This window comes from Lathamus discolor, chromosome 3 (assembly GCF_037157495.1).
Source record: "Lathamus discolor isolate bLatDis1 chromosome 3, bLatDis1.hap1, whole genome shotgun sequence".
Lineage (NCBI taxonomy): Eukaryota > Metazoa > Chordata > Aves > Psittaciformes > Psittacidae > Lathamus > Lathamus discolor.
In genome coordinates, this window is record NC_088886.1 from 107,039,492 (window position 1) to 107,090,973 (window position 51,482).

A 51,482-nucleotide genomic window follows, 5' to 3' on the forward strand; every position below is an offset into this window, starting at 1 on the left:
TACTTTGGTCTATTTTTTATGTCTTTACAAGTGCTGGTCATTTTGCTGAGCCATGCAAGCCTCCTGGAGGGGAAGGCATTAGGTCTAATAAAATCACAGCAATTTCCACCCATTACCTAAACTGGCTTTTCCAACCACAGTATCAGGAGTTTAGAAGCCAGGAGCTCAGGATCTACCAGAGCAAGGAGTGAGGGCTGTGTTTCCATCAGTCACCACATTTCTTCTTCACAGACATTTAAAGCTTCTGTTGTTAATCCAAAAGGCTATGAAACAGCCATCCCTGCACTCAGATTGCGTAATCACCAGCCTCATCCCCACAATGGGCTGATTTCTGGCAACAAGTGGTAAAAATGGCAGAAAAAAATTAAAAGAAAGAAGGGGAAAATAGCATTTCTCCAGTCAGCTGGTTTGTGTTTTTGAAAGCAGCTACAAGAAGAAAGCAGGAGACCCGGGAGAGACAGACTAGCATCCAGGGCACAGGTAAGACAGGCAAGGGAGCATGGCCAGGGATTCTACCTGCCTCTCCCCATCCCAGGTGCAGCACACATCCATGCACAGAGAAGGGCAAAGGCCTGAGGCAGTGCTTGGTGGTCAGGGAGACATCCAAAACCCCACTGTGCAGGGACCCAGGAAATGCAATCCCACCCACCCCCCTCCACTCCCCAAACTAGAGGGATCGAAGCAAAAGCGGCAGCAGGCTGTGGGTGAGCGAGCATGACCTCATCCCTCAGACATGCAGAGCTGCCATGAGATTAAACCAGAAAAGAGGCACTGCTGCAGCGCCGGTGGCAGAAGGGGAGCCTTGCTCTTGGGAGAAAAAAGCCCCTTGAACGTCTTCCCCTCCTTCTCTAAAGCCATTCCCAGCCGAAGCAGGGAAAGACATCCATTTTCCAGGATTTCATCTCTTTTGGGGGGTATTTTTGGGAGCGCTGCTAGAAGGCCATGAAGGAAGGTCACAAAGATGCCATGCTCATCCAGGAGAAAAGGAGAAGCACAAGCCTTGCTTTTGGAGGCAGAGAGCTGACAGGCACATCATCTGGTCTCCTGCTGCCTGGAGGCAGGATTGCTCCTGACAGCTCTCTCCCTAATCCGTGCTTTAAGACCTCCAAAGATGGAGGGAGCCTCCACAAGCCTCCAGGACACTTTTTTCTTTTCTGTGTCTTGCTTTTCTTGTCTTGGACAGTTTTTCCTCCTGTTTAATCTGAATATTTCTTGCAGCTACTTACACCAAGGAATTTTTGTGACATCTGCGTGGGTTTTCTTGCCTTTCCTACTACTCCTTCCCTATACAAAGATAGCTGTCGTGCTCCTCCACAGCCTTCTCTGATCGCCTCTGACCTCTCCCTATTCAGGCCAGGGCTTTCCCTAGCTGCAATGCCGAACTCATGGTGCACCCTGAATAAAATCCCATTAGCTGTCCTAATCCTCCACAAAGGTCTGGGGATACGACTTAAAGGCTTCTGGGCTTTTCCCTCAGAAGCGCAAAAGCAAAGCCATGCCCATCTGCCATGCACACCCTTGGGTCCCTTGCACACAAGCACCCACAACACCCATGCACAAACTCAGAGCCACAGGCTTTGCTCAGGGAAATTACTAATGCAAATATGGAGCTGCCACCAAACTCCTCCCGCTAACATCCCGAAGATGCTGGATATGCTATGACAGAGCCAAGCAACAATGGCAGCGACTGGCGAAGTTTTCCTATGAGGCCCCAAACATGTTTGGCACCATCACAATTTTGCAAGTTGAGACTTCACTGCAAACTGGAAAACCAAGTTCTTTGTGTGGGTTTAGCACCTTGGAACCAAGTAGCACATGATTCTTTGGATTTTTGGGAGGACTCAGGCTCTCAATGCCCTTTTCCAAGACCCACAGGGGAGAGCTGGATTTCCAGAGTGGCTGGACAGCTGGAGTGGGAAACCACAGTGAAGTCCTGCATGCAAGGTCACACTCTCTTCCCATCATTGGCCGCTCAGCAGCCCATGTCTGCAGCCTCTGCTTTCTCAGTGAGGTCAGCATCCCATGAACACATGGTGTGAGGCCATTCCCCTGCAGTCAATGAACCCTGGAAGCAGCTGGCCAGCAAATGACATCAAATTATCACAGGAAGATGGGGATAATGCAAGAAGGATGACAGCAAGAACTGTTTGTGGAGCAACAAGTTCCCATACAGAAAGACGCCGTGCACCAAGATGGGCATGGAGCCCAAATTCTACTGCATCACGTGTCCTTCTCATGGCAATCAGGCAGCATTTGCTGAGATGGGAGACTGCACCCAACCCAATCTGAGGGGAAGCATTATTCCCTCATCCCACCTAACCACATCATGCTGCGCCTCTGAGCATCACTTCTCCCGCAAGCTAGGGTCAGGCTCATCCCTAAAACACGTCTCCCAGCAAAGCACTCGGTTACAGCTGCATCTCCAAATTCCTGCAAGATATTTGCCTTGGCAACCTCTCTGGGAGGTTTTTAGGGGCTGGGAGTCTCCATCCTTAGTCCTCTGGCCACCCAGGGATTAACAGGCAAGCTTGGGAAATGAAACCATAAAGCTGAAAAGGAATAAATGAGCCAGAAAGTGGAAGTCGACGCCGGGCCTGGCTGATGGGAGATGCTGAACTGCAAGTTAAGGGATGGTGAAACAAGGTCAGTGAGATTTATACTGACAGCCTTGGACAGCTTCCAGCCCCTACTGTCAGCAGTGAAGGCTTGGAAAAGTGGAGGGAAAAAGTTGCTCTCCTTCTAGGAACCACGCTGCAAGGTTTGTGGGGAAAGCTCCGCCGGCGTGGCTGGGTCACGGCCATAGGAAGGCAAAAAATAATCCCAAAAAAAAACCCTTTTCCAATTCGGCAGATGTTGAACTCCAGGGCAGCAGGACCGCAGAGGAGTTCAGGCGTTCAGCACCACCTCAGTTTAAATAAGCCAGCTGCCCAGCCAGGCCAGATGCCTGGGTGAGGGGCTCCCCACTGTGACAGGCGGAAACCTATTTAATCACTCCTTCCCAAAACCACTGTGCCTACATAGAGTCATAAAGCCGCCTGATCGCTGCGGCATCCAAGAGAAACACATACACCATACCCTTGGGACCCAGACAACTGTTAAAGCCTCTCATGCTGGCCACGGCTTGGACCACCTACTGTCTGGGGGACACAATGCTGATGGCAGCATCGCCCTCATGCCACCAGCATCACTTTGTCTCTGGGGCTCAGCGCAGGAGACAAGCTGTGCCTGCCAAAAAACGCACCCATACCATGGGGCTGGATGGGAGACATCCATCGCTGCCTGCTATCTTGGCATCCCCAGCCCTTCCCTTTATTTACAGCAGGATTTTTCCCATTGAGACCCAACACAAACTAGGTTAACCTTACCCAGCATCTCTCCAGATGCAGCTTCCCCTCTCTACACATTGACCATCTTATTAATCTTTAATCATCCTTCTGCTAAAACTAAACTTACTGATGTGTAAACCCCAAATATTTCTTTTATTTTCTCCCCTCTCCAAGCTAGCTACTGAGCATTTCCCTGTCCCCCTGGGCCTCACTCATTCACATGGCCAACAGTTTTCATTCCAGCATGACCCCTGCCAGCCAGTGAGTGCTTTTGAGTGAGTCTCATTGAGCCCTATTCCCTCTTTTAGCGCTTTCAGCCTGAGCTGGGGAAAATTAATTTTTCAGTGGCATGGGGCCAGAAGCACCCTGGGGTGGTGGACAGCCAGGAAACAGGTTTGGTTTATGCTTGTTTTCCTGCAATATTCATGGGTCAAGTGTGAGAAAGAGAGGAGGAAAGTCGGTTCATGCCTGGGGACTATGGTTTGTACACACTCCGCTGCAAGAAAAGAGCTAATTCTGATGCTTTGCAGTATGCTTCCAATCCTTCATCCACAGGGATGATTTTCCCTCTATGCAGGGTAGAGTTTGCATTGCTCCTCTGGATTTAGCCAAAAATCCGCCTTTTCCGGACCATCACCTTTCAACCTGTGATTTATTTCAGTCACCGCAGCACACCCCATACCTACCGCTCCACTCCTCAAAGCAATGGGGCTCGGCCCTGGCACGAGCTATGCTTCGGGGTCTCATGAGGCTGGGAGGGCAAGAATAGGGGGAAAGTTTATGGTGCTCAGAGGTCTAGTATTGTGCCTATATGGATTTCATTTTTAGTTTTCCAAGCTCTGCAGAAGCATCTTAGTTACTATTCTTCAACTATAAATGAAACACAGATGCACTCTCTTTGCAGAGGTCCAATGGTTTCGTCGGGGGGTTCTGCTAGAGAGGTACATCATAGAAAGAAAAACATGGAAATTATTATTATTTTAAGAACCATTATGTCAGAGACATTCGCAGTGGCCCCATGCCAGCACATGCCTCCCCAGCACCGCTTTCAGCCCGGCCTGCTGACAGCAGCCCTGAGCTCAGCCTCTTCCTATGCACCCTCCCTGCTTTAGTAGATAGAGAACTTATCACCCTAGGCCCCCGAACACACTTTGTTTTCACTGATGGTAAGGAATACTCCCAGGTAGGTAGCTGAAGAGCTGATGTCTGTGGGGCTTGGGTACGTTTGCCGTTTCAGATTAGGCAGAGCTGCCATAGCTGGGTGCAGAAAATAGGGAAAAAGTGGTTGTTTGTGGGGGTTTTTTTAAACACAGTCCCAAAGCCCCTGATACCTGCATTGATTCGGCTGGGGCTGTGGCAGGTTTCCCCTTGCAGTCCCACGTGCCAGCGGAATATTGGCTCCTTGGTGTATTTTCCCTTTTCAATGTATGAAAAAACATAAAGACACGTGAATTTAAGCTTCCAAGGATTTCTGCTCACCCATAAGTGGGGGGGAAGCCTGGCTAAGGTATGAAGAGCCCTATTCCTTTTACCTCTGTTAAGCCCAAAGAGGGGGTCCCTTTGCCAGGGCCCTCATCTGATGCAAAGATGCAGAAAGAGAGAATCTGGCTAGGAGCAGCTGTGGTTTTGCACATTTCTGAGTAAAAGAAAAAAGGTCTAGTGATAATCTTAACAAAATAAAGGGGTTCCCACAGGCTAACTTACTCAGGGAGAGTTTCAAGGGGGAACAATAAAGTTGAGATGTGGTCTTTTGCCACCTTTTCACACCCATGCAGTGGATTTAAGTACTTATTTATTGTACGTGTTTATTGTATGTATTATTCTGCCAGCAAATAGATTCCGGCAGAAAGCTTTGCTTTCTCTGGAGGGAGACAGCTGATCTAAGGGTACACATGGATGAACATGCTGTAATTCTCCACTGAAGTATTGCTCACAACAAACAAGCTTCATTCAAACACAACGGCTGAGCAGTGAGGAAGCACATTCGTACCCATTGCAGAGCAGCAATGCCCTTGTATGTGCAAGGAATTAGGGTGTACCTCCACTTACAAGGCAGCATTTGACCCTGAACTTCTCACAGATCAAGTCATGGTATTTTTATTCAGTTCCAAAAAGGTTTTCCTCTATTTTTTAATAAAAGTTTTATATTAAATATGTTTTAACAGTGATTTAAAAGACAACTTTTATCCCTGTATAGATAGTGCATACCATTTAGCACTGCCAATGGTTACAGGTTAATCATGTCATTGTATATAGGTGGGATTTTTAACTATACTTTTATATGTGACCTCTGCTACGAGAAAAGAGCACACATGCAGCACATCTACTGCAGAGAAAAACCTGGAAAGGGCACATCAGCATACACCAAACCCTTAGGGACAGGAAGGCAAATAGAAGCATTAACTACAAGCTTATCCATTTTAAAAATAATCTCATTAGCCAGTAGCAGAGCACAGCTACAAAAGTCACCGTTGCCACGTTACCCACACACTGCAGCCAGAAGGAGGGGAAAAGAAGCAATAAAATCACTCACTGCTTTTACAACAATGGAACTGAATTCCCAAACTGGCCAAAAAAACCTTTTTTGATGAGAGTCCAGGGTATTTTGAAGTGCAGGAGCAAGCGTCCCTCCTTCACTTTGTGCTCAAGGCTTCCTGAGCAGCATGGAGAGAAATACAAACCTCACTGCTCTGCAAACAGAAGTTGGGGGACTTCTGGTGCCCCCAGCTTTGGGTTACAGCTTCTAGGGAGGGGTGTAAGACAGGTCCCACCTGAAGACAATTTGCCCTCTCTCAGCACAAATGCCCCTAAAGCTGCAGGTCCCAGCCCTGTAGGGAGGGAGGCACTGACATGGATGCAGTACCCCGATTTCTCTGGGAGAATGATCTGGCCCAGCCTAGCGCACTTGGGCAAGGCTCTGCTAGTATGGCTGCCTTTAAATACACTCCTCCAGTAATATATATATATAAAATATATGTATTTTCCCTGGCACAGGTAAAAGGCCCACTAGCACTATTTATTAAGGCAGCTGTGGGCTGTTCAAAACACTCCAGCCCCACATCTCATCTCTTCCAAGCTGCATCAGGGTTCTTGTACAAAGACCATTTTCAAAGCCATGAATAACTTTTTCCATAGGCAAGGTGTGAGTTTGTTATTTTACATGACATAAACAGTTTCCGTGACCCACCCCAGCCTGTGTGTACAAACATAGGTGCAACAGTGAGATGCCAGGTGATTTCTCCCCTTGCCCTGCGGTAACCTGGAGCCCATGGAGCTCAGCTCTGCACCCTTAGACAGTCTGGACATTGCATCCCTAAAGTGCTGGCTCTTGTGGCTGCAGAGCCAGCTCTCTCCCTTTTTTCCAGGATTGTGTAGGGTTTGGGAAAAAGGGCTTGTAAACAAAGCAAAGGTCCAAAAATAGTTGATGATACCCAGGGCTGTAGGGATGCCCTGTGTCCCCCAGTGGAAACAAGATGCAGACTCAGGATGAACACTGAGATGTCATACTATCCGCTATATGGATGGATACTATACCATCAGGCCAATATAGCAGAAAAGCAGCCAGGCATCCATGTTTATTGCTCTGAAATCAGTCCATTAGGACTGTGGGCTGGAATTTAAGTATTCACTTATCTGCCTTAAAATAACTTCAGGCCCCCTAGGCTGTATTCCTGCACTTAAAGACCTGAACAAAAAGGAGGGAAGAAGAGAGGAGAAAAACCAACCAACCAAACAGAAAAGATGTGTCCTGGGTTCAGCAGTAGCAGTCATTTTTCTCCTTCTTAGTAGCTGGTGCAGCACTGTGTTTCTGCCTTTCAGCCTGGGAACAGCGCTGATAACACCAATGGTTTTAGTTGTTGTTCAGTAATGCTTACTCTGACCAAGGACTTTGTGAGTCTCGTGCTCTGCCAAGGAGGAGGGGAGGCTGGGAGGAAGCAGAGACAGGACACCTGACCCAAACTGACCAAAGAGGTATTCCATACCACAGCACGTCATGGCCACTCTATAAACTAGGGGTAGTTTCCCCTAACCGGAAGGGTTAGATCACTGCTTGGATTGGGCTGGGTATTGGTTGGCAGGTGGTGACGTGTTGTGTTCTCTTCCCTTGTTATTTCCCTTATCATTATTATTATTGGTGGCAGGAGTATAGTGGGTCTGTGTTATACCTTAGTTACTGGACTGTTCTTATCTCAGCCCGTGGGAGTTACATTCTTTTGATTCTCCTCCCCATCCCTCCATGAGCCAGGGGAGGAAGGGGGAAGTGAGTGAAGGGCTGCATGGTTTTCTGGGTTGCCGGCTGGGCTTAAACCACAAGAAGATTATAATGCAGTTAATCAAGAAGAAAACCTGCAGAAACAAAGAAACCTGCAGAAAACCGGTTTTCATGAAAATCAATCAATGAGCACTTCTTCCATGGGCTTTCCCAAGCCGAGCAAAGCTGGCTCTGAAAAACCAAGGTAAACAGGAGTCAGTACTAATAAAGAGGTGAAAAAAATAAAGGTTTGTTTCACTCCTTGAACCTCACACTAAGCGATTTCCAGTGAAAAGGTCAGCTAACAGATCCAGCCAATGGAAAACAGCATTTTTGCTTTAAATATAAAAACACCCTTCAAGTTTCTTTATTTTTTTGTAAGCATTTTTGTCCACAGACCCCCTGGCTGACACCTCCCTGGGTCAAATCGCGCCTCCTGGCAGGGAATATACCCCAATGAGGCTGGAGATCAGCTCATTAACCCCATCTTATTAATAGCTGGGTTTTAAATATATCTTTATATTATATATATTACATAGAATACATGTGTGCTATATTTAATATAAATACATTCTATAGAATTATAGAATGTATTTTGTATTGTATAATTATATCAGATAATATACACTATATAATATATACACAATATATGCTATACAATGTGTAGCATATAATACATATAGTATACATAATTATTATACTAATACTCTATTATATCTCATATATAATAATTATATATATTGTATATAGTAAAATATTATATACGCTGTATAATTTTTCTATGTTCTCTCTCTATATAAGATATATCCCCCCATTTGCTTTGCTTCTTGCTGAGCACTTTCAGCACTGTAGCCCTTTTCCTTGGAATTGTGGTTTCAGCAGGCAGGGCTGAGGGACAGAGCTGGGGCAAGCATGGCCCTGACACCCCCCCGTGACCCCACAAGCCTTTTGCCACCTGTGAATGGCAAAAAAGCTCAGAGCAGAGGTGCTGAGCCTATGGAGGATGCTGAGGGTAGGAAAGCCCTGCAGTTCAGGATGGATATGCATGGCCAAGTATCTCATCAGCAGAGCTCAGCGTTGTAACCATGGCTGGTAAAGAACGATGGGAAAAACTGAAACTGTGACCCAAATTTGCAGAAAACCCATTTATGGCAGGATCAGGACAGGAGAATTGATGCAGACCAGGTCACCCAGCACAACTTTGAGGATGCTGTGCCCCATCTTCCAGCCATTCCCCCTTCACTGGGACCCCCCCATGGCTTCCCCCAGCCTTACACTGATTGCTCCAGCTGGAGCAAGCCCCTCTGAAACCCATTCAGAGCCAGGTTTGACTTATCATCTGGGAAAGGGAGCTAGGTTTCTGCCTCCCAGCCTGGGGAAAAGAAGAAATAAATAAAGCATGGTTGATTTTTTCATGTTCAAACAAATTCCCATCTCCAAGGCATTTTTTTTCCAGGCAATTGCTTTTACCCCATGTTGGAAATTGCTTGTTAGGATGGTGGGAAAGTGGAAAGCAGCTTTTGAGCCCCCAGGTCCAGGTGACACAAAGCTCCAGCCTTCATTACCAAGATTAAAGGGGCTGGGATTTCCTAAGCAATTAAAACCCCTGCCTAATTAAGTCAGGGCTATTAGGCAGGAATTCCAAGGGTTTCGGCTGGGGGCAGGAGAAGGGGATGAGTCTGCAGCCTGGCTGATAGCAAAGGAGCATGCAGGTAATTGCTTAAGTAAGGCAGAATAAAAGGAGAGGTACTGTGGCTCTGCAAAGATGGAAAGCATGTTCTCCATTAAAAAGAGAAGAAAAAAACCAACACATTATCACACCTCTTGCAGATTGCTAAATCAACTGTCCTACCACATCAGCAGCAGATTATCCAAGCACTGAAATACCTGGTGGGGACAAAATATTCAGGCAGGTATTTGTGCATTAAACCAAACCAAACCAACAAACAAACATGCAGTTAAGTCAAAAAAAACAAGGGACCCCTTGGGCACTGGGGCGCTCACAGCCGCGGCAGGAACCACACCAAGGTTTAGGAAAAAGCATCCCTGAGATTTAAAAATGTTATTTTTCTTTCCACCCTCCACCTTTGAATTTCTGCTGCCCGCACCTCCCGCCACTGGCAGCAGATGAAAGCAGCTGCTAAGAGTGATGGAGCATGTGCTACTGCTTTTGTGCTCCCTATCCTACTTTATCATCCCTCCATCCAGGCTCCTGCCTGTATCAGCAACTTCCCCATCTCCCCCTTGGCTGCCAGGCTCCTCTCCCCCTGCTGCGAGGGAAGGGGGGCACTGGGGCCCTCATTTGCATAGTTTTGATTAACTTTATTTTTCACTCTTCTCTTTCTCCTTTCCTTAAAAATAATTAAATACAAATCTCATTAATTATACTTTTAAGTCTACTCTTCGCTGAACAGCTAAACCTCCCCAGCATCACCTTGGCACTGAAAAACGCAGGTCTTGGGGGGCAGCAGGGACCCCCAAACCTTCTGCCATGCCTGCCTTTCCCCCAGCCACATCTACAACTAAAACAGTTGGGAAGAACCAACAAAGATGCTCAAATCTTCAAAATACCCAGGTCTGCGGTGACAGGGATCTCTGTGAGTTCTAATCCTGGCTACAAGTGTTACAGCTCCAGATATACACATATATGCACACAGAAGCCTAAATATATAACTCTGTGTGTGTGTATATTTATATATACGCATATATGCGTGTGCATGTATATTTGTGTATCTGTGCATATATATATATGCTTATCTATGTACGGGTGTATATAAATATATATGTACACGTGCATATGCTGCACTGGGTTAGGGAGAAAGTGAGGACAGTCTCGAAGAATGTGGCATGATTCCATGCATCCACCAAATTCAGACAATGGCATCCCAGCCTTTCAGAGCTGTTTTCCAACTCACACCCCGCTCACAATCAAGCGCCTGCCCAAAAGGGTTGATTTTTAATTTACAGCATTTTTATTGCGTCCAAAAGAACCCCAGAAATTCTCCCATCCTAAGGCAGTTTTGGGGCTCGCCCCTCCCTCCCCCCACACCCCCAGGTTTTGGGAAAACAGTCTTTTTCCTCTGCCCCGCCAGGAGAAAGCAGTGGGGGAACCCCTTGCACCCCAACCTACACAAATTCCCCATGGAAAGGGCGGGAGGTGCTCCCCTGCGCCTGCCAGCGGCCCCGCAGCGTGCACAGGGGCTTGCCCTCCAGGCTCTCCAGCTCAGGGAAGCCCAGCTGGTTCAGGATCTCGTAGACCCCAGCCACTGCCGCCACCTGAAAGCAGAGGGAGAAGAGAGATTTAACCCCCCTGGCACCCTTGGGATGCTTTTGCTACCTCCTGGGTGAAGATGCATGGGGAAGGTCCCCAGCATCTTCCCACATCCAGGTACCTCCCTACCCTCCCACCCCAGCTTTCCTTCATGGAACCATTTATACATTTTATAAGCGTATTCCTTGCTGCTGGGGTCAGCCACCACAGGATTTGTTGGCTTTGGCACCCTTCTGGCGAAAAGCTACAATGGTGCCTTGTTTTTGCTAAAAACCCAGGGATTATGCAGCGGGGAAGGGTGCTTTTGGGGTCAAAGGCTCCTTGTGTATCAGCAGGTTGGGTGTATATCCCCCACTCCAGCAAGTAAGGGGGACAGGAGGCTATCGTGGTTTAAGCCCAGCCAGTAACTTAGCACTACCCAGCCATTCCTTCATGACCCCCCTTCCCTCCTCTGGGTGGGATGGGGCGGGAGAATTGAAAGAATGTAAATCCCACTGGTGGAATTAAGAACAGTCCAGTAACTGAACAGAAAACTGCTACTACTACTACTACTAATAATGGAAATAACAAGGGGAGGGAATATAAAACTAAAAAGGGAAAGGAAAAAAAAACACAATAAACACAAGTGATGCACAATACAATTGCTCACCACCTGCTGACTGATACACAGCCCAACGCAAGCAGCAATTTCCCATGCAGGTCCCTTGACCTTATTTTGGTTTAGGGCAAAACCAGCCTTCAGCAGGATTTGGATTATTTTCTTCCCTTTCTCAAAAACTTCTTCCACTGTATCACCCCACACAATGTATTGCAGGTGTTCTGGAGCTTGCCCCTGTTCCAGTGCAGTCTGGATCAGTCCATGGCAAATGGTAGGGCTGTGTTTCCACCCCTGGGGCAGTCGATTCCAAGCGTACTGGACACCCCTCCAAGTAAAAGCGAACTGTGGCCTGCACTCTGCTGCCAAAGGAATTGAGAAAAATGCACTGGCAATATCAATCGTGGCATACCACTTGGCTGCCTCTGACTCCAGCTCATACTGAAGTTCTAGCATGTCTGGTACAGCAGCACTCAATGGCGGTGTGACTTCATCCAGGCCACGATAGCCTACTGCTAGTCTCCACTCTCCGTTAGACTTTCGCACTAGCCATATGGGGCTATTAAAGGGTGAGCAGGTCCTACTGATCACTCCTTGGCTCTCCAGTCTATGGATCAGCTTATGGATGGGGATCAGGGAGTCCCAGTTGGGGTGATATTGCCACCAGTGCACTGTTGTGGTTGCTATTGTATTGTGCATCATGTGTGTTTATTGGGTTTTTTTTTCGTTTACCCTTTTAGTTTTATATTCTCTCCCTTTGTTATTTTCCCTATTATTATTAGTAGTAGTAGTAGTTTTATATTATACTTTAGTTATTGGACTGTTCTTATCTCAACCCATGGGGTTTACATTCTTTTGATTCTCCTCTCCATCCTGCGCAGAGAGGGGAAGGAGGAAGGTGAGCAAACGGCTGCATGGTGCTGAGTTACCGGCTGGGCTTAAACCATGACAGGGGCAGATGTAAACCATGCATTAAAGATGCTGCATTAAAGATGCACTTAAACCCATGCATCCAGCCAATAGCAAGCATCACACATCTCCACTAAAAGATGGTCCAGCCGCAGCCACCACCTCCTGTCGGGCAATATAAACACCAGCATAACCGAGATGCCGGGGAGGGCACTGGCCATCCCCCCTCCTTGCTGTGACCCCTTCCAGCAAGATGGGGCAGGGGGGGACGGTGAGCAGAGCTGGCAGCCACCGCTTTCATCTCCAGCCCGGCGGATCAAACATGCCAATATGAATTAGTGGTGCTGGCAGAGGCAAGCGAAGGGATGAGGTTTTTCCCACAAAGGCAGGCACTGCCTGCTTAGCACCATGCAAACCCAGGGACAGAAAAACGAATCTCTGCACCATAATAGAAACAAATAATTAAAATAATAAAATAATAAAATTTAAATAATGAAAAAACAATAAAATACAGTGATAAACATAAAATAAAATATAAAACATAATAACATAATTCAAATTACTGTGTCCCCAGCTTTCCCTTCTCCCCTTTAAATCTCTTGTGCAGAATAACCCTCCAGGGAGCAGCACACATACTCCCTATGCCCCTCATCATTTGTGCCACCTCCAAAGTCCCTTTTCCAGGTCTGGAGTGTCTTTCTGCTGCAAATGAACACCCCCCTCCATGACTGAGTACAAAGCAATGTGCCCCGAATAAATCCAGAGCCTACATCCCTCTGAGCAGGAAATATGGTTAAGTTTGGGTCTTTCAACAACCCCCCCATTCCATTTTCTCAGCTGATTCCCAGTTCCCTCAGATGCTCAGTGCCCTCCATCCCTTGTGCCACCTGCCCCAGTCAGGCAGGGCAAAGCAGGGCTGCTTTTGTTATCCTTTCATTTCACTCCCCAACCTGTTTGTCCAAGATACTGTACTTTAAATGTACTGCAAAGAAACCAGAGGTGGGCTTGGGTGCAAGAAGAGCCAGCCAAGCTAACCAAGCCAGGCAGAGGGGTCTGGGGCAGGGTTGGTTGATGGTCTCCCAGCCGCAGATCCTGCAATCACAACTAGCAGATCACAATAAACCCTGGGAAGCTCAAAAGAGCTAAAATGGGCAAATTTGAGGTGGGAGAGCACCCCATCCATGTGGTAGGATACCATCTATCTGCAGTGACCCACCTGGCTTTCCATGAGAGCCACCAACCTGGTGATATGGGAGTTAATCAAGAACAAAGGGACACACACAAAACCCCCAACAACCATATGGAATTCATATACAAAATAAGAACAGGGCTCTACTTCCCAAATGAGCAAGGACTTGGTGGCAGCTTAGGTGGAGAAAGGCTCACCTCGCGCATCCAGAGGCTGAAGGGCCGCTGCCAGGAGTCCTTCTTGTCAAGATGCAGGTAGGCATTGAAGAGGATCAGGTAGATGTAGCGCTCCAGGTACTGCAGACTCCTCAGCTGCAGCATCCGCGTCTCCTTCTCATCCTTGCCCGACTTCCCCTGGAAGGAGCAAGAAACTGGCTGAAATGCCCGTGGCACCTGCTTTGGAAACGCATCTAAGAGGCAGCTCCTGCACCCAGTCCTCATCCGCGGTCCTGCCCTCCAATCCCACACAAGAGGTTCGGTGGTGAAGGACCCACGAGGACCTCCTGTGCTAGGGAAAAGCCATATATACTGTTACACACTGGTCCTCCAACACTCTTCTCCCTGAGGGAGCTCAGCCCAGGGTGCAGCCTCTACTTCACCTCCAGCTGCTGAGAGAGGACCACTCTGGGGACAAAAATAAGTGTATCCTTCCAGCCCCCTCCCACTGTGGCCTGGCAGTCCAGGCTCTCATTACCTTGTGGTTTCTAGCACCTAAAAACTTCCCCTTTACCATGCAGACCTCAAAAATAGATGAGGGATTGCTGAATGTGGTGGGGGTGTGCCCAGGAGCCAGGAACAGATGTCCAGGTGCAAACCGTACCCAAAACCATGAGCTCTTGGACTGCAAACCATTTCCCCGGGGAAAACCCCAGTCAGATTCAGCCTCCGCCACTGAAGAGAGGAGGCCACAGCAGCCACCCAGAGCCCTGCTCTGAGGCTGGGAACATTGCACCTCCTATTACTAGTGTATGTACATATAATTATGCTATTATTATAGCTATAATTTTAAGAACAGATAATCCTTGCAGTGATGCCCCTTCTGGGAATTAATAAATAATAAATGAGGAATAAACAGCCAGCCAGCATAAGAGCCCTGATCCCACAGTGAACCCCGCAGACCATCCCCAAAGAGTAGCAAGTCCTTGCTCCAGTGTCAGCACCAACCCATTCTCAGCAACAAGCCCACTCTACTTTCTCTAGGTCCTTCCCCAGCCACTTGTTGCCAGGGCACACAAACATTTCCACCATGGACTTTTTACATCACAGTTTGTTCACCCAACTTGTACCCCTGTTTGTGGCAGCAGCAAGCAAGTGGTTCTGACCTTGAAAAAGGTGTCTCCTCTGTATTTGCACAGCAGATCCTATTACCATTATTACTATTACTTATGTTTTCATATTATTCTTAGTTTTTATTCTATTATCCTATTATTTATCATTTTATTATTTTCTATTATTTAATTTTATTCTATTACCTTATTATTTATAAATGTATTATTCTATCATCGTCTTATATTCGCCTACTTTTTTCCTCCCAGCTAGGGGTGAAAAGGGGTAGGAACAAACCAAAGCAAGTACCAGAGCACCATATCTTTCCCTCCTGCTTGCCCTAACCCTGCAAAGCCATCGCTGGGCAGGCTCCCACAACTACAAAGCAGCATCACCCCCATGCACACAGCAACCATGCCGTGACACTGCTGGTTCACCCAAGCCTCATGCTTCTCTAAACACTAACCACAGCTTAATTAGAAATCCATTAGGGCAATGCCTAGAATAAACAATTCCTGTAATTCTCTTCAAGCTGCCCATCACTGGGGAAAAAAAAAATACAATAAAAATTAAAATGAAAGCATTTACACATGCCCCCCCCCCAGCCCAGCCAAATCCAATGGGATGGATGGAGCAGCCGAGAGGAAACACAAAATGCAATGACAAAAGTCTCCTCCTCGGACAGAAGGTGCAGGAGGAGCGGATGACTCCCTCCTTATCTCACTTTCCCACTGAGCTGCCAGGGTGAGCTGGATACAGCCAGCCCGGAAACAGGATATGGCCCAGGAACACCCATGTGCTGGTCCTGACCATCAAGAGCCAGGAAGAGGGGCAAGGAGGTCACGGGAATTGTCTTCTGACAAAAACCCACACCAGGAGCAGCCCGGCAAGACTGGTCTGCTGAGCTCTTCCTCCTGGGACCCCCAGGGCTGAGTAGGGGCAGGAGGCAGCAGCAAGGCAGGGATCATTCTGGGTCACTGGAGAACATAATTAAATCCATAAGCAGGCAGCCGCTAGTTTAGCATGGGAGTTTTTAGCTCTGCAGCAGCAAAGGATGCAATAAAGTAGGTGAGGCTTCCCACTGACTACAAGGCCACCTCCCCATAATATATAAAGAGGGGGAAATAAAATTACTTATCCCAAATAATTTCACAGTAGCTATTGCTTTAAATAGTCAGGTCCCCAGTGGTTTGTCCCACAGAGCTCAGGTTTTCTCTCCCAGCCCCCCAGAAAAGCAGAGGACCCCATAAACCAGGAGGCAAAAGCCCAGGGAGCCATGGATGTTACTGGGTGATTAACTGCTTTTGTTTTCCTTCCCCTGGTCAATCATTCACAGTTGTTAATTGCAAACACGGGTCAATGGCAGCTGTGGGCAAGAGCTACAGCAAGGCAACAGTGGAAGGGACATGGAGCAAACCATCCTGGACTGGGATGATGCCGAGCCCTGAGCTCAGCCATCCCATGAAAGAATGGCACAGCTTAAACAAAGGCAAAAAGAAAATATATCCTCTCTCCCCTTCGTCAGCTCCAGAGAAGCTCCCTCATAAAACCGGGCTGCAGCCCACAGGCTCAACAGGCCACAGGATGCTTCCTGAATGGGCAAGGAGAGGTCCTCTCCCGAGCTCAGAGGAGCCTCCGGAGCCTCTGGGGCTGGGAGCGGAGCGGGAAGGACCAGCCCTGCCCTCTGCCGGCTGCGGGATGCGGGACAGCGCCGGGAGGGAGGGATGCTGGGTGGCATATGGGAGGGTGTGGGATGCGGGACAGCGGGATGCTGAATGGGATGCAGGACAGTGCTAAATGGCCAGGCTGCTGAGTGGGATGTGGATGGCACCGGCCAGGCGGTATGCAGGGTGGGATGCAGGATGGCACCAGAGAGGCAGGACGGGATGCTGGCTAGGATACGTGATGGCACCAGACAGGTATGATGCAGGATGGCACAGGATGCAAAGACAGTACTGGGTGACTATGACCGAAAGAGTCCTGGTTCGTCTCTGGTGACATGTTGGAAAGCTTCAGCCCAAGAAACCATCCAGCTTCAGCAGGGCTGGTCCCAGAGCCTGGCAGCACCCTCTGGAACTGTGTGCAGCAGAGCAGGGCAGCCCTGTGCCCGCAGGGAAGAGGGCATGCTCACCTGCCGGTAAGTACAGATGATAATTTCTCGGAGGTGGTAGTGCATGGGTGTCATGGTTTCACTGACTGTGTCCAGAGCCATATCCACCTCTTTCTTTATCCGGTGACCATCGGGCAGGAGCTGGACGACCTTCATCACCACCTGGAGCATAGGAAGAAGCAGCAGGGGCTTTTACTAGGTGCCTCCTCCCTGTGATCCTACTGCTCCATCCCTACCTGTGAGAGGACACAGCCCCTCTGAACAAGCAGCCATGGCTAAAGTAGCAAGGAACAGGCTCGGAGGGGGACCCTTAAAACAGAGTCAGGCCTAAGGACTCACCTCAAACTCCCCTTTGGTGTACTTGGCATCAGGCACACTCACGATTTCCTCCTCGCCCATCTCAGGGATGCCCTGGGACAGTCAGAGGGACAGGCCGTTAGGGACCGCACACCCTGCACCATTCATGCTGCCCAACAGCTTAGCAGAAATGCAGATCCTGAACCCGACTCACCAGGACCTCAGGCATCCCCCACCTCCCATCTGCCTGGGCAGAGAAGACCAAAATTTACCCCCACCACCCGCTCTGCAAGGAGGGAGCCAAATCTCTCCTGCCTTTAACCCTTCATCCTGGAGTGGGAGCTCTCAGTCAGGGTAAAGGCTCACCAGGGAGGTACCCTCACTTCTCCTGAAGCAAACTGGAGGCTAAGGCACAGCAAGATGCCAACATATGGGCAGTGACTCCCTTGCAGCCCTGGCGTCACCCCTGCCCTCCCCACTCTCCTTTTAACCCTCCCTCTGTGCAATGACTGTGCTGAGCTTCCCCGCAGTCCCCACTCCAGCCTGAGCCCAGAGAGAGCTGCAGACCCAGTACGCACATTGAAGTGCCAGAGGATGAGGACACCAACAACCATGGCCGTGGTGGTCCTGCCCCGGCCACTGGAGCAGTTGAACACGAAGGCTGTCCGTGAGTCCTCAGCCAGAGCGCTCTTCATCACCTCCAGCAGCCGGTCAAAGTCCTGCCGGGGGTGAAGCCAGGGGGTTTTTATCAGTGCAGCCCACCACACGTTGGCACAGGCTGCCCCTGCCCTCCCCACCAGGGCATCCCACTTATCCTACAGCCACCAGACTAAAACCCTTAACTTCTTGCTGCTGGATCCAACCCAGCAACCTCCCCCTCCATCTCTGGCAGGCTGAAGGCACTTCCCAGGGACCCTTCCCTGCCTCAGCAAGCACCCCGTGCCAAGCCTGGGCACAGCACCATAGTCCCTGGCCCAGGGGTCACTGAGCACCCAAGTGACATTCACCCCACAGCAGCAGGAATGGCTTGGGAAGGAGGCAGCACCATCCCATCCCCAGGGTACCTGCTCCTTGGGAGCACAGAAGTCAGGGATGGGGATACGGCGGTAGGTCAGCCCCTGGCAGACATTCTTCTGCTGGCTAAATATCTCCTGCATGGTCAAGCAGCTCTTGAACATCTTCATCTGCTTCTCTGCCTCCAGGTACACTTCCAGCCACTTCTGGCACTTCAGCAGGTCACCCTTCAGGGTAGCCTCTAGTTTCTGCAGAGGATGGAGAAACCCTCACCGTGAGACCCACTCCTGTTATTTTTATTGGGGGGGGGGGGGGAAATTTAAATACTTTATTTTTTCAGATGCAGGCTGAAATCCCTCTCAAACACCCACCAAACTCAAAACCCCCAACCAGGTCCTGCACACCACTCCTGCCCAGCACCTCCGTCCCCACCATGCTTGATGGGAGCCTCAAGAGCCTGATCTTCCACCACCCCAGGGCAGCTCCTCTGCATGGTCACGCTGCTGCTGGCGGCCAAGCTCCTCACTGCTTATCTCCTCTGGACACCGAGCTGGGAACATCTGCTCTCCCCTTTCCCCGGGTGCCTTTTACCCTCACTTTTAAGCCACACAATAAATTCTTTGGGGGAGGATCTCCGCTCTGCTCTGTTTTTGCAAACTCTTACACAGTGACAGCAAAGGCAGGACTCTATTTTTGCAGTATGATAAAGAGCAGGTCAAGCACCCAGTTTTCCATCAGCAGGGCTTTCTCCATCCTCCAGCAGACATGGAGGGCACAAGCTAAGCATGGCATCCAATATGACTACTGCTCCTCATTGCCAGAACTAAAAGAACCCAAAACCAGAAGAAGCAGCTCCAGGGGCTGAGAGACTATCAAAGCCTATGGACATGGCCCATGAGGGCTCTATGGGAGGGGGACATCTGCCTTTCCTGGATAGGCAGAAACCCCCATGCACAAAGCATCTCCCCAGTGGGCAAGAACTCACCTCCAGCTGCTGTGGCGATGCAGTGGGTACAGGGATCAGCTCCTCCAGGTGCCCAGGCTCCCGCAGTGTGTAGATCTGCTCGTTCCCCTCCAGGACCACTTCTTCCCGGAGGTTGATCCAGACGATGTGGGCGTGCTTTCTCTTGGCATCAGTCAGGTATCTCAGGACGCTCCCCAGGGTCTAGGCGAAGGCCCAGGCAAGGATGATGGAAGGGCAAGGAGCCCATTACGAGGTTAGAGATAGGATTAGCATGCCTCTCACCTTGGAGCTGGGCTGCGCAGTTCCATAGATAGGCATCTTGGGCACCCGTCGGAAGTTGGCCACGTTCATCTCCTTGGCAGTGCTCAGCACATCTGGGCAGAAACGCTCATCTGCCACCTGCAGCAGAGCAAAGCCTGGGCAAGGGCTGCACCCCCCAGCACTGTATCTGCCCTTTTCCCATTCATGGGTTTGCAGAAATGTTCCCAGCACAACACAGCCTCTCACCCGTAGTCCTGCTCAGAAGCTCCCAAACCCTTCCAGCACCAGCAAGCCAGGGCTCAAAGCCACACGGCTGCATTTCAAAGGTGGGAGATGCTCTTCTTGAAGCAAGACAATGCTAAAGCAGCAGCAAGCCACCAACAGCTCTGGCCTCCTTCACCCAGCCACAGCCAAGGACTACTAAAACATGAAGCTGCAGCTAGGCTAGCAGCTTAGGCTTGCATCATGGGGTGTTCCAGCATCATGGTACCCTGCGTCTGAAGAGCCAGACACATCTGTGTGCACAGGGGGTCTCTGGCCATATGTCCATCCTTGTCAAGGATGCCAGCAGGACATGGACCAGAGACCCCAACAGAGACCTGGAGAGCCCAAGACTCGGCACCTGCCCCCTACAACAGGGAAGCCCCTTTGCTTTTCCCACCCCACCAAACATCTTTGAGGATGAGCATCCCAGGAAAGTGCCATTCAAGGGACAGTGAGGAGCGGCCATCCCCACCCCTACATCCATGGGAGGTACTCACCAGTACTCGTGTCCCCTTGGTGATGAGATCCCCAGTGATGGTGAGCTCCGATGAGTTCATCTCCGCCTGCAGCCGGTAGAGCTCGGGGTGCCGGCACATCCACCTGCTGAAGCTGAGGGCAAAGCCCAGGGGGTACTGCCGGCGGGGGGCCGGGGAGGGATGTGCTGTCAGCCCGGGCTTGCACCCCTGCCCAGATGCAACCCACAAACCCACCAAGAAAACCCACATTTGCTTGAGAAAACTCAGAGGTGGAGAGTCCTTCCCTCCCACCGCATGTGGAAGCCAAAACAAAGGGCAAAGGAGGAATTTTTGGGTTGGTGGTTTTTTGTCTTTACCTGCTCATGAATGTAGTAGTTGAAAGCAATCAAGTAGAAATAGCGTTCAAGGCTCTGCAAAGTCCTCTGGAGAAAATACTCTTTGGTGCTCTTCCCCTGAAAGCAAAGGCAGGTGGGATTCGTGGTGCCCAATGCCAAACAGTCCTGAGCCCCAAGCAGACCAGAAGGCTGGGGGAAAAGCCATACACACACTTATTTGCAGCTGACTTAGAAGAGAGACAAGCAAGCAGCAAAGAGGACCGAGGCATGTTTTTTATGGAGCAGGTTTTCTGGAGGGAAGAGGGGAAAGACAGGCAGAAATGCCACTTAAGCGGCTCAGAAGGTTTTTTTGCGTATTCATGTTAACTTCACCAAGCTGTTTGTTTGGAAAGAAACTACTTCCAAATGGGAAGGGGCTGGGAGGGGGAACATACAAAACCCAATCTGGAATGCAGTGTGGGGTTTGGTTTTGCAGTTTTTTGGTTTTTTTTTTATGAAACATTTCAAGGTTTCCATATTAAATGATGCTTAAAGACATAAATTTGCATTTCAGCTCAAACAAAATCTTCCCTTTAGGCCAAGGACAAACTGGGAGCAGTTCCAATCAGACCCAAGGAGCGTTGCTGTCCCAGGGAGATACACTGTCCAGCTGCTAACCAGAGACTCAGACCCAAGGGGAGGAGGATGGTTAACACAAGGTCCTGCCCGCATCCCAGCCACCTCCAAAGCCTTCAGCAGAGATGCTTGGGCAGAAACATCCCTTGGGAAAGGCATCCCCTTGCCAGCAATGCCATGAGTAGGGATGGGGGAAGCTGGCTGGAGACATCACCTCCCAGCCCCATGCACCGGGTAGCACAAGGAATGGTTAAGAACCTCTCAGGGACCCCATCTCTGCCTTCAGAACCCATCAGAACCCATCAGGACTCACTCCAGGGTCAGCATCTCATGGAGGATGCAGACCCCCTAAATGATGGGTGACACTAGGCAATCAAGAGCAATATGGGCTTATTAAATAGAAACATAAGCCACACACCCTGTAACAGCCTCCATTTCCAAAAGCCTCCTTTTTTCCTTCATGCCCAGAAGCATCCTAATGCCTATGTAGCTGGCTTCAAGCAAGCACTCTTCTTCATCTTCACTATCACCTTCCCAAACCAGGCGTGTGCCCCAGCACAACTATCTCCTCCCAGGGATGCAAGCTCACACCCTTCAGGATTTTCCACAATTCAGAAACCCCATCCACACTGCCTCAGGGCAGAGGATTTGTACATCTGAGCATCCTATCCAATAAACTAACCTGCAACGCTGGCACCAGCAAAGGTTCACCCAGCACAGGACCCACGAGCATCCTTGGAAAGCCTGTCAGGAGCATCCTTGGAGAGCCTGACAGGACCCCACTTCCCCCAGGGTACAATGGAAAATCCTTTAAGATGGGGCTGTATACATATGGAGATTGGCCTGGCAAGTGGGGTTTGTCCACCTCTGACACTACGTGGCTGACATATGAATATTTACTTGTTCTCGGCAAGAGAAATCCGGCCTGCTGTCATTTATCAAGAGGCAGAGTAGAGGTTTTTGCTCTGGAAACTCAAAACAAAGCCTGCAAGGATGGAGCCATGCAGGGATTTTGGACAGCACCGGTGGCGGAGCGACATTTCCCCCCAGGAGCTTAGGTTCCTGTAGTCTCACCCAAGTTAAATCTCTTAATATTCCCACTTAAATAGGCTTTTGATGAAAAGGGGGATGATCAGCTCATGTGTCAGCCATGGAGAGCTCAGTACCACGGGGATCCGACTGCAGCTCAGCAGCCTAGGCCAGGATACACCTGCCCCTGCAACACCATCACTTTAGGCCTTAAATCTCTGCTTTTGTCCGCAGCGCAGGGCAGAAAACCACAGTCCAGCATGACATCATCCCTCAGTGCCCAGAAAAGCCTTTCCTCTCCCCAAAATCAAGTGCGGCTCTGCCAGCTCAGCTGGCAAAGCCCCTCGGTATCACCTGCAGCCCCTCCAGCCCTACCAAGCTCAGGCTGTGTTTTCAATAGCCAAGCATCAGCTTCTCTCCCCTCCTCATCCTCTTTCCTCCAGCATATTTTCCTGGCCCCCTGCCATTGTTTAAACCTGCTCTCGCTCCATGCAGACTTCAAATAAACACTTCTCATAGGTAATTTACAGCAGTCCCCCAGCCGTTTTTTTCCCCAGCATCCAGGATGACATAGAGCAGCCTTTCCGAGCAGGGAAAAGTCAGGGAAAGGCTCCGAGGCAGCAGGAAAATCCTGTGCCCAAGCCTCCCAGCTATACATGAGACTGCCTGCTATCATATGAGCAGCACCAAACATACCCAAATTCACCCTAAAAGGGGGCAGGGGTGTGGACAAGTGTGGGGTTTGCCACTAAACACCAATAAAGTGGAAGGAAATGCTTTCTTTTCCCATTGCTTAATCCTTTTTCATGGTGTTTCTGTGCTCCAGCCTCTTTACTTTGGATGCACGACACCTGTTTTCAGACTGCCTTTTACAACCAGTCCCAGCACTTCCACTCCACATTCAGCAATAAATGGGAAAATTAATCTCCAAAGAGGCTGAGAAAGGGGAAGCACTTCCATTTAGAACATCCACCCTCCCTCCATCAGCTGCCTGGTGAGGACCCCGCGGGTCAGACAGGGGAGACTACGGCTTCCCAACACGGAAAACCACCCTGCTGACTTTTCAAAACAAAGGGAAAGAAATCTGCAGATACAAAAGCATGACCTTGAGTGATTACATGTGCAGGAAAACCTCTCAGCAACAATCCCTCCCAGCTCCTGAGGACTTCCACCAGCCAGGCTGGTATCAGTTTTTCCACTTTCAGACCTGGTGAAACCAGGGCATAGGATATTATTCGCCCCCAAGGTCATCTACCACAAGCAGCCGCAAAGCCCAAACCAGCCAGCTTTCCCTCAAATCCCAGCCTGCTCCGTGTTAGGGCTCTAAAACAACCTGGAGGGATGAGGGGGAAGGAAAAACAAACGTAAAAAAGAGAGAAGCTCCACAACCTTCCAGGTTTGACATCGCTGGGAAGTTTCCAGCTCACAGGAAGCTTTGGATTTCCAGAATTTACATTCTTCCCATCCCCACGCAAAAGCAGCTCAATAAATTACCCTGTGCAGGCAGCTTGCCTCCGGGCGATCCTCTAATTAACATACCTGGATCTGATAGTCCTCCCCAATCCCTTCCAGCTTCTTCTTGTATTCATAGATGGCTTCCTTCATGTCATGCATCTCCGAGCAGCAGGTAATGGCAGCATCCACCTTGCAAGGAGCAAGCAGAAAGCTGCTCAGCAAACCCCAGACTGGGGGGAAGACCAACTGCCCCCCCTCTCATCCACTGTGAGAGGGATTTTGCTGGCACCCCCTTACCTCCTCTACTATCTGCTGGCCTTTGGGGACCATCTCAATGAAGGTCTGGATGACCCGAAGCCTGTCCCTGGGGGATGCTTTAGGCAGGTGGGGGAGACTGGGGTGGAGAAGAAAGAGATCAAACCGGCCCCAGAGGAACAGGCATTCCCTCAACCCCGGCCCCAGGGGCTGCGCCACTTACTCAGGCTTCTGGGCAGCTCCTCGGTGGTGGTGGAGGATGAGCATGCCCATGGCCATGGCCAGGTTGGTCCTGCCCACGCCGGTCTGGCAGCTGAAGAGCAGCGCTGGTGGGGGTCTGCCAGGGTCCCGCAACAGCAGACTGGGGCTCTCCTAGGAGAGGGGACAGAGGGATGGAGACCACAGAGACATCCATGACCACAATGGCCAGTGTGGAGATGACAGCTCTGCCCAGGCACAGAGGGGTGAGTGGCATCTCCCCTTTGCTCAGGGAATGGTGTGTATGGCCCAGGACAGCACAATGGGCCGTCAATCCACTGCATCCCCCTGCCCCATGCCCTCTCCAGCCATGGCAGACATTGGTCTGCCCACCCCACCAGAGATGTTCCTACCACCAGGCCCCAAGCCACTGGGATTTCATCTCCCAGGCTAAAAAAAAGAGAGAAGAGAAGCCCTGCCATTGAAAGCCTTTGCTCCAAACCCAGATCACTTATCCCAAACCCATGAAGGGAACAGCCACCTGCACAGGGATAAGAGGCGGCAAGGGATGGTCATCTCCAGCCAGGGGTAGGGGTAAGCAGCTGGACAACATAGGTTTCTCCAGCAGGGTCTACAGCAATGCGAACAGAATGCAACGGCAGGCACAAGCATCTCCTAACAGGCAGTGTAAAACCAAAACCAGAAGATGCTGCTCCCACACTCCCCAATTAGTGCACTTGCTCAGGCAGAAGAGAAAATCCCAACCCAAGGTGGCCCCATGGACCAGGCACTATTCTTAAGCTCACCCTGAGGAAGTGGATGAAAGTGTCAAACTGCTCCTCCAAAGGGGCTCCCTCAGCAGGCAGGGGCAGGCGGTGGTACCTGGGAGCACAAGGACAGCCCTTGTTAGGAGGAGAGGAGCATGGCTGGGGCTTTGTCCCCACCACCATGAAGGACACATGGCTTAAAAGGTTATCACAAGCTCAGCTTGCAAAAGCAAAGCCACCAACCACACATGAGGAGGAGGAGAAGGGGAAGCACCTGTAGGAGGGCAGGAGGAAGATGGGTCTGCGATAAACCTCCTCTGTCACCTGGATGTCCTCCTCGCACTGCACCCGCACAGCGTGGGGCTCATCCCGCAAGCGCTCAATGTCATTGTAGACATAGTAGATGCTTTCGCTCAGCTGTGCAAAGTCATGGATCTGGAGGAGATGCGGAGCCCCATTAAGATCCATGGGGTGCCCATCACCTCTGACAACCCACCCACCTCCCATGGGGTGATGACCCCCTCCCATCCCACCTCACCTCCTTGCGGATGGCCAGCTCCAGGCTCTCTGCCCGAAGCCCCTGCTGCAGGCGCTGGAGGTTCTCATGCAAGTTCTCCTTGCCCCGAGGGGTGTAGGACACGAAGTCCCCCTCCAACCGCAGGAAGACCACAGGCTCCTCACGCACGCAGAAGAAGACGCATTCCTGTGAAGACGGGGAGAGGCTGCCCGAACGCTCTCTTACCTTTTCCCACCCCAGTTTCCACCCTCCCACCAACCTTGTGGCCCTCTCTCTGCAGCTTCTGCAGCACGAGCTTGAAGCCGTTGAGGCTGGGTTGTCCCATGCCAAACACAGCATAACCTCCTTTGGCTTGTCGGAAATTGGGAGCGCCACAGCTGCCAGTAGTGTTCAAGACGTCTAATTTGCCATATACGTCCCTGACCATGAAATATTTCCCCTGCAAAAGAAGAAGGGCAGAGAGAAGATGGGGAATAAGTGGATTTGAGCGAGCAATTTGAACACAGCTGGGAATAAAAGTGGCTTTTTCTTGGTTAACTTCAAAATCAGCCCCAAAAAAACCTGATGTCACCAAACCCCAGGCTGAAATGAGTTTGGCATGGGGTGGTGACGATGCTCACCTGCACAAGGTAGTGTTCCAGCGTGGTGTCAGAAATGCGTCCCACTGTGTAGTTGGCCTTCAGCAGGTCATCGTGGATCTGAAACTCCTCCCTGCAGTTGTACCTGCAGAAGCCACATGTGGATGGATAGAGTTAAAAAATAATGGCATAGGTAAAGAGTAAAAAAGCAGTATATAGGGAAGAGGGTGCAGAAAAACAGAGGTCTGGAGTTGCAAGAGGCTGCCACGGACTTACGTGATGACCACAGGTGCCACTTTGTTGGTGATGATGGACTTGGCCTTGTTGTTATGGAACCCCAAGGTCTGGAAGGAGTGGATGCTGAGGGAGCGCTGGTCCTCCATGCTGCCGTCGCCTGGCACCCTGCTCTCCAGGGGGGATGCCGAGACTGCCTGCTGTGCTGCGCTGGCGGTCGTACCCATAATCCGTGGGCAGCTGCACTGGGACGGGGAGGCAGCAGGGAAAACAAGGAGGGAAGGAGGGAGAGGGAGGGAGAGGAACTTTTTTTTCAGCTGCTCCTGGTTCAGAAAGGGAAAATCCCGGGCGGGCGCAGGGCAACCCCCCGCTGACAGCCGGCAAGGAGAGGCCCTTCTAGGAAGAAATGCTAAGCAGCCCTTTCCCTCCCACTCCTGCAAGCGGCTTTCTTCCTCCCTGCCTGCCTGCTATGCAGCTCCCTCCATCGGGGAGGGTCCAGACCCGGAGCAGCTCAAAGCGGGGCTGAGGAAGATGGGAGGAAGGAGAAACACTTGATCCGGCCCCTAAAATCTGCTGAGTCAGCAGATGGCACTGCAGAGGGACACAGCAGCACAGCCCTTAGCCTTACCTTCTACTTCCCCAGCACCTGTAAACCACTCCAGGATCCCTGCTTGGAAAACGCTTGAACAGTGGTAAATACTGCTAAATATTTAGTAATTTAGGAGCTGGCCAGCATGCCTGGAGCAGCAAGTGAGGGAGGCTCCAGGGAGTTGTTCTCCAAGCCAAGCTGTGCACACATATGCGCGCACACATGCGTTTTGATGCACACGCAGGCAGAGGAAGAGCTGGGGAGCAGGGTGTGAAGTGCTCACACGTGATTTTGCAGCCTCAGAAACTGTGGGCAGCAGCAAGGAGGAAAGGTGTCCCCTGCAGAGAAGCAAGTAATTCTGCAGTGCTGAGAAACCCCCTTGATTGCACTGGAGGCATCAAGAGCCTGGAGGCAGTGGGATGAGGTATTTCCTCCAGCAATTAATGAGGGAATCTGAAAGCTGCATTTGAAGCAGCTGGCTATTCCCATACTGGAGAAGCACCCACTCTCCCAGGGCAGGCAGAGGACCCTGAAAGCAGCTCCCCCTCCCCAGGGAGCTCATCCCTAAACAAGGATGAAAGCAAAAAGACCAGCACGGGGCAGGGGACTGGCTGCAGCCAGGAGCATCCTGCCACACTCGACCGGTCCAGGACAATGAGCTGACTGTCTGCATCAGTCAGGGCTGGATCCTGGTAACCAAATAAAGTTAGAGATGGCAAAGGGGTAGCCTGGATAAAAAACAAAAACAACAAAACAACTCTGCCCACCCTTACTGACATGGTCCCCAATAAAATCTCCTTTGTACTGATGCTGCATGTGGAATAACCTTGGCAGCATCCAAAGGGGGATGGTACCCGCTTGGTGGCAATGCACAATGCTGGAAAACCCAGAGTAACTTTAACCCAGCTCTACAAATGCTTTTGCAGCTGCTTCTGCTGCCTTGCAAGCAGCACAAGATCAATCCCTTACTGCAATCCCAGGGAATGTGATGCCCCCAGCAGCTGCAAATGCTTGAAAGGGGGGAAAGCCTCCGGAAAATGTGCTATTTCAAGACAGCCATGCGCTGGCACAGATTTTCCCCTCCTCCCCATCTTCTTTCCCCGCTCCACAGAAAACTTGTTGCTCCACCATGGATTTTCTGCACCATTAGACAGCCTGGTTTCTTTAATACACAAGAGAAAGGAGGGCAAAAAAACCCAGCTGCTTCAGGCCAGTGCCATTTCTCCACATCCCCTTACGCATTTCTTTCACATGAACACTGTCAGGGCAAAAATAAAGCAAAAAAAATAAAACATAGGGAGATTTCAAGTGTTTCAGAGCAGGCACTCGTGCCTTTGGAGACCTCAGCCAGCAAGCAGGAGGGGGGCATTGAGCCAGGATGCTTCTTACTTTATTTTGCCCAGAATTGGTGCATCTTTTCAAAAGCAGCCGGTGCAGCCCACAAGCCATACCGATCCTTCTGGGTCTGCTCCAGCATCCCCATGCCAGGGGATGAAGACTCAGCCCTGCAACTTGCAGGCAGGCACAGGCAGCTTCTGTATTTCCTCCATCCTTCTCCCCTCCACTGCAGTCACCCGCTTTCACCATAAATGCCCCAGGGATACTTTTTTTTGCCTGACAAACCACACCAGCAAATAACAGACATAAAAGACGTCGGGCAGATTTGGAAATGGTCTTTCAAACCACAAAATGAATGGAGAGAGGAAATCACATTTCAGCTTCTTTCCCCCTCTCAGCTGGGCAGACAAAAGCAAGCATCTGTTAGAAAAGTACCAAAATTACCCAAAACGGGTGCTCTGGGCAACCACGGGAACTGCTCTAAAAAGCCACGGGAAGAGGGAAGTGCTGGTGTTATCCATACAGGAGTAGCTATTTACTGGTACTGCTGCTTCCAGAGGGAGTAAACGGGCTTACACACTCCTAGTGCCCGACCTGCAAGCTGCGACACAAAATGGGATAGGTGTGGAAAAAGAACTCTATCCCAGAAATCCAGATACAATGATCCTGCCTGAAAACTCTTCTAAATATCACCAGTAGCTGCGAGGAGAAGAGATGCAATGGAGCCACCATCACAGGCCAGCCAAGGGGGCAGGAGTCCAGCCTGGGAGGGACCAGCTCAACAAAGGGCTCTGGATTAGCCCAAGTATCAGGTGTTTTTCCCAACAGTTGAACCCAGTTAGCAAACCCTAAACAAGTGCTTTAGGCAGGCAACTTACCCTTAAAAAAAAAAGTTAAGTTTTATTATTTTATCTGTAATTTAAAGAACCCCAGTGCATCCAGCATCTCAGCCTGGAATACTAAGATCTGAATTATTCCCCAAAAATCAGACACCTTGGTGAGGCTTTGCTGTTTTCAGGCCACTGCAAGAAATCAGGGCGCTCAGAAGCAATTTGCAAGGGTTTTATGACGGTGTTAGCCATCAGCCAGGTCAAGCCAGTTTTGAGCATTTCTTTACAAAGCAAAACGCTGTATTTAGGGTGTTTCTTTCTAAAAGAGAGAGGATGCAGAGACAAAATGTCCTGCACTGCACCCTTTCCTCATGTCTGTAATCTTATCCCCAGGGTGAGAGGTGCAGGGACAGACTCCAGAAATCCTCACCCAGCCAGCTCATCCCTGCCAGCACTCACAGCCCTAATCTCAGAGACATTGTGGCCGTGGCTCACTAACAAAGAGCCCATTTTCTCCCCAGCCACAAAAAAAGACGGACACCCTGCAAGAGGGCGTCCCGCCAGAACAAACCAGCACTGTTCTTCTCCAGGTGTTTTGCCTACATTCGAAGCTCCAGCAGCCGCCAGTTAATTATTCCTGCTGCCTAATGAGAAAGCAGAGCCTCCAGGTGGGCAATGTATAGATGTTTCCCTTCCCCTGCAGACCAGCCCCACTGAGCATGGGGTGGATGGGGCACACCGGAGGAGCTGCAGACAACACCAGGATGCTGCTTGAGCATGCTGAGGGATGACAGGCAGCCTCTCCCACACATCTGCCATGTTAAGTCTCAATGATGTACAGTGCTCAGCCCCCCACATCCCCACCTCGCAGAGCCGCTCCTCTGCCCACCACCCAGCACAGGAGTTATTCCCTCATCCAGGGACCTGGCAAGGACTCAAAGCCAGAACAAACAATGGACTAAATATAGTGGGGGGCGGTGGGGCTACAGCTGCAGGATGCATCTGCACTGGCCTCCACTATGAGGAGGAAGCGTGCACTTGCCCGGCCGCCTCATTGTCAGCAGGAAATAAATCAAATAAATCTCCTTCCGTGCATCCTCAGGTTATTTTATAGGTTTGGGTTTGTTTTGTTTTTTACATGAAGTGCAAAGCCCTTTAGGAAGCAGCAGCAACTGCAGCATCCTCCTAATGCATCCATCCCTCCCCTTGGTGTGGGGCAGCCCTAGCAGCTTTTCGGCACCGGACCAGCAAGGATGCATCCACAAGGGATCAATCAAGGGGCATCTGGCACTGCTGACCCAAGCAGGGAAGCAGGAAACACTGCAGCGGGTGGAAGGAAGCCCCAGCGCTGCCACAGAGGCATGGCTGAACCCTGAAGGAAGCGCTGGAGCGGAGCCCCAGGCCCCAGCGTGCTCTTTAACCCTCTCTTTCAGAAAACAGTGAAAATAAAAGAACACACAAACAGACATTTGCCAGGGGAGCCTGCGTGTGTTGGGAGATAACCCAGAGCAGAGGCTGCGTGGGAACGGGGCTCCTGTTGTTCCAGGTGATGCCGGAAGGAAGCAGCTTGGCTTATTAAAAAAACACAATAAAACAAAAAAGAAAGGTGAGAAATAACATCTCAAGCCATGGTTTAGCTGAAACACGCCGTTCGCTTGCTGAGCGGCAAGGGTGAAATCAGGCAAGGCAGCAACACAACCCAAGACACTTTAAACCTATCCAAAAGCACTTTGCAATGGGAAAGGAAAAGGCTCAGGAAAGCCAACTTTGCAACAGACAGCTCTGATTTTACAAGCCTTGATTGTCTTACTATGATTTTTAAACCCGCAAAAGCAACCGCCCTCCATTCTCACGGACTCTGGGCTCCTCAGAGAGCCCGCGCCGACAGCCAAAAATACAACCGAATAATCAGCATTTCCTAGAAAGTACAGAGGTATTTCTCAATCGGGCCGAGATCGGTGCTGCTAATCCCCTGCATGCCCTGTGCTCTACCACTGGCATCTGCCAAGGAGGAGGGGAAAGCATCAGTGGGATACCTTCCCCCATATCCAAGCAGGAGCACCAGAATAACAAGGACCCAGCATTACACACCCCCTTCCCTGACGTACTCCTGCCTTTTGGCAGAAAACTGAGCGCCACATCCCTGTCTTCCACGTGACCAACCCGCCTTTACTTACTTCATTTAAAAGTCTTTACCCTGAAGTCAGGGAAAGCTGTTTGAGACGGGGAGGAGGGGATAAAGAAAAGGCAACCAGGCATGTCACCCCAGAAACGTGGGTGTGACTCTGCACCCCACCATAGAAGTAGGCACTGATGGGGAGGATGCTGGGACCCGCTGGGAGGTACTGGGAATGGTACCCAAGCTGCAACCCTTGCTCTCAAACCTGGTTTACAGTAAATCATAAATCAGCAGTGTCAAACCTTCCTTGCTAAGAAAAGCCTCAGGCAGCACATGGGAGGAATTAAGATATAAATATGTCTCATCAGCAGGACATGGCTTTTTTGGCCAAGCCACCACAGCTTCGCTCAAAGCTCACCTGTAACAGCTAACACAGCCCAGGTGCAGGATGCTCTTTGGATAAGTAGCTACCACATGCACCCTCTCCCCTGCAATAAGCATCTTTATCGTGTTTTTTAAAGGGGATCCTTAGCAGGTCCCCTCACATATTCCACTAGTCCCCAGGGTGCTGCTCTGCATGCCAAGACACAAGAGAGAGTTCACTGCACAGCACACAGGAGATGCTCAGGCCCCCTGCTATGGAAGCAAGGGGTTTTGTCAACGGAAAGAGGAACAAAGCCCTAATTTGCAAGTGCCAGAGCTGGCAGTTGTGTCGTCAGCTCACTGCCGGTGGTTTCAAGGTCTGCGAGCATGCTTACTGAAGTTTCCTTTCAATAGTGCACAGAAGAAAAGCCATCAAGGATGGAGATAAAGGCCAGGGGCATCTCCAAAGAGACAACCACCCTGCAGCCAAGCTTTCCTCCAACACAAAGTGCTCCCCAGCTCACCAGGAAGCACCACGGCCCCACGCCCAAACCCACTCAGCCAAATCTTCCAGCCAGTGCTATTTCACTCCTTCCCACTGGAAGTTTCGCTGTGTGACCCTGTACAGGCTGGTGGCCGGGGGGGGGCCGCCCCACAAGGGTGGGGAGGCTGGGGTGGCACCCACGGAGCAGCACCACGCTCCCAACCCTGAGAGGCTCAGCGCCACGACAAGCCTGGCCAGGGCTCTTCGGGAAGGCAAGGGCTATGATTTTGTGCTATTCCTAGCTAACCACCGGCTCCCCTCCCGACGGGAAGGCTGGCGGAGCAATGGGACGGCTCCATTTACACGGGGCCGCTTTTCAAAGCCGGGCTGCTGCAGACCACACCTTTCGCAAGACAAGCAGCACCTTATGCGCGCCAGCACCCGCCGTCGCACACGCCTTTGCACGCTCGGTGGTTTTGCATGCGGGAGCGCACGGAGCTCATGCTCCTGAGCTCTCCCCCACCCCGCTCTCCTTAATAAAGAGAAATCGAGCAAATCCAGGGGTGTTTGCTCACAAGAGAGACCTGCCAGTTATTTTTAGGCCCCGTGTCATTTGTGCAGACATAATCACTTCCTGCCTTCCAGGAAGGAAATGTCCCACCACCGCTGCCTGCATGCCTCCCCCTGCCTGCCTGCTCCCTCCTCAGGCAATGCCTGGCCCAATCCCAGCCCAGCCACCCCAAAACTTGCTGCCTTCTCCCCCAGCTCGCAATCCAGAGGGGTTAGCAATCAAGGTTGGGATGTATCAAGTGCCGCAGTCCAGAGCGCTGCAGGAAGATGGTGCTCACCCCCGCCCCGTGCTTAGAGGAGTGATGCTCTGGGGAAAGCACAGAGGAAGAGGTCCGGAAAAGTCCGGCAGCCATAGGAAACACAGCCTGGATGTAGTTTCTGGAAGCTTTCAGCCCCGATAGCTACAGATCCTGGGCAGGAGCTTAGTGAGAGTAGGCAGCCTTTCCTTCTAGGATATCCTCCGCATCCCAGCTCTGCCTGGGAGACATGGCAGTGCGGGTGACCCCAATCCTACATGGGGCAGAAGCCCACCAGGCTCTGCAACGTACCATGCATGAACATACCAGAGAGAAACTGACTGCTGAGTGATTCCAGCTTTCCTGCTTCTCCTATGCTCCCCAAATGGGATGCTGCAGAGCCAAACTCCAGATTGGGATGCTCCCGAGCAGGGAAGGAACTGTGGTTACATCTGCTCCTCTTCCTACTCTATCCTCATCCTCCAGCAGAGAGCCATCCCACAAATCCCCATTTCAAAGCTGGCTTCCCAGATGGCCTTTGGGGGTGTAAGGGAAGCAAACCAACAGATGCGCACACCAAAACTCACTTTGGGGCACTCCAGCCGCAGCAGGCACGGCTAGCACCAGCAGACAACCACACTGGGCTTCCCGCCTGGGTCAGCCTCCTGCAGGGCTGGCTTCCAGGCAGCGAGAGGGAGAGAAAAGCCCCTTTTAAATAGGAAACAGGACTGCAAAGGCACAGGAGCTGGGAAGACACCACAGGGCGGATGCTGGGCCTCAAAACTACTTATCCATCTATTTTCTAGAGGTTTCAAGCACAGCATTGGCTGCAGATAAAACCTCCTCGACCACGCTGGGGCAACTCATGCCCACACCGTGGGGTTTGTTTTCCTGGGGCAAACTAAAGCTTCCTCCCATCATCCCCCGCCTTGGCTCCGGGGTGAAGGGACCCCTGCCCAACAACACCCCTGGCCCCGCAGGAGGAAGGCTGCTCCGAGCAGCGGCACCCACCCCCCTCTCCCGATGGGGGCTGGCAGCAACCTTCCTCCCGCCGGGGCACGCCGAGGTCCCGACGGGCTCCAAGCCGGTACCCCACGCCCCCTCCATCCTCTTCCCCATGCACCCGGCTGCGAAATTACCCCCACCCGCCGCGAGAAGGGGACGAGCAGGGGAGCCTACCCCGGGGGCGAAGGGGTGCCCGGCCCTGGCGCGGGGGGGATAACGGTACCTGGCGGCAGCTCCGGGCTCAGCTCCCGCGCCGGGCTGGCCGCGCCGTCGGGCACCCCATGGGGGCGGCGGGAGCGGGGTGGCGGCAGCGGAGCCCCGCGGCCGCCCCGACCGCCGGAGCCTCGGCGGGGGAAGGAGGCGGAACCGGAGGAGGGGCAGCGCTGCCGCTTGGCCCCAGCCGCGCCCGCCGGCTGCCCAGCGCCGCCCCCCGCTCACGGACACCCCCCCGCGCACAGGCCCGCCCCACCGCCGTGCCCCAGCGCGTTGCTCCCCCTCAGGGACCCCCTGGCATGCAGCGTCCATCACCCCGGAGACCTCCGGCATGCAGCATCCCCCAACCCACAGCACCCATCCCCTCGGGGACACCCTGGCACGCAGCGCCCATATTCTCAGGGGCCCCGTGGCACGTTACATTCCCCGGCCATAGCACCCATCCTTGAGGGGATCTTCCAATACACAGCACCCTTTAGCCACAGCATCCGTCCCCTCAGGGACCCACAGCACACTGCATCCTCCAGACAACAGCCATCCATCCCCTGGGGGACCCTCTGGCACGGAGCACCAATCCCCCTCAGGGACCTCCAGGCATGCAGCATCCCCCAGCCACCACACCCATGCCCTCAGGGACCCCCAGCACATAGCATCCCCCAGCCACATTAATCCTTCATCACCTCCTGTGTCAATCCCCTCAGATGGACAAGGGGCTGGCAAATGCCATCACCACCTCAGAGAGGTTCAGAAGGACACCGCAAGTTTTGGGAGCACCGAGGCACTGTCCGCATCTCTCAAAGCCAAAATGCTCTTTTCCTTCAGAGAGTAGATGTGCGTGATGGGGACCAGGGCAAGGGATACTGCTGGATCCAGGCTGGGACTGGTTATGAAGTGGCCTGCAATGAGCCCTTACCTCCTTGCTTTATCATGCCAAGGTGGATTGCACCCCAGAACTCACACAGGGAAAGTATAGGTCCAGCACTCACTTGTGCAAGCAGTCAGCACAACTTTTAAAGCAACCTGAGAGCTGAAGCCCCCTTGCAGCCTGCTGGATATAGAACCCCCCTGCCCAGCCCCAGAAGATCTCCTCTCCCCCATGCTGCTGAGCAGTCAGGTTCCAGGGCTCTTAACCACAGCTAGGCTGGGAAGCGGCTGCCCAAAGTGAAGTTAGGTATGTAGCATTGCTTTCACAGACCCAAACGCAGCAGTTTGGCTTAAAAGTAAGCCACCTGCTGAGCCTCCATGCTTGGCCTTCCCATCTAGTGGGAGGCTTACAGGGCATGGTAGAGAGGCTGTTAGATCTGGAGGCATCCTCTGAAACACCAGGGTAGCTCCAGCCCCCCAAGTCTCAGAACAATCCCACCTTGAGTGGCTTGGGCCACTCAAATGCCTGGGGAAATAAGCTGCTGCCCACTCAGCTGTTCCCTAACACATACAGGCACCGTGATGGGTTCCTGCTAGGACTCTGCCAGTACCAGCAGGGCCAGCAACAAGGTCTATTCATCTTCTGTTAGTTTCCATCACAGCACAAAGCCATGAGATGACTTCAGGCTTCCCTCTGCCAACAGACACTGCACTTATTCTGCTGCCACGGGAAGATGCTGTTTTAGCTAATCCATAAAACCCCAAGTCCTTCAGCTCCCAGCTGCCTTCCCCCCATTTCATTTGTGTTGACCCCTGAGCCCTCAGAGGGCCCCATGTAGGAGGACCCCAGCCCCACCTCCCTCAGAGACCCCCAATGCCCCAGCACTACAGCCTTGCTCAGATGCAGCACCATCCGCAACTGCTGCACTGCTCCGGGAGGCACCGCCGAGTAAGTGTTTATGGGGCACCAGCAGACTGAAGGAAAAAGAGAAAAACGACATTAACACGTTCACCGGCACTGCGAAGGAGGGCCAGGAATGTAAACGGAGCCCGGAGGCAGTCCGAAAATGGTAACGGCTGGAAAGCAGAGCTGGAAAGTTTGTTAATCGGGATCCTAGATACTAGCCAGGCTCCCAGCCTCTGGCTCAGCCAAAATACCCTTTCCTGAGCTGCTCTGCTGAATCACGCAGCTGCACGCCACGGGGCAGACCCCAGCAGCCACAAGTGCAGGCGGCAACTGCTCCAGTTTCAAACCCAAATCCAGAGCTATAAATCCAACGAAGGCTTCAGTCGCCCTGCTGCATGTGAAATTACCCAGGTTTAGTTCATTGACAGCTCGCTGTCAACTGACAGCTTCAGTCCTAGACTGACTTTTTATCTTTTTCAGAAGAAAAAAAAAAATAAATCTCCATTTTTAGCTCCCAAATCAGCATCTGGAAGCTCCCGCTGAGGAGCTCCCCGCACACACGCACCTCACTGCAGGCGCTTTGGAAGCCAGGATTAAAAAAGGGCACCCCACAATTCAGGAAGAAAACAGTTGTGCTTCCCTAAGCTTGGCATCTCATGGACAAAGCCAAACCCAGAAGAGGGGAGCTCCCAAATGCCTCATCAGCATTTTTTTCATCTTGCTCCTCTCCTCTTTACACAGGCTTCAAAAGCCACGAACTTTTCAGACCGAAAGAAGCGGAACTCGGGATCCACCACTCCCATTCAGCAGTGGAAGCAGAAATGTCTTACTTCTCTTTGATTTTTCACAAAGACGTGCTGCCTGTTTCCAAGCAACACAGCTTTCCTCCGGGTTGGTTTCCCTAGCAGGCTTTAGGCACCCTTTAATAGAGACTTCATGTAAGAAACAACCTGCAGAGCCAGAAGTTGGGGAGAAACTGCAGGAGGAAGCTGCTGTGCAACACGTATGTTTGCGCCAGCAGCAGTGTCTCCTCCGAAGCAAAGGGTTTCCTCACTGCCTTCTCCACCCGCTGTCCTACATCCCACTTTTAAACTCAGGATCAGGAGCAAAAGTAGAGCAATAATAATTTAATCTTCTCCTGGGTAACAGCACTATGCGAGGCACTGCTGCTGCAACATGCACCCACATTAACAGGAGGTCACAGAAGAGCCACGTCACGTGTGGCCAGTGCGGGGTGTGCAAGGGGCCCCCAAACCCATGTCAGTGGCACCCTTGGTGCCACCCTCGCAGCTCCCCCTTGGGACCTGCGCAGGGAGCTTGGGAATGTGGCTTGCCACCGCGGTATTTCACACGCAGAGTCCACCTCCCATAGTAATGTACCTTCAGGGGTGCCACAGCATGTGGAGGGGTGTTGCTGGCTGTTTGCCGAGACACCCACAGAAGCTGGGTCCCCTTAGCATGTGCCTGCAGCCAGAGAGAGGGAATGCCCTGCTCTCACCTACCTTTTCCTTCCTACTAGGGGGAAAAGGCTTTTGCTGCAGACACCCCACTCCCCACCATACAGAGTAGCTGGTACAAAAAAGGGCCAACTTTGCTGCTACATGGTTTATAATTTCTATATATAATTAAAGTGAGAATGTTAATTATACACACCTGCATCCGCACAGCCCCCCTACGAGAGTGGAAATGGGGCTGAGCCCCTCCAGGAGCAGCAGAGATGGGGCAGCCAAGGCTGCAGCACAGGCTAACAGAGCAGCCACGCCACGCACCGGGCTTAAATGTGCTCCGGGGCATAGAGGTCCCCAGGTGAGGCTGCTTGGGGCTGTTGAGGTCCATCAGGGCCCTCAGGGAGGAGCTTGGGTGGGGGTGGCTGTACCTCCATGCTTGTACCCACCTGCTCTCCTTGGCCAGCACTGATTTGTGAGACAGCTTTGGCTTCGCAACAGCTTTGCAGCCCCCAGCAGCTAAAACCCAGTTTACGTGATGGCTTTAGCAGTGCAGCCAACGTTTGGGGAACATGCCCAGTGCTTGCAAGGCAGGGATGCGTGATGGCACATGCTTCTTTCACATCAGCTGGAGGGGGTCACTGGTCAGGGTACCCCCGGCTCATGCAACCTTGCCTTTAGCAGCAACGTGGGGAGCTGCTGGGGGTTTGCAATTTAAGCTTAGCTTAATTTCAGGACTTTATTTGGAGTCTAGCTTGGACATGTCCCATGCTCTTTGGCACCTCTCTAGTTTGATGCCCAGGTTTATACAGGGTTTTGCACCTGATGGTGCAGGATAAATGACCAATTTGCAGCAATTTTGCACATGGGAGACCCTCCTATAGTAAAACCAGATTTTTCTGTGCATGAAATTTTGCAGTCGCATCCCTCCTTAACCTTTGGCTGTTGGTTCGGGGTTTGACTCTCCCCTGATCTTTGTAATGCTTAATTTCCGCACAGCTAGAGGCAGGGGCTCACTCCTAATTTACTGTCCTTGGCCTGGATCCCCTTTTTTTCCAAACTGGAAATTTGGAAAGCAACTCACCTAAAGAATTTGGGAGGGGAAAAAGTGAAAAGCTAAAATAAAAAGGAAGGAGGGCTGATCCGCAAGGAGGGTGAAACCCAGGAGGCATTTGCTCTGAAGGAAGGGAAAATCCCCCCGTACCCTCAGTCACAGTCAGAAGAAACCTCCAGCACCTTGATTTAATAGACCAAAATCTTTATTGATTTCACTGTAACAGCAACCACTGGTGAGAGCTTTTCTCCTCCCAAACACCTGCTTGAAGAGACAGTAAAAAACCCAAATGTATACCCTGACTAGCAGAGGAGCTGCCCCAGCGAGGCCAGGCACTCCCTCCCTGCTCTTCAGCACCAAGCCCAGTTATAAGAGAGAACCGGGAGAAAGTCGCTGGGATGGGGAATGGAGACAAAAGGAGGTTGGGAAAGGGGTTTTTCAGGGGAAAAGTGATTTCCCTCCGGCTCCTGTCCGTAAGTTAAGTTGCCCTTGGATATTTTCTGATTTTTTTGCTTGGAGAGCAGGCTTCCCAAAATGAGCAGCTGTGCCAAGGGCACTAGGTCCCTGCATTCGTGGTGGCCATGCCCGCTCTGCAAAGGATGTCCTCAGCCCCTGCCCCTGCCACTTCCTCGATCCGAGGACCTAACAGACCTCCTAGGATCTTCGCTTTAAGGAAAATATATTTATTTATATATAATATATATATTTGTGTGTGTCTTATCACCACCCACCCACACACATATACATATTTCTACTTCCACTCACTCACTCGTGCGCCTACGATGGCCAGCTACATATTCACATCCCATCTCACTGAGCACTACCCATGCAAGGGAAAGGATGGGAAACACCCCATTCCCTTGGGTTTTTTTGCCTTTTTCCCCCCAAAATGAGCAGCAGCACCCCCCTATTGAGAAAAGCAGCTGGAAGATGGGAGCTCGCAACCAGCCACCGTGCCGACCCACACCAAACACACCTAGAGAAATAAATTACCGGACGGAAAGTGCACAAAGCCTGCAGCATGGATGACAGTGTGGGGCGTACCCATCCCTGTCCCGCACAGCCACCACCCTGACAGGTGACAGGTCCCTGGGCCTGGGTACCGGGGGGGCACAACCCCAGTGAGAGAGACAGGATGGATGGAGCAGGCACTCAGGTGGGGGCTGATAAAATGGCACTTGAGAAGGTTTCAAAGCTGTTATGGCTCCCAACAGGCAGTAAAAATACAAAAAGGGGGGACTAGTTGGAACAGAGGGCACAGCACGGCACTGCCGTGGCATCCCCTGTTACGCATGCCCTCACTGGATGCCACTCTTAAAGGCAAGAGTTGCACCAAGAGAGGAGAAAAAATACATCCCATCTCCGGGGGGTCTCAAGATGCCAGACACAGGCAGGATGGCCACAATGTGCCAGCCTGGCAAAGCCACTGGCGGCGAGGGATTAACATGGAAACCCCTTATGCACTGCAGCACGACCCGGCCAGGGGAAGACCTGGCACAAAAAGCAAGTGGAGGACAGCAACAACACTGGCACCTGCAACTGGAGCACCCTGGCCACAGCACTGCAGCCCTGCAATGTCACCCCCCAAGGTGCCCAGGTATTCCTGAGACATTCAGCAGTGCCAAGGGATTTTGCTCCTGTGTTATTCACATTTTAAAGGGGGGTGTGGTGTAAAAAAAAGAAGAGCACGCTCCCAGAGGTGCTCGTCCCTAGCCCGAAAAAAAGAAGCATTGCTGGTGAAGTTCCCCTTTTTAGTACCAAAAATATAAAAGCAAGGGGTCTTTTTTTGTAACATATGGCCAAGTCACTTCAAGTCCTGGCTGGCGGGTTGCGGATATAGCCCCCGGTCAAAAGGACATGATGGAAGGAATCCGGGTAGGAAAGAGATGTGGGCATGCTGTCCAACGCTGTTGAGGCCTTACTTGGACCCCTGGCGCACCAAAGGGAACAGGCTGCCAATGCTGTCCACCACATGCCAGCAGGTCCCAGGGGAACTGAAAAACCCTCTCCCTGGGGTGCAAGCAGGTGCTCAGTTTTAGGAGCAATTATTTTCCCCTCTTCCCAAATTTTCTGGGAGAAGAAGCAAAAGGGATGACGCAGCTCTGGACTCCCAAGCTGCCGGCAATGGGAGGTTTGGGGTAACAGGAGGGTTTTTTTTTGGGGGGTGGGGGGAAGCATAAGGCAGCAAGAGAGGCGAAAGGATGTTTTAAGAAGCCCAGTGGAGATCAGGCTGTCAGGGGGCAGAGGAGGAGGAATAGGGCTGGATCCAGAAGGGATGCTCTGTCCAGTGCATGCTGGGACTGCTCACCCAAAAAAGGGGAGAAGCCAGAGCTGTGCCCCCTGGAAAGAGTGATGGAGGCAGGCAGGGAGAGGGATGCCAGCAGGGACCGCTGCTGCCTCTGCCTCGCCGGGATGGATCCTGCTAAGCCGAATGGGGTGTGCACAGGTCTGGGGAGTTGCTGCCTCTCCGTGGTTCCCACTCAGATATCCATCTCGAACTGAGCGTCGTCCCCTGGCGAGAAGCAAGGAGACATGCGTTAGGGGGGTCACCCCCCACCCCAAATCCTCCCATCCCAAATCCTCCCACCCCACCCGGGGGTCCTTTACCCATGGATGGCTTCCCCTCCTGGTGGTTCAAGTTGTTGGCATCCGCTTTGGGCTCCTCTCCGGCCGAGCCGGGGCTGGTGACGCCGGGAATACTGGGGAGGTGACAAGGCGGGGTCTGGGCCATGGGGGAGTTGCGGCGGTCCAACAGGAACTTGCGGTCGTAGATGATCCGGGTGCCTGGGGGGGGCGATGAGAGGAAGCTGGGGGGGATCCGGCCCAGCAGCGCTTGTTTGCAGAGGGAGTCTCCCGGCAGGGCCGAGGATAGGCGGGGAGGACAGAGGGGTGCGCCCCGCCGCTCTGCCCGCTCTTATCTGAGCCCGGCGGGCGGTAATTCCGCGCTAGGTAAACACCCCCGGTGGCACCTGGGTATCAGCTGCCCGGGGCGCTCGCCGCTGTCCTGTGCGGAAGCCTGGCTAACTCACGGCAGGGGGGGCAACGCACGCCGACGGATGCGGCACCATGAACGTCCCGTGTTCGTCTCCCCTGCCCGGGGACGAGGGATGCTCCGACCGCACGGGGTCACAGCGAGAAGGGGCACAGTCCCCTTCTCTCGCCACCGACACCTCTCGGGGCATCGAGCTTTGATCAGCTCGTCCCACCGGGGCCGCCTGCCATCCGCTACCGGGGGCCAGCTCCCACCCCGGCCAGGACCCGCTGCGCCCCACGTTACGCCCCATAAAATACACCCTGCTTCCTTTCAGGACAGCCGGCGGCAGGCGCTATGTAAGCGCCATGCAGACACGATATACAGACACGATATACGGACAAACACGATATACAGACACACACGATATACAGACACGATATACACACACACGATATACGGACAAACACGATATACAGACACACACGATATACAGACGCGATAGAGGCGCGAGAGGCTCGCGATAGGTGGTGTTTAAAGAGGCGGGCGGCGGGAGAGCTCCCCCGGCGTGGCCCCGCAGCCACCGCCCCGCAGGCCCCGTCCACCCCGGCGCTTACCTCCCGGGGTGGTGGAGAAGAGGGTGCCGCCGGGGGTGGTGCAGTAGTCCGGGGGGAGCTGTGCCACGTCGCTGAGGGCCACGGTGCGTGTGGGGATGGCCCTGCTCTGGCTGGGCTGGCGGCCGCCGGCGGACGACATGGCCCCGCGCTATTGTCCCCGCGGAGGCGGCGCGGAGCGGGCACCGCCTCCCCCCGCCCCCCCCCCCCCCCCCGCTGCCGCCGCGCTCCGCCCGCCGCCGCCAGGGGGCAGGCGCGGGGGCAGGCGGTGCTGCCCGCGCCCTCCCACGTGGTCTAGCGGTGAGGATTCCTGGCTTTCACCCAGGCGGCCCGGGTTCGACTCCCGGCGTGGGAAGAGAGTTTTGAGGGGGCGGAGGAAGGTCCCGTCCTGTCCCCCGGACCTGCCGTCCTAGGGCTTAGGGCTCCTTCTCTCAAAACATTTTGGCTGAGCGGACTGATCAAAGTCACCTGGAAAAGGGACACATCCCTGTATCCCAAATACACCAAACCGAAAAGCTAGGAGTCCCACATCCCAAGGGCTGCACCACCGTCACATCACCAGGAAAGGGGACTCATCCCCATGTCCCAAAGTACCAACCTGGAAAGTTGTGAATCCTGTCTTTATGGGCCAAACCAGCCCCAGACCACTAGGAAAGGAGATGAATACCCATAACCCGTTCCAGGAAAGGGGGTGTATCTCCATACCACAAATGCACCATCCTGGAAAGTTGTGAATCTCATACCCTTAGGACCAAGCCAGCCTCAGCACAGCCTCCCTCCCTCCCCCAGGAACACTGATCCCACCGGTTATTTTTAGCAGGACTCTCCCGAAAGGCCGGAGCGACTGATTTCTTTCTCCAGCCGTGGATCCCCCCGGCCAAAGCACGTCCCCAGCGGGACCAGGCGCCCGCATGCAGAAGAGGATGGGTGAGGCGGTAGCCCGGGTAGCCAGGAAGGTGAATGACACGGTGGAGAACAAAACGGATTCCCTGGGTAAGGCCATCGCCGCAGCTCAGTTCCTGCTTGGGCCCAGGGAAGGATCGGGTATCTGGGAGCAGTGCTCTATTCTTTGCTGCCACAGTCTAAAAATAAGAAGCTGTTGGCCCCACTCTGGGTGCTGCACCCGAGGCTCCCGCAGCCACAGGGAGGGGAAAGGTTCCTCCAAAAGACCCTCAGCCCCCTCCCCCAAGTTTGAGTGGGTTCTCAGTAATGGCATATAATGCACTGGGACATGCCCCAGGGATACAGTCCCTCATTGCAAGCGATGGCAGGAGCCAGATCTTTCCCGACATCGCTTTGTCAATCTATGTTTTTCTGCAATTTCCCTGTTCCTAGCTAATATCCGAGTCCCACGCGCAGTTCATCAAAACAGATGAAATACGCTCATTTTTATTCATGCTGGATTCGCAGCCCTGGGGTACAAACCAGCATAAGCTGAGAGTCATAGCTTCATCACTCAGCCTCTCGACAGTCTCCTGAGCGAGATGATAAGCAGGGGAGGATAGAGCTCGTGCAGCCCCTGCCACGGCTTTGGCAAGAGGACAAGCAGCAGAGCTAAGGCTGAGCACCATGGGGCTGGGACAGGGTTTCCATCCTCTGGCACATCCTAAAAAGAGAAATAGAAATAACGTGGAGTAAAACAAAATTGCCAATAGGTCAGAAGCACAAATACCTTTCCCCTCCCCACTGCTTGCCAAGAGAAAGCACTGATCACCATGAGAAAGCCAGCCATGAGCAAGTCTAGGGAAAGCTCTGCTCCATCCCCATCCCAGTCAGCAGTGGAGGAGGCATCCCTGCACTGCTCAACCATCCCCTGAGGGTCAGGGACATAATGGAGGGGGATTTCTGAAGTTGTAAAGGTATTAGACATAGACAGGCTGGCTGAGGTTTTGCAGAAGGACTTTGCACCATAGCAGTATTTGCAATGTGACTTAGGGTTGAACAAACCTGAGGCAGAACAGCATCAGCATTGCTGATGGGAACAAAGTATTGGTGCTTGGGGAGGTAACTGCAGAGAGCCCTGCAAGAGAGGAGTATGGCGGAGGATACTACAGCATCCATGGGTGGCAGGCAACACCCAGACAAGCAAGTCAAGCACTAAGGAGTGGAAAACAAGACGGAAAGTATTGCTCCATCCCAGCTGAGGTGCATTATAAGACACCTTGGTCTCTCTGGCGCAGATCTGGCTAACTGCAAATTGATGACCTTCCCCATTGGCATCTACAAAGCAATGAGAAGCGTCACTGAGGGGATCCACTGCATCTCCCTGGCAAACAACGAGCTGAAGTCCATCACCAACCGATTTGTCACCACCTTCAACCAGCTGAGAGGTAAGGGGCAGCCCCACTGCTTCACAACAGCCACTTCCAAACCCCCAGGACCCAGCAAAGAGCCCCCAGGTTGCTGCAGAGGAGGCACAGCACTCGAGCTTCCCCACTGCAGTTTTTGCTTCTCTGCACACACTCCTCATTCCGAGCTATAGTTCACCTCCTCCCAGATCCATTTTTCTTTACCCTTTCCAGCCCTTGCAGGCTGGGGAGACTAGTTTTTATTTCACCCACCCTCCCAAACCCATGCCCTGCCAGCTTCCAGCAGTGGTCAGGCTGCTGCAGCATCACTCATCCTCCAGGTCCTTCCAAGGATGAGGCTGGGGTTGAACAAGGACACGAAAGGCAGCTTGGGCATAATGGTGCATGGCCAAGATGGGGCATTTCAGGCTGCAAAAGGCATGGTGGCATGCTGCTGGGTGATTAGCCCCCATCATGAGACATCAGTGTTAGCTGATCTCTCTTCATTCACTGCAGGAGATGGGGACAGTCATCAGAGCATGGCTGATGCCATGCTGTGGAGCCCAGCAAAAGCAACCAGAAGCTAATCTGCTGAAGTATGGCCATGCAAGCACCCAGAGAACCCAGCAACATGGTTTTAAACAATGGGGATCGTACTGGGGCTTTGCCTGACTGCCTGCAGCAGCGCCAGGGTTTTTGGCAGCTTTTGAAGGCAAATATTTTGTTCATATAATGTACTGCACAAGTGCCGCTGTGGTGGGTATCTGGGGAAGCTTCCTGTATTGTACTGGAGCACCATCTGTGAAAACTCCCCTAGGCTGGGGAAAAGAAAGACTTGGAGCAAAGGAAATCAATTTTCATTTTCTAGACAGTACCGGGAGCCCAAGGGGAAAAGATCTCTTCCTAGCAAGGGCTTTGCTCTGCCAGTGAACAAATCACTCCAGTGATGAACATGCTGGGCCCCAGCAGGGCTGTTCTTCTGCCTTGCAATAGTCTGAATAAGGCAGGACCTATAAATACCAGGTATTAGGAGGGGCAGGGCAGCTTGCATGGGTATTTATAGAGCAGAAAGATCTGTTGTCACTGGAGAAGGGTGCTTGAACAGCAGAATTTAGGTTCCTGTTCCTATTGCTAATGGCCTTCCATGAAGAAGTGCTGCTCCTGGCCACACAGAAGCTCATTCTGGGAGGGTGGTGGGAGAGCAAAGAGGGTTAAACTCTGTAGAACAGATATTTTTCACATATAGATATTTCTTCCACTGCTCTGTTTATACCTCAGATGGGGTCCAGGTATGTGAAGATAACAAACTAGCCTTAAACCATGACAAATCTGCAGTGGGGGGAATTGCACTAACTTTAGTAAGAAATATTACTTATTTCTACAGCCCCTGCTTGCAAAATGCTAAAAGGGTTTCATTAGGAAAGCCTGAGGAAGCCAAGAAACTTATCAATCCTAAAAGCATTATTCACAACAGGCAAAAGTACAGTGGCAAACTATTGGGATGAGCAAGAAACCCCATTTTTAGAGGTGGAATCCCATTGCTGGACTTGGCAGCCCATGGGGGACAGAGGCTGTAAATTAAGCTGTGCATTAATTATTTTTCCATCCCCTCTCCCCTTCTTCCCCCCTCTCCCCTGTTTCCCAAACCAAGAGCTCAACCTGGCAGGCAACTACCTACACCGCCTGCCTGAGGAGATCACCTCCCTGCTGCACCTCCGGGCCATCAACCTCTCCCGCAACAGGTTTCGGCATTTCCCTGAGCCCCTGGCTGCTGTCACTGCCCTGGAGACCATCGACCTGGAAGAGAATGAGATCAGAGGTGAGGAGGACTTTTTCCCACTGGAAGGAGCAGGGCAGCTGCTCCTCCCACCGGTGATGCTGATCCACATCCCTGGGCAGGGAGGGATTCTGGCTTGAAGCTTTGCTTGTGGTCCACCATGCCCTGAGATGTAGCCAAGCCAAGAGACACCTTAGTGATCCAGCAACAGGAGCATGAATCTGGCAGAGGGAAGGGCATCCGGGTGCCGGGTAGATGCTAAATAGACAGAGCCTTGTTAGCCTCTTGCTGTTGCTAGCGCTTGTACTGCCTCCTGAGGCAAAGCTGCGGCAGGCACAGGGGGAATCAAGCCTCGTTCAAGCTACCCCGTTCGGGGCACTGGGATATGGCTCCCAAAGGCAGCTCCAGCTGTGACTGAGTCACCAGATTCAATAAAAAATAGACGCGATGGCAGAACCCAGCCCTAAGGAGGCTGGGCTAGGATGTTTGCTGCCAGGCAAAGTAAGGGCACAAACCCACCTGAATGTTTCCTAGAGCAAATAGGAGCTGTAACACTACAAAATCCCCTAAAACAAAAATAAACCAAAGAAACAGCAAGAGCTGCTCATCCCTTGACCATGCAGTGGGAGGAAAACCTTTCATGTGCAAAGCTGAAGCCTTTGGAGTACCCAAAAGCTGGGCAAAAGGGACAGCTGTTGCACGTAGATAAAAGAGTTTATTTAGGAATGAGCTTCCAAGAGCCCAGGCTGGAGCATCCCACAGCCCACGCAGATCCCCAGGGAGGCAAATATCAAGTCCACTCGATTTTGCTGTTTTATCTAGGATGGCTTCAGCTGCTGCTGGGAAAGCTGCTCCCTGCTACAGAAGTTTTATTAACAGCATCAGCTGCTCCCTGGCCATGCCTGTAGAAACACAAAATGTTAAATACTGCTTCCATGACAGTCAGCAATGTACATCTTTTCTCCTCACCCCGTTTTTTCTCTCCTGCCTCCTGTAGAGAGCTCTCTTAGTTTCCTCCACTGCTTTTTGAGCCTAATTGGTTGACTTAAATCAGACTTGGTCTCCAAACAGTGCATCTCCCACTCATTTTGTGCAAGCAGGCTGCTGCAAGAAGGGAATACAGCTTCTTGTTACATTTTTCCCTGCTTAAATGCAGGGAGAAAAAGGCTGCAACAAAGGTTGTACCCAGTGGGGTTAATCCCGGGGTAGAAGGCGGTGAGAAAACCTAGCTTCCAGGCTTGGTTACCTCCCACCAGGTTCTCCTTGGCTGCTGTTATCAGACTCAGGAAAAATACAGGGTAGAAATTAACAATTTCAAGCTAAAGTGTTTTAGGGACATGTCTTAGTAGCAAGCATAATGTTGTCTGGCTGCAGAAATAGGCAAGATTAGCATTTTCTGGAAAGAGAAAAAGGTAGAGATTAGAAAGCTGGGGTGTTGCGGCCCTTTTTCCCAAGGAAACAAAAGTCTGGGCAATCACATTGCCCCTGCCAGCCCTTCCCAAATACCTCCCAGGCTCATCTTTGTGTGACTTTGTATTTATATAGATATATATAAAGACTTTTATATACCAATACATTTTTATGTATTATCTATGAGCTTGTATTTATACATACACCTTTTCTTCCCACAGTAGCCTGCACAAGGCACAGGAGAGGGAGAATTAAGGAAAATCCATCAGCTTGAGTTCAACTGGCACAAGTATTTTATTTAACAGTCAGGTAGGATGGAGCCCTTCACACATGGAATACAGCAGCAGGACACATTTCACCCCAAACGATCTTGAATCAGACTATAGGAGATAGCACTCTCTCTTTCCTTCCTGCATACCTGTACAATTGACCTGCCATGGCTAGCTGAGAACCATGCTTTGGCAGCAGGGCCTCACAAAGAGTAACCAACACATTCTTGGACAAGCTGTTCAGATATTTGAAAGCTCATTTTGAAGCTGATTTTCAGCCGCATTACCCACATACCTCCAGCCAGCCCAACATAGGAAAGAGCTGCCTCAGCAGTATGAAAAGGAGCAGAAGCTGCCTTTTGGTGCCTTTTATAGTTCAGGAGCCAGGTTGTCCCACTTAGACCAATAACGACTTGATGACCCTGCTCCAGATAAAAGACCATCAGACAAGAGAAGAATGCTGTATGTGCTCTGGGTGGAGATGGGTTTTGGGGAAGGATTATAGCTGCTCTTACAGCTATGAGGGTTCTAGATCACTGGTTTGTGGCACTGCAGTAGCCATGCCCTGGTCCTACTTCTCCTCTGCTTTCTCAGTGATACTGAAGGACCTCTTAGCAGTGTTATGAAATGGATTTTAAAGCACTTGCTGAGAAAGAGGGGTGAGTCACCTACTAGGGCATACTGAACTGGAGGTGGTAGGTAATGTTTTCCAGCTAAAGGGAAATGGGAGTAAAAGAAGATTAATTAATGCCTACTTGGAGTATGTGGGCTCTGTGAGAGGAGACATTTAGTGCCAGGAGCTGCCCTTTTCATCTCAATAAGCTCTTAACTCTGAAGTGTAATTATGTATATATTAATATCATTAATATATGCATTAATATATTAAAGGGAAAGTGCTTTTAGATCTTTTCCTGTGAATCAGAATTTTACCAAATTAGCATTTTCAACTCACAAATCCATAGGGAGTTGGGGGGGCCTGAAGCTCCAGTTTCTCTTTCCCTTATTCCTTGATTAATGGTTTATTGTGGAAGGTGTTGATATAACAACAAGGGCGATGCTGGAAACTACTACCAAGGCTGGGCAGGTCACTGCTGGGGCTGTGGCTAATTTTGTTCTCCTGAGCATCAGAGAACCACTCTTAATTCAGGATAATGGTATGGAAAATGCATCTCTGTTAATAGCTGCAGGCAAGCCAGAGAGTGTGCTTCCACCAATGGATTTGGAGGAGTCTGCTGGCTGCCAAAGGATGTGGGTGATGCTGAAAGGTGACCAGACAGTGGCTCCGCTGACCTGAGCAGAGTCTTTCCACCTTCAATTTGCAGATGTACATGGCTGCAAGACCTTTGGAGCTGTCAGTGTTCATTACTTAGCTCCTTAGCTGCTTCTGCAGCCCTTTCATTTCTATCTCCTCAGATGCCTCCCGAAGCCTTGGCAGCCCTTTCATCTGAAGGAGCTAGGTTTTTTGCTCACTTATTACCATATTCTGATCTGAAAAAAAATATCGTTTGCTTTAATTATTAACAAAGCTTCTTTTTCCTATTTTTATCTAACTGGTGAAGTCAGTATGCATAATTCATGCTCAAAAGCAAGGACTTTATTCATTGAGGAGCTGGTAAGTGATGCTTTGGGTTGCTCATAGAGGAGTTCATGGCTCTCACAGCACAGATATATAGCTGTAGGCTTCACTGCATGCCCTGCCTGTTGTTTCATGTTAGGGTGAATCACTGCTCTGCACCTTGAATTAAGCTGCAGAGCTGAGCTGTTCCCACCCTGGGCAAGGCTGCTCCCTAAAACACTTAACTCACTAAATTTAAGCAAAGTGAGGGTTTCTCACAGGAGAAAACAGGAAGAAATAAAAAAAAAAAAATAAAAAAAAAAAGTGCATTAAAGGAAAAACCAGCAGAGTTACACAGGGGATTGGTGGTGAACACATCTGCCATAAGAGGAGGTAAAAATCTGTCTGAAGCTCAGCCTGATGAGATGCATGCTGTTAGGAAATGTGTATCACAGAAAACAGCACTGCTCTCTGGAGGAGAAAGGAAAAAAATCCATCAAGGTGTTCGAGTCTTTTTCCAGCATAAAATAAGTTTCATGGTTTAAAACTACAGAATCTCCTGCCCAGCTATAATTACAACACTGCAATTCTGCCTCAAGCATTGGCAGAAGAAATCAGACCTGGGGATATAAAAGGCTCTTGTCATTTTGGTGGCCAAATTACAAAGAAACTCTTCTTGATAAACTCGGACAGGTGGGCTTCTCAAGCCCCGAATATTGTGATTTGTAACAGAAATCTAAATATATTGTCTTTTAATTAACTTACTGATTAGGCTTTCGCATTGGTCTCATTTCTTTGCTCTTGGTCGATTCACATTGGAATCATCCATGAGATTTGCACCTTTTTTTTTAATGTAAAAGGGGTTTCCTTTAGAAAACCTTTCTAAATGAAAACATGCAAATTTATGGAGATTGCAAAATAAGAGGATGCCCATCAATAGCCAAGAGCTATTTTGCAGCGTGTCCAACAAAGCCAAAGAGCACATGCTCCACCATTAGCCTGGTGAGGTCTTCTGGGCATTGCAACACTGGGAATAGAACAGTCTTTGAATACCAGCAGGGTTTCTTTTTTTAGTGCTAGGAGAACTGGAGGTCAGTGGCCACATTTAATATGATGGTGCTTGTACCTTGCCAGACAATTGCTTGAGTGGTTCTGTAATTGAATATTTGATTATGTCTAGGTTCTGATAAAAGACTGGAGTGAGCAGGGCTTGTTCTGGGCTGCCCATTGAGCCATGGCTTTTGTCCCCTCTACCTCTCTGAATTCCCTGGCAGCTGAGGCCTGGATGGGTGCTCACCTGAGTGTTCTCTTTTGCAGAGTTGCCAACAGAGAAGCTGGCCTCCATGGCATCACTGCGGAGCCTCAACCTGCGGGCAAACCCTGTCGGTCCTGAGGTGCGGCTGCTGGTCCGGCCCCTTGTCCCCTTCGACCTGCTGCTGTCACCAGAGGAGCCCATCCCCAAAGCCTGAGACGGTCTTGGGGTGCCTGGGGTGCAAGCTCTCCTGAGGGGTGACTGTCTGCAAGAGTGGTTTGGCTTAGCTCAGTCCCTGCTATGCCGCTATTTCTGTCCCAGACCGGCAGCGAGGCAGCTATTCCCTCATTTTTCATTAATAAAAAGCAAGCAGAGAGGCTCCTCCGTGAAGGGATGGCTTTGCCAGCTCCCGAGCCAGGTAATTTCCTGCTTTGTGCTTTAGGGAGACAGAGGAGCCACAACACACGTGGTGTGAGGTCTGGGTAAAACTGGGGGAGTTGGATGTTTGGCTACATCCCTCCTGCCTGGCTGGTGATGGGGAGCACCCAGGGCCAGGATGGTGGGGGATGTCCCTGCAGCTATAAGGGTTCCCCTTGGAACTGCTGACATAGCAGTGTACCAAGTGCCTGATTAAATGTTTTCTTGTTACATTGGGGTTTTGTATCTGCTTAAATTTGAATTACCAGTCTTCTCCTTAAAGAAGTCCCTTTGCATATCCCCAAGGCTGCTTACTGCAGCTCACGCTGAAGCCTCCAGCTGAATTCCACTCAGACCTGAGCAGGATTTTGCTGGATTCCAGGGAAATTGTGGGGGGGGGTTCCCCCCACATTTTTTTTCACTGTGGAAATCAAAACAACCCAGCGCCAGTGGGTCTCCACACACTGCTCACCCCATGGGTGTCCCCAGAAGCATGTACCCACATCCTGGGTACTGTGGGTCTTTAAGATGTGCCACTTTCTCTCCCTGGAAGAAATAGGCTGTGGGGTTCAGCATGTGGTCCAGAGAGAGCGGCTCCTTGGTGCTGGGGAGGCCATTGCCAAGCATGCTGGTATCCCTTACAGCCTGCAAAACACCCCCTGGGAGAAACTGCAGGTGTTATCTCAAAATGGCTTGTTTAAACATCTCCCATGCTTACTCCTTTGGTTTTTTGAGG

General features: G+C 51.5%; 3 protein-coding genes, 1 long non-coding RNA gene and 1 other non-coding gene across 9 annotated transcripts; 2 read left to right on the forward strand and 3 right to left on the reverse strand.

Annotated features, from left to right (window-relative positions):
- Positions 1 to 10,527: 10,527 nt before the first annotated feature.
- Positions 10,528 to 34,073, reverse strand: PALD1 (phosphatase domain containing paladin 1). 2 transcript variants are annotated; one of them, XM_065671048.1, is made up of 20 exons: positions 33,934 to 34,073; positions 26,219 to 26,416; positions 25,985 to 26,087; positions 25,624 to 25,803; positions 25,386 to 25,550; positions 25,122 to 25,282; positions 24,887 to 24,962; positions 24,106 to 24,254; positions 23,925 to 24,021; positions 23,712 to 23,816; positions 20,550 to 20,645; positions 20,215 to 20,349; positions 19,475 to 19,591; positions 19,214 to 19,393; positions 18,279 to 18,476; positions 17,793 to 17,933; positions 17,257 to 17,328; positions 16,939 to 17,079; positions 13,740 to 13,895; positions 10,528 to 10,854 (listed from the first exon to the last, which is right to left on the reverse strand). In XM_065671048.1, exons 2-20 carry the CDS (start codon positions 26,401 to 26,403, stop codon positions 10,705 to 10,707), a joined length of 2,607 nt encoding a protein of 868 aa, XP_065527120.1. In that variant the 5' UTR covers positions 26,404 to 26,416; positions 33,934 to 34,073; the 3' UTR covers positions 10,528 to 10,704. The 2 variants fall into 2 exon arrangements, with proteins under 2 accessions (XP_065527120.1, XP_065527121.1); XM_065671049.1 differs by having other exon boundaries at positions 26,219 to 26,421.
- A 4,307-nt stretch (positions 34,074 to 38,380) lies between these two features.
- EIF4EBP2 (eukaryotic translation initiation factor 4E binding protein 2) lies at positions 38,381 to 41,972 on the reverse strand. The gene is made up of 3 exons (XM_065671050.1): positions 41,782 to 41,972; positions 40,801 to 40,977; positions 38,381 to 40,705 (listed from the first exon to the last, which is right to left on the reverse strand). The coding sequence occupies exons 1-3, from the start codon at positions 41,918 to 41,920 to the stop codon at positions 40,674 to 40,676; spliced, it is 348 nt and encodes a 115-aa protein (XP_065527122.1). The 5' UTR covers positions 41,921 to 41,972; the 3' UTR covers positions 38,381 to 40,673.
- Positions 41,973 to 42,061: 89 nt separating this feature from the next.
- TRNAE-UUC (transfer RNA glutamic acid (anticodon UUC)) lies at positions 42,062 to 42,133 on the forward strand. Its single transcript has one exon. It is a non-coding gene; the product is annotated as a tRNA-Glu (tRNA).
- Positions 42,134 to 42,529: 396 nt separating this feature from the next.
- Positions 42,530 to 47,903, reverse strand: LOC136010214 (uncharacterized). Of its 4 annotated transcripts, none has more exons than XR_010610796.1 (4): positions 47,818 to 47,903; positions 45,767 to 45,863; positions 43,726 to 43,998; positions 42,530 to 43,384 (listed from the first exon to the last, which is right to left on the reverse strand). It is a non-coding gene; the product is annotated as an uncharacterized LOC136010214 (long non-coding RNA). The 4 variants fall into 4 exon arrangements; XR_010610797.1 differs by having other exon boundaries at positions 43,726 to 43,798; positions 45,745 to 45,863; XR_010610794.1 differs by having other exon boundaries at positions 45,745 to 45,863.
- Positions 42,652 to 50,977, forward strand: LRRC20 (leucine rich repeat containing 20). The gene is made up of 4 exons (XM_065671054.1): positions 42,652 to 42,771; positions 43,959 to 44,108; positions 45,718 to 45,885; positions 50,395 to 50,977. The coding sequence occupies exons 1-4, from the start codon at positions 42,690 to 42,692 to the stop codon at positions 50,544 to 50,546; spliced, it is 552 nt and encodes a 183-aa protein (XP_065527126.1). The 5' UTR covers positions 42,652 to 42,689; the 3' UTR covers positions 50,547 to 50,977.
- Positions 50,978 to 51,482: the final 505 nt, after the last annotated feature.

Coding starts and splice junctions, on each gene's coding strand:
- PALD1 (XM_065671048.1), bottom strand. CDS start 26,403: ATGGGTACGACCGCCAGCGCAGCACAGCAGGCAGTCTCGGCATCCCCC. Junction 17,934..18,278: donor TCTGTGCTCCCAAGGAGCAG/GTACCCTGGGGA, acceptor CACCCCCGGCAG/GACTTTGACCGGCTGCTGGA. Junction 13,896..16,938: donor TCATCTGTACTTACCGGCAG/GTGAGCATGCCC, acceptor TGCTCCTTCCAG/GGGAAGTCGGGCAAGGATGA.
- EIF4EBP2 (XM_065671050.1), bottom strand. CDS start 41,920: ATGTCGTCCGCCGGCGGCCGCCAGCCCAGCCAGAGCAGGGCCATCCCC. Junction 40,978..41,781: donor CTTCTCCACCACCCCGGGAG/GTAAGCGCCGGG, acceptor CGCCCCCCCCAG/GCACCCGGATCATCTACGAC. Junction 40,706..40,800: donor GGAGGGGAAGCCATCCATGG/GTAAAGGACCCC, acceptor GCTTCTCGCCAG/GGGACGACGCTCAGTTCGAG.
- LRRC20 (XM_065671054.1), top strand. CDS start 42,690: ATGCAGAAGAGGATGGGTGAGGCGGTAGCCCGGGTAGCCAGGAAGGTG. Junction 42,772..43,958: donor GAACAAAACGGATTCCCTGG/GTAAGGCCATCG, acceptor TCTCTGGCGCAG/ATCTGGCTAACTGCAAATTG. Junction 45,886..50,394: donor GGAAGAGAATGAGATCAGAG/GTGAGGAGGACT, acceptor TCTCTTTTGCAG/AGTTGCCAACAGAGAAGCTG.